This window comes from Folsomia candida, unplaced genomic scaffold (genome assembly GCF_002217175.1).
Source record: "Folsomia candida strain VU population unplaced genomic scaffold, ASM221717v1 Fcan01_Sc031, whole genome shotgun sequence".
In the NCBI taxonomy this organism is placed as follows: Eukaryota; Metazoa; Arthropoda; class Collembola; order Entomobryomorpha; family Isotomidae; genus Folsomia; species Folsomia candida.
The window spans coordinates 1,491,311-1,552,258 of NW_019091223.1; the positions used below are offsets into that span (position 1 = coordinate 1,491,311).

The 60,948-nt window shown below is 37.4% G+C and overlaps 5 protein-coding genes and 1 long non-coding RNA gene across 6 annotated transcripts; 2 read left to right on the plus strand and 4 right to left on the minus strand.

Moving 5' to 3' along the window:
• Positions 1-37,433: 37,433 nt before the first annotated feature.
• On the minus strand, positions 37,434-39,846 carry LOC118439140 (acyl-lipid (8-3)-desaturase-like). Its single transcript, XM_035860190.1, has 5 exons — positions 39,621-39,846; positions 38,687-39,001; positions 38,447-38,514; positions 38,260-38,364; positions 37,434-37,937 (listed from the first exon to the last, which is right to left on the minus strand). The coding sequence occupies exons 1-5, from the start codon at positions 39,844-39,846 to the stop codon at positions 37,434-37,436; spliced, it is 1,218 nt and encodes a 405-aa protein (XP_035716083.1).
• Positions 39,847-40,514: 668 nt separating this feature from the next.
• LOC118439200 lies at positions 40,515-41,151 on the minus strand. The gene is made up of 2 exons (XM_035860308.1): positions 40,977-41,151; positions 40,515-40,894 (listed from the first exon to the last, which is right to left on the minus strand). Exons 1-2 carry the CDS (start codon positions 41,086-41,088, stop codon positions 40,596-40,598), a joined length of 411 nt encoding a protein of 136 aa, XP_035716201.1. The 5' UTR covers positions 41,089-41,151; the 3' UTR covers positions 40,515-40,595.
• Positions 41,152-43,240: 2,089 nt separating this feature from the next.
• Positions 43,241-44,753, minus strand: LOC110860312 (transmembrane protein 68). Its single transcript, XM_035860191.1, has 6 exons — positions 44,741-44,753; positions 44,511-44,658; positions 44,176-44,399; positions 43,615-43,808; positions 43,358-43,555; positions 43,241-43,279 (listed from the first exon to the last, which is right to left on the minus strand). The coding sequence occupies exons 1-6, from the start codon at positions 44,751-44,753 to the stop codon at positions 43,241-43,243; spliced, it is 816 nt and encodes a 271-aa protein (XP_035716084.1).
• Positions 44,754-45,174: 421 nt separating this feature from the next.
• LOC110860313 (reducing polyketide synthase swnK) lies at positions 45,175-48,928 on the plus strand. The gene is made up of 9 exons (XM_035860192.1): positions 45,175-45,329; positions 45,411-45,523; positions 45,617-45,622; positions 45,701-46,050; positions 46,127-46,471; positions 46,534-47,293; positions 47,376-47,591; positions 47,769-47,932; positions 47,978-48,928. Exons 1-9 carry the CDS (start codon positions 45,175-45,177, stop codon positions 48,926-48,928), a joined length of 3,060 nt encoding a protein of 1,019 aa, XP_035716085.1.
• A 163-nt stretch (positions 48,929-49,091) lies between these two features.
• On the plus strand, positions 49,092-53,871 carry LOC110860314 (highly reducing polyketide synthase 40). The gene is made up of 7 exons (XM_022109359.1): positions 49,092-51,506; positions 51,615-51,764; positions 51,829-52,713; positions 52,833-52,971; positions 53,043-53,448; positions 53,505-53,533; positions 53,867-53,871. The coding sequence occupies exons 1-7, from the start codon at positions 49,092-49,094 to the stop codon at positions 53,869-53,871; spliced, it is 4,029 nt and encodes a 1,342-aa protein (XP_021965051.1).
• Positions 53,872-56,029: 2,158 nt separating this feature from the next.
• LOC118439126 lies at positions 56,030-56,887 on the minus strand. Its single transcript, XR_004837245.1, has 3 exons — positions 56,691-56,887; positions 56,326-56,613; positions 56,030-56,244 (listed from the first exon to the last, which is right to left on the minus strand). It is a non-coding gene; the product is annotated as an uncharacterized LOC118439126 (long non-coding RNA).
• Positions 56,888-60,948: the final 4,061 nt, after the last annotated feature.

The window sequence follows — 60,948 nt, forward strand, 5'->3', positions numbered from 1 at the left end:
TGTATGGGCTGCCCATCCCCTTGGCCTGACCACCGTTGAAATATTCATATATCACTCGTAAAATACCTTAAACTGTGTTAAATGTATTTTAGAATCCTTTAGTTCCCTCGAAGTTAACAAATCCATATTTAAAGCCAGCTTAGTAAACTTGTCAAATTCTTCAAAATGCCAATTCGGAAAACTTTCGGAAATTATTTGATCAAAGTCACAACATTGAACTCATTAAAATATACCGAAAATGATCTGCTTTCCCCCGGATTATGGAACGTTTTTGCGAAATACATTTCCGTATATGGGAGTGCCCTTACCTTTCGAGTTTTATTAAGAGATAGAAAGATATATTTAGTAAAATGCTCGTTTCTGAAGGGTAGAATTATTATGCTTTCAACCACGCTAACGGTAGCATATCCCGTAATTACGTTTCTCCTGCTAGTTAATAAACTGTTATCTTCTCGCCACGTGGCCCTGGACGATACACGCAGAACAATGAGAACCTTGATCATGTTTTACTTTATTTTTATCCTTCCTGCTTTTATCCCACCGAGTGTCATGATTTCCTTCCGAGGTGGACAAATTTGTCAAATTGTTAATCCGATTGTTGATTTTCGTGGAAGAATAAGAGGTAAGCAGTGGACTGGTACATACGCATTGTTAAATAATAAGTAGACTGTTGCCCAGCAATGAAAATAAGAGCCTTGTAATTTCTGTGACTTATGTACGTAAGGCACCCTCAACTCCTGTCCCTTTTCGATTTCCTTTCGAACAGTCTTAATCGACAGAACATGCAAAATCACGTTTTCGCGAAATATTGATGTACATGTAACCAGGGTTCGCCACCCCGGGTTTTCTGGGTTGGTTTTTTTGTGGGTTTTTGGGGTATACAATCTCCGGAAAAACCCGATTAATGGGATTTTTGTGGGTTTTTGCGGAGTTTTGGTAAGATTTTGGGACATTGATATAAAATCCCTTAAACTATAACTTGGATCAAATCGTAATTAAATTAAACATTATATTAATTAAATTGGTAATTAAATTGTCGGATACATCATGAAATTTCGGGAATTTTCATGTGAAATTGTAAGCATCATTGCATAATTCCAGGTTTATGTATATGTTAAACATCTTCGATCCCACAGTCCAAGCCAAGATAACGATTAAAATTGCATGCTGAATTCGTATATTAAATTAATTTTTCTTTAATATATAATCTTACTAATTTTGGTTTAACCTGCCCCAAAAATCTACAAAAACCCACCAACGCCGCAAAAAAATCGGGTAAACCCACGGGGTATGGTTTTTCTAGAGGAACCCCGGGGTTTTCCGAACCCTGTATGTAACTTGCGTAAACTAACTCTTGGAAAGTGACACAACCTCTCTCTCACTTAAAAATATGAAACAAACAAACCTAGATACACATTTATATTTACGGAGCAGTCACTCGTATAAACACTCATTGATTTGAATTCCTCAGCTCTAGGTAAAATCCATCACCAGCCCGCAATCAATAAAATCTTGGAGATCTTGCTGCAAGCCTTCATTCAAATTTCACCACTCATCCCTACATTTCTAATTCCCATCATGGTCTGGCTGGATATACCAGGAAAAATCCCACTTGCGTTGTATTCATTGTTTCCTGCGACTTGTGCGGTTGGGTTTTTCCTCGTGGTAACGATGCTACCCCAGGCAGTGATGGTCTGGGAAGATTCAGTTAGTTTTCTAGGATTTTTGAGGGGTATGTGCTTCTCGAGGTATGACATGAGAATGGTCCGCTGCTTGACTAAAGTTGGACTTAAGGTGGGACCTTTTGGACTGGCCACGAAATCATTGATGCTGTCTGTTATGAGGAATATTGTAGAATACACGATTAATTTGTTGTTGACGTTCTAGAGGGCAAAATTCATTAACTTCAATACAGTAGATTGTAATTTTAGTAACTATTAATTAACTAGTAATTAAAGTAACTTTCGTTTTTGTAAAAATTATACATACTCTGAATCCACTAAAAATTGAGCTTTTATAGAAATTGAGAATTCTGAGAAACTTCGCCACTCTCAGTCTCAAATTCTCTCAAATCATGTAGACTGGGAACTTTGAGACTGACAGTGGCATAGTTTCGCAGAATTATGAATTTCTATAAAAGTTCATCCTGCGTGGATTTAGAGTATATGAGCAATCCGGAAATATAGTTTTAGCTAAGGCAACATAATTATGTATCGCAGTTTTATCAAAATTGGGCCGAGATCGCGGGCCCCGCCGTATTGTTAGTAAGCCAATTTTTTGCTACGAAGTACAAGCTGAGAAATAAATCAAGGAAGAAAAAAAGGGGAACGGCGCCTCCAATGAAGTATGAATTTCAAAATAGTGGTATCATTCCGTATTCTATACAGGCCTCGGCTTGTGAAACTCTATTAAATGAAAGTCCATGGAACTCCACACAAATAGGAAGCTGGTAATAAATCATTACTGACTGGAGTGCAGATATGACACGTATTTAGTAACGAGCCCTACTAAATATGGTGTGATTTTTAAAATGGAGAATACAGCCCGTCATCAGCTCTGCGTATGTATAGAAAATAATTTACTCAACTCTTAATGTGCACATCATAAATGGAAGTGCATTTAAATAAAATTCTGCAAATATAGAAATTTCTACAAAAAAAACTTCAACAAAATCTGTACAAAAATATTAGTATTCGTGTATCAGTTTGTGACATATATGTATCTGATTCTGTCGGATTTTTATTACATAGTTTATGCATATATATGCATACAGAATATCTATACGAGGTGGAATCGAAATATTTTAGTTTTCTGAGAAAAATTGACAAGTTATATCTCCAAGAAAACATTAAAATATTGATTTTTTGGCAAGCAAGATATCGGGAATCAGGTCTTTAATATTAAACAGTTACTATGTACCTAGCCTCCTTAATTCTTTAATAAAATTTGTGTCTTATAAAATTCAGCAAAATGTATATACTACATTAAAGCATACATACATATTGCTGCACCTTAAGATTCTTTGAGGGAGGTATATATCTCACATGAATTAATAAACAGTCTCTTTTACTGTTGCTTTTATCTGAACTATTTAAATTTCAATGCATACATATTTTTACGTATAAATACTCCATATTTGAATGCATTATGAGCTATTATGGCACGTACCTATTTACATAAATATATTTATGTATCTCAACTCCCACTTTTAAATCCCTAAAATAAATTTACACTCTTAAAAATAGTGTCACCCTGGTGAAGTCTAAACAATTATAGTTGTGATCGATTGACGCTACTCTGGTCCAAATCTGTGGGCATATGTACGTTGGGAGACCTCCATTGTTAGTACAAGCAACGCTTCTTGAAGCGGTTTGTTCGATGGTTGGAATTATGTAGTAAGCAAAATTTGAGGTAAACGTTGAAAAATAGGCGATTCTTACCGAACGTAGGAAGCTAATTCCATCTCCGTATTGGAAAATCGTACATTTCTCTATTTTGACTTCAAATATTTTAATAAACTAGCGTATAAGCCAGTCTCCCACCGGGCGACGGGCTTATTTGATTTTCATGAAAATTAAGTGGGATTGTTCATACTTCCACCGAATTTTTTTTATTGTATCTATATTATTAGCTGAAAAGTCTGTTGGCAAGAGAAGTGAAACTCTCTCTACTTCCGCTCAGGGTTTGGAAAACCCCGGGGTTTTTGTAGAAAAACCCAACCCCTGGGGTTTTTCCGGGGTTTTTGGGGTTTTTGTGGGTTTTTGGGTTTTTGTGGGTTTTTGTGGGTTTTTGTAGATTTTGGGGCAGGTTGAACCAGAATTCCTAAAATTATATATTAGAGATAAACTAATTTTATATACAATTTTAACATGCAATTTTAACCGTTATCATTGATTTGGACTGTTACATCGAAAATTTATGTTTGACATGTAAATCTGGATATATGCAATGATATTTGGAAATTCAAGTCGCAAATGAAGATTCTCAAAATTTCAAGATGAAGTAGAAAAGTTAATTAGCATTGATCTACGTTGTAGTTTAAGGGATTTTGTTTCAATCTACCTCAAAATCCTACAAAAACCCCGGAAAAACCCACAAAAACCCACAAAAACCCGCGAAAACCCGCAAAAACCCCAACCCACAAAAACCCGGGGTAGCGAATCCTGCTTCCGCTTCCGTCACGGAAAATTACTTTCACTTCCGTTGAAGACAAACATTTCCAGCTTATAATATAGATTCCAACCATCTCACAAACCGGCTCAAGAAACTGAATCCGGAAATCCAAAATTTCCAAGCCTTAAAATTACAATTCACATCATCGCATTGTGAGCAACAAAATACTACTAATCAGGTAGATAATCACTGAAGTAAATTTGACTCCACCGAACATTTTACAGGTTCCTAGATATTTATTACATGTACAAAATTTATCGCGCATTTACTTTTAACAATGATAACACTAATTTTAAGAGTGTAACTTTCATTCAAACACGTATATAACTACCCGAAACATATTTCGTTTCATGGTATCGGATAAGAGTTTTATGTAAGTTTAAATTGGTATGGCAAGGTATGACACAGATTTTACATAAGTTTGACATTTTAAAAATCGGTTACATATCCCCTCTCCTATTTAAAAGTAAGTACTACAACGTCTTCTTGCAATTATGGCTTGCCCATCCACTTGGCTTGACCACTGTTGAAATATTCATGTCTCACTCGTACCTAAAACTTTGTTATAAGTATTTTAGATTCCTGCAGTTTCTCATGAAGTCAACAAGTTCACATTCAAAGCCGCGTACTTTAACTCCTAAAAATAAATAAAAATGCCAATTCGGAACACCTTCGCAAATTATTTAAACAAGGTCAAAACTTTCAACTCATTCAAATATATCGAAGGTGATCTGCTCTCCCCCGGTTTATGGAACGTTTTAGCCAAATACATTTCCGTATATGGTAACCTCCTCACCGTCCGTATTTCATTAAAAGAAAGAAAATTATATTTGATAAAATGTTCCTTTCTGAAGCGTACAATTCTTAAATTTTCAACCACGCTAATGGTAGCGTATCCGGTAATAACGTTTCTTCTGCTGATTAAGAAACTGCTGTTTACGCGTCAAGCCGCCTTGGACGATGTGAACGGGACGCTGAGGACATTGATAATGTTTTACATTGTTTTTTGCTTTCCTGCCTTCATCCCTACGAGTGCAATGATTTCTTTCCGAGACGGGCCGATTAGCCAAATTGTTAATCCGATTGTCGATTTTCGTGATAGAATAAGAGGTAAGTAGTGGCAAAGTAGTCTGGTTAGTATTTTTAAGTAATAGACAATTTCTCCCAGTGTTTGACAAGTAAAATTTAAAGACCGTAAAAACTCAAATAGTAACCCTGCGCAAATAGTAGCATTATTCGAATTATAACCGGTTAAGTTTATATGCTCAACCACACATCTCTTAGCCAGCTAATTTACCTAAGTAATTGAATTACAATTCAATTTAAGCTCAGTTACACAAAATAGTAGTGAACACAAAACTCGGCATATCAATGAAATTGATTAAGAGCAGGCCTAAACAATAGGATTAGGCACGCTGTTTATGCGGCGATTCCGTGTTTTCTTGCGTCCGTCCACAGCGTCCTGCCCCATATGGAACGTCTGCTTCCAGGTGATTTGCATGGCACCGACATCGCCATGATAGAGGGGGAGGAGCGATGGACCGCCCTCGGACCAGCTGAACTCCCCGCCGAAACAATCAGAGGAGTTCAGGCGGCGTGGGGGCGTCCAATTCTGGATATCACCTTGTCCCAGTTAAGACAAGGAGCGACCAAGCGACCGCCCGCTATCGTGCATTGCGGGATAAGTTTGCCGGCACTTGGCTTAATGCCCTTCCATCTCCTCAACTTGGAACCCTTCTATCCAACGAACCGTTTCGTGCCTCAATTTCTCTCCGATTGGGCTGCGACGTCTGCCAACCCCACAAGTGCCCGTGCTGAGCACAAGTAACTGCGCGAGGCTACCATGGCCTCTCCTGCACGCGCAGTGCGGGACGTTGGTCCCGCCATGAGGCCGCCAACGACGTGATTGCGAGAGCGCTCCGTTCGGCGGGAGTTCCTTGCATCCGGGAGCCGGCGGGATGCTCCACCCAGGACGGGAAGCGTCCCAACGGAAGGACGCTTATTCCGTGGTCAAGAGGAAAATCCTTGCTTTGGATTTTACATGCGTAGACACTTTTGCCCCCAGTTAACTTCCCAACACGGTGCGCTATCCGGGCGCCGCTGCGAGTATGGCGGAAGATAGAAAGAGGTTGTACGCCTTCCTCTTGGACCGTTTTATTTTTGTCCCCGTCGCAATGGAAACGACGGGGGTGTGGGGCCAGGAGGGGCTCTCCCTCATCAATCAAATCGGTGAGCGGATCACCGCAAGAACCGGACAGCCGAATGCTGTCACCTATCTCCGCCAACGAATCTCTCTAGCTGTTCAGCGGGGAAACATAGCCTCCATTTTAGGGACGCTCCCAGAAGGCAAAGAATTAGAAGAGGTGTATTATTTTTAATGTGTTTTTTTAAACTTATTTTGACTTTTTTATGATTGCTACGATTTTTATTCAGGTTATGGATTTTTAGTGTACGACTCCTTTGTTAGTCAGCTTTTCTGATGTGTAATTCGTGTAATGCAAGGATAATTAGTGAAATAAAAACAAGATAATAAATCTTAACAATAGGATAATCATCGATGACAATTCAAAGGGAGAAATTGGTGCCGTAATTAAAGTTTAATTTGAACTCGATTCTTGAAACAGGAGTAAAATAGCTCTGTGGAAATAGTAGCCGTGAATCTCTTCATAATTTTGTACACAGTAGCCCCCAGCTACTATTTGAGTTTTTACGGTACTTTTAATTTCTGCAGCCCATCATTTCCTGGCCAACATTACTTGCGTCAAGTTACTAAGGGAAAGTGAAACAAAGTGTCCGGTGTCCCTCACTGAAAATGTGAACCTAAAATATTCATTTATACATGGCAGACACATTGATCTAAAATAATTTAATGATTAATGCCTCAGGTCTAGGTAAAATTCATCACCAGCCTCCCTTCAACCAAATTTTTGAAGTTTCGCTGCAAGCCTTCATTCAAATTTCGCCCTTATTACCCCCATTTCTACTTCCTATCTTTATCTGGGTAGATATAGATCCATTACGTGTCCTCAGCCAAATCCTTACTTTCCACACTCTAAAAAAAAGTTGTACTAAATTTGCCCAACCTTGAGTAAAAAAGAGGATGACACAACAGTCGAGGTAAAATTTGTCCAACATTGAGTAAAATTATGATGATGATGCACCTTGTTCGCACAACGTTGGGCAAATTTTACTCAATTTTGGACAAATTTTACCTCGACTGTTGTGTCATCCTCTTTTTTACTCAATTTTGTTTAGAGTGCAGGGGTCTAGTTTTATAACCATACCGTTAAGAACTTGTATCTTGACCTGGGTAGCGGTAGAACTGATGAAATCACTTTGTGGTTTCGCCACAGTTGCCCTGATAGGTTTAGAGGCATCAGAGCAAATAATGGCGCGGTGTAGAAAAGTGTTGGAAAAATGGGCAAATTCTCAAGCTGGAGTAATGAAAGTGTATAAAGAACTGCAAATTTGGAATTGTTATGTCAACCGCAATTTTTGTTACTTTGGGGTTCCAGCCCTGGTATTTTTTGGGATGGGTCTTATAATTTGTGGGACATATTTAACCATCAGACTACCAGTAAAAATCCCTCTTGCGTTATATTCATTGTTTCCCACGACAAGTGTGATTGGGTTTGTCGTCGTGGTAACGATCCTCCGGCAGGGAGCGATGATCTCGGAACACTCGGACAGTTTCCTTAGATTTTTAAAGGGTACGTGTATGTCCAAGGGTGAGATTAGAATGTTCCGCTCTTTGAACAAAATCGGGATTAGGGTTGGTCCATTTGGAATGCTGACGAAATCATGGATGTTGGCTGTTGTGTGGACTATTGTGGACTACACGATTAATTTGTTGATGACGTTCTAGAGGACTATGTCTATTAAGCTATGAATTGTGATTTGTAATTGTGGCGGGGAATATAACATATTTTTTTTTCATAGGATAATCAAAATGAATTATATGGTGATTAACGTTAATGGGATGCAAGTCGTGAACGGGCTATGTATGCATTAGTCTTGGATTGAGTCAGTGTGGAAGTTTAATATAGTACAGAGAACGATTCTAAGTTCGGCTGAAGTCGTGCAGCAACCACTGTTTACCAGAGTGTATTAAAAATCATGCAAAATAAACGGAAAAAATAAGAAAGTAAATATAACTCTCGTTCGCACCGACTGAGCCTTTCGTATTTGATCAGATCAAATTGATTTTATTGTGAATCGCTAATCAGAACAAGTCATCTAGTGAGATATGAATAGTAAGTTGTTATATATTATATAAAAGCTTACCAACCAAAATTGTTAGAACATTTAGGTAATTAAAAAATGCGTGCGAAGTTTATGAATCCAGTGTCTGAACCCAATCGATAATTTATATTTCACGATTTCCCCGATCAGCACGAAAAGCATGGTTATCACATAAATCCCACAAACGTCCCTCACGCTAGGATAGCTTGAAGCGAGGTAATATTCGAAGTAACTGGGTACCACGTCTGGAGTTGCGGTTACTAAAGTGAAATATTGTGACCATATATTTGCATCAATGAAGCGAGGATATAACCTTAAGTGACGGTTGTTTCTACGGTCAAGCAGGCCTGCATTCTCTGGCAGAATGGTAAACGTTGCCCAACAATGTAGAGCCAAATTGCGGCGTCGCAGGACAGAAAATTTGCGGAATATTGCATTCCTGTTCAGAGTTGAATGTACTTCATTCAAAAATATGATTATAGGTCCCACTTTGGACTTGCCGACGGGATGCCAGGTAACGGTTTTCTGGGTATCAAAAATTGTGGTGCAATGTTCAAATGGATCAAAATAGTCGTCAAATTGTGCCGAAAACGACCAGGTTAAAGTATCTGCTGCCATGCATTCAAACTCGCAATAGAAGGTTATTATAACTAAGAGGATGGTAAGATTACGTGAACGAATAAGCATTAAAGTAGACAATTTTCTAATGAATCAAAATATCTAAAATCGTAGGTTCACTTACCAGCCTTGAAAAGTTTGAAAGTCTGAGCACAATTGGTATGGAGGTGTAAGAAGGAAAATTTTTAGCAGTGAAATTCCTAAGTAGTTTTCAACAACAGGCTGCCTTAGTTGAGGTGAACTAAACCACGATACGTAGATTAATCGTAGTATCCATTCGACTATACGAGTCTGATTAAATACACCTTTCCAGAATAAGATTGGATGAATTACCTGCCCAAGTCGGAAATTTGTTTGGAAATAGGTGAGTTGAGCATCGCTGAGAAAAATTTATCACCAGCATGCATGAAAGATGTCCTGGACCTCAAAATTATGACCTTCTGACCTCACTTAAGCTTGGGAAAACTCAGAATGTCTTTAAACGGTACAAGACAACTGGTACAGTGATCAGCAAAGCAAGAAAATACCGTCCAAGGGCCGCAGAACAAAACCTAGGTAGAAAAATGACCTATAACGGTAACGACAATCGTCTTGCAAGGGTCTCAGATGTCACAAAAATAAGTAACGAATTACACATTGTAAAGATTCGATGCGGTAATAAAGAAACTAAGGTTCCCCACTTTATTTGACGGCATGCACCCCACCCAATCACTGGATCTGGTCCCGATATAGATGATATTAAATTCCGAACAGGCTAGGGAGCAAAACATAACGGATTATCTCTATCAATATCACCATTTACCTTCGAGCAGTCGATTCTATGTTGTTTAACTGATTCTTTCTGATGATTCCAATGTCCACTGATTCCAAAAAATAGAATTTGCCTTTATCGGATACCAGGATCTTGTCGTAATCATATTCGCTCATGGTGCGTGATTTTTTGACCATTGATATATTTTAAATACATTCTTCTTCCTATGCATAAATTGATATATCGGCTTCCTTCAATCAAAATTTGTTTCACGTAGCCTCCCACACTCAGTCAACTATTAAATTTTGTCATCCAGTATTATCTGGATTTTTTTTTGTGACCACTGAGACCCAAGCCATACGGTTGTCGTTACCATAATGGGTCATTTTTCTGCCTATGTGTGATGCGGTGGCCCTTGGACGGTATTTTCTTGCTTTGCTGATCATCGTACCAGTTGTCTTGTACCGTTTAAAGACATTCTGAGTTTTCCCAAGCTTAAGTGAGGTCAGAAGGTCATAGTTTTGAGGTCCAGGACATCGTTCATGGATGCTAGTGATAAATTTTTGCTCAGCGATGCTCAACTCACCTATTTCGAACGTTTTTAATAGATTTCTACCATAGTGGTATAAAAAAGTCTAATACGAATGATGAGACTAAGAATTCAGATGTGCGTGGCCTGCTGATTAAAAAAAATATGGCACCACCAATACTTTTGCAACAATTTTTTATGATTTTTTTGCACTCTTTTCTCAATTTCCCCCGAACGGGGACAGATTTTCAAATTCTGCTTGAAGTATTTTCTAGGCAATTAGTTTGGCCTCAAAAAGCGCTTGAAGAATTAATCTATGGCTATCCCTTGGCAAACATATAGTACATGGTACCGAGCGCAAAATGGACCACCAATACTTTTGAGAACCCACTGTATATAATGAATGTAGCGTATATACCTATGCAAATATATCGTCAGTTGAAAGTCTTTTGGATTATGGCTTGTACGATGCAAACTAAATTAGTTTACGCAGCCGGAAAGTGAAGATCCTGTTACATAATTACAAAGATCGAACTACTTCGTTCCGTAACTCCGCCAAGCAAATCATTTAACGCTCGCCGGAAAATCCAACCTAAAACCTGTTTAGTTTTGAATAATTCGCCCACCCCAGAAACTGATGGACTATGTATCAAGCCGCCGTGTTATCTGGCTGTCTGATAAAGACTTGGAAAACAAAGTAGTTGTAGAACTGGAATAGTCTGGATATATTTGTCTTGTTAAAAATATTATCGTAGGACGAAGACAATTATGTTGTTTAGATGATAATAAGCTTATCCGATAAGTGCTAATCAAACAACCACAATACGTATCTATAAACACAACTTTTTTCATCAGTAACGGAAGTATTAAAGTGTAGATACATTATACGCACAAATATTACGAGCATACATATCATATGTATATGTGCATATCAGTACATATGTACGTAGCAATTTGTAAACTTTAAGACCAAATTTGGGAGCTCTGCTTTAAAGTCTGCTAGTCTAAAAGTTTGATGTCTAGTCTCTCCTAGTTTGCAGATCGAGTGCGGATGATTGGATTATGTTGTGTTGTAGGTGTAAATATGTATACTTATCATACCAGGCAAAGTTATCAAATTTAAAAACGGAAAATACATTAAAAACCACAATAGTTTAATGTACCATTTACATAAATACGTATAAATTTACGGCCTTCTAAAATGTCAATAACAAATTAATCGTGTAATACACAATATTCCACACAATAGCCAACATCAATGATTTCGTCAGCATTCCGAAAGGTCCAACCATAATCCCCACATTATTCAATGAACGGAATATTCTCATCTCATATCTTGAGAAACAGGTACCCCTCAAAAATCCCAGAAAACTAACCGATTTTTCATACACCATCGTCCCCTGTGGCAGAATCGTTACCACGACGACAAATCCAATCACACTTGTCGTAGGAAGCAATAAATATAACGCAAGAGGGATTTTCCCAGGGATTCGGATGGTTAAATATGTCGCGAAAATTATAATACTCATTCCAAAAAATATGAGCGGTGGGACGGCAAAATAGCAAAAATTGTGGTTGCAGTAACAATTCCAAATTTGTAATTCTTTATACACTTTCATAACTCGGGTTTGAGAATTGGTCCATGTGTTCAACACTTTGCTACATCGCGCCAGTATTTGGGATGATGCGGCCAAAATTATTAGCGCTACGGTGGCTAACCCACAAAAGGATTTTATCAGTTCTACCCCCACCCAGGTCAAGATACAAGTTCTTAATGGAATTGTTATAAAATGGGAACCCTGGAAAGTAAGGATTTGGCTGAGGAAACGAAATGGATCGATATCTACCCAGATCACGATAGGAATTAGAAAAGGGGGTAATAGGAGGGAAATTTTAATGAAGGCTTGCAGCGAGATCTCCAAGATTTTGTTGATGGGAGGTTGGTGATGAATTTTACCTAGAGCTGAAAAATATCAATAAATTAGTTTTGTTAACTTCTTTGAATACTTTTTTTACCATGCAGGCAAATTTTTGATTTACATTTTTAAATGAGAGGCATTGCTTTGATAAATTTAATTAGAGTTACTGCTAAAACATCCGTTGCAAACCTCATAAATAAGATCAAGATTCTGGAAGTAACATCGCCATGTGATTTTGTGTGATTTCTGTTAAGAATATGATTTATGAGATATTATAAATTACTAAAAACAATACACATTTTCATATTTCAAACTTGTCCCCATTTATAAACCAATCACAGAAATCCCAGGGTATGAATTTCACGTAAACCATAAAAGCGTACAGAATATTATCATGGTTCAAACCCTGGATTGAATTGTCTATCCATTAAAATTGTAAACCAAAAACCTCGCCTTTAAATGTTTTCTCTATAACTCTATCCCATTAAATTATTACCTCTTATTCTACCACGAAAATCGACAATCGGATTTACCATTTGGCAAATTGGGCCACCTCTAAAGGAAATCATTACACTCGTCGGAATGATGGCGGGAAAGAGAAAAATAATGTAAAACATGGCTAACGTCCTTATCCATCCGTGCATGTCGTCCGAAGCTTCTTGCCGTGTAAAGTACAATTTTTGAATCAGTAGGAGAAACGTTATCACAGGATACGCTAAAAGCTGCGTGGTTGATAATATTATGATTGTTCGCTTCAGCACGGAGCATTTTGCCAAATAAATTTTTCTCTCTTTTAATAAGATTCCGAAGGGAAGGACAAACCGAAATATGGCAACGTATTTTGCCAAAACTTTCCACAATCCGGGTGAAAGCAGATCAATATCGGAATACATGAATGAGTTAAAACTTGTGACGACTTTGCTTAAGAAGTTTTCGAAAGTGGTTTGAATCGGCATTGTGGAAATTTTCGGTTAAAACTCTGGTATTGATTTGTATATATGTAGGTATTAAATTAGCACCCAGTGGGTATATGAAACCGTACATATGAAAATTGGCAACCTGAGCTATTTATTACTACACGGTATTGCTTATCAATATCACCTTGGTATAGTCGGTACTGGATTTAAGAGTAAATATGTATTTACACAGGTATAAATAAATTCGTATTTTTGGGTTTGACATTGTAATTTCGTAATAGAACTATACGCTTCAAAAACGGCAAGACAATTCTCTGTCCAAAATAAAGGAAATACATACATATATTCTAACCTTCCTGTGACACAAGCTGATCCAATATTCATATCTTAAGAGGTTGTAATATTGATTTTTAGGGCAAGCAGGATATCGGTAATCAGGTTATTAAATATTAAATATTTTTTACCAAGCCTCTTCAATTTTCTAATAAAATAATATTTATCGGAAAAAATCGTACAAAATGTGTGCATGTTTTAGGAGCATGAACATTTGACAGTAGTATAGAACCTTAAGTTAAAAGAACTATATTCTTTCAGGGGTTTGCCTAACATAAAGCATGAAGCTGTTGCTTTCATGTACTTTGCTAAAGATATAAATTCAAATACATATTTTTCTGTATACTTTACATCGGAATGTATTATAAAAGATGTAATAGCCTCCACCCTACATATGTAAATATGGGATTTATTATATTATTTGGTTTTATAATTTTGTTTTGTATTTCACATGAATCCTATTTATTCATCGAATCCTCTTTGGGATAAAATATTTATTCATGCCATATACTTAAGTATATTTATGGATCTAAGTTGGCTGTGTAGAGAAGAATAAAAAACGCCTATTGATTTATGTAAAACACACCCCTCGAATAAAGCTACACTCTTAAAAATAGTGACACCCCTGTGAAAAGTAAGTAAGTAGATGTTGTACTGCCAGGTTGTACATTACCAAGGACTTTTCAAGCATTGTTCAAATTTAACATTTAGAAATCTACTGACTGGATCTTACATTATAATTACTAATTCTAACCATCGTACAAACGTTGGTTGACTTAACTTGGACAACATAAGTTTAAAATTTTAACAAATTAATGGGTTACACTTCACACCTTCGCATTGTCAAAAATATACCAAATACTAGCGACTACTATGCATAGCAGTAATAATACCGTACATAGCTATGTACGGTATTATTACAGCCAAATCAATACCATTTTTATATGGATTCAACCGGGGTTTCTCCATGTGCTTATCTACCTTTATTGTCAAACAACTCAAACTGGGAGCGCGAACCTTGTTCAACCCAGATTATTTTCGACCATGCTAGTTTGAAAGAGCGACTCTTTAGAAACAAGATTATGTGAACAATTTCCCAAATGCGAAAAATTCCGTACGTTTGGGCACGGGAAATTCGGGAAACCCGCATCTGCTACTTGCGCCAGTGACGCACTGAATCTTGTTTCTAAAGAATTGCTCTGTAAAAACTTACATGATTAAAAATTAATTTGGGTCGAACACGGTTTGCGCCCCTAATATATATATGTAACATTTACTTTTCAAAAGGGTAGCACTCATTTTTAGAGTGAAACTTAACCTATGCATAAGCCTCCAGACAAATAATTAAATTTAATATAAATATTTCGTTGGATGGTAATATCCAGGAAAAGTTCCTTGATATTACTGCATAAGAATTTTATTTTCTAGTAATTAAGGAAGGTTTGGTACATTAGAAAAGTTGGACATTTAATAAATTGGTAATTCATATATCCTCCCTGCTTAAAAATAAATATTCCTGCGTCTTCTTACAAATTTAAACAATTCAATACTACGTCTTACGAAAGTTGAAATATTTCTGCCCCTGTAATACGTTGAATTGTGTTGCAGGTACTCTAGATCCGTATACATACGTATTCTCTCGTAAAGTCCACATATTCAAATTCGAAGCCAATTAAACTCAATACATAATGCCGAAGCGAAACCCCTTTGCTACCTTGTCAAAGAAAGTCACAACTTTAAACTCAATTAATTACTCCGATTCTGATCTTATTTCGGCCGGATTATGGAATGTTTTTGCAGGATACGCTTCCACATTTAGTAGTGTTCTTCCTTTCCGCGTCTTATTAAGAGAAAGAAAAATATATTTGGTAAAATGTTCCCACCTTAAGCAGACAATTCTTACGCTTTCAACCACGCAAATGATTGCGTTCCCCTTGGTTACGTTTCTACTACTGATTAAGAAACTGTTATTTACGCGCCTCGAAGCCTCAGGCGATATGCTAAAAACGAAAAGGATATTGACCATGTTCTACGTTATTTTTTTCCTTCCTGCGTTACTTTCGACGAGCGTCATGATTTCATTTAAAGGCGGACAAATTTGTCAAATTGTTAATCCCATTGTCGAATTTCGGGATAGAATAAGAGGTAACGAATAGGGTAATTTCTGGTTTGCAATTTTAAATGATGGACAATCCTACGCAAGGGTTTGGCATGTGATCAGCACACTTTGTGTGTATTACACGTTGCATTAAAATCGGAGTGATTATAAGTATGTACACTATGAGAAACCTAGTAACTAAGGTATTACCAAGCGGAGTATCTATGTGACTCTACCGCATGGTAATTAATTTATCGTTGAGTGGTAGACATTTTGTTACGAAACCGGTAATAACCCCGGTCGCGAAATTTGAAAATATTGCCAGTTAACTAATTTTCTACCACTCAATAATAAATAAATTACCATGCGGTACAGTCACATAGATATTCCGCTTGGTAATAACTTAGCTACCTGGTTTCTTAGAGTATATACAGGATTTAGAAGACCCTTAGACCCTTATACATGTTGACGAATTTGTCGCTGGTGAGGAACCCTTTCCAAATTATCAAAGGGATGTCCCTCATTTAAAAATACAAATTAAAATTACGCATTTATACAAACAATATATTTGAATCGATAATTATTAATTGATTGGTATCCCATAGCTCTAGGTAAAATTCATCACCAGCCCCCCATTAACAAAGATTTCGAAGTTTCTCTGCAAACCTTGATTCAAATTTCTCCCTTATTCCCCGTTATTATAGTTCCAATCGTTGTCTGGCTGAACATAGATCCGTTTCATATTCTCAGCAACATCCAGACTTTGCAAGGCAATTCCGTTACGGACATGCATCTTGACTTGGGTGGGACTAGAACTAGCAAAATCTTTATGTGGTTTTGCTACTGTTGCACTGATAGTTTTAGCGGCATCAACTCAAATAATTACGCGGTGCAGAAAAGTGTTAGACAAATGGGGAAATTCTCAAACAAGAGTTATGAAAGTGTATAAAGAATTGCAAATTTGGAATTGTTACGTGAACCAGAATTTTTGTTACTTTGCCGTCCCACCACTGATATTTTTTGGGATGGGTGTTGTAATTTGTGCGACATATATAACCATTAGAATGCCTGGAAAAATTCCATTTGCGTTGTATTCATTGCTTCCAACGACTAGTTTGCTTGGGTTGTTCGCCATTGTAACGATCCTGCCCCAGGGGACGATGGTATGGGAAGGCTCAATAAGTTTTGTCGGATTTTTGAAAGGTTCCTGCTTCTCGAAGTATGAAACACGAATGGTCCGGTCATTGAATAAGGTTGGGATTAAGATTGGGCCTTTTGGGATGGCAACGAGATCATGGATGGTGTCTATCGTACGGAATATTGTGGATTACACGATTAATTTGTTGATGACATTTTAGAGGTTCATTGTCAAATCTAGTGATATTTATTTTGATGTATGTATATATTAAGGAAATATTCTTAATCCAATGGTAATAATGTAGGGTTGATTGAGATGAGAAGAGGAGAGCATAAAAAAGAGCGAGGTGTGAAAGTTTTTGTGTTTGAGAGAGGATTAAGTCGGTCGACATTGACGGGTTATTTTTAATTGTAAAAATATAATTAATTACAAGTTATTTGTCCGTTATGGTTCCGTATCCTACTCATGTTACGATTAATACGAGTTTGACAGGCTACCCAAAACCACCCAGCCATCTTTTTGATGACGTAATAAACGGACGTTCACTAATCAAGGTATTAAATATTAAACATATTCTACCAAACCTTCAATTTTGTAGCTAAATCCAGCGAGACGTATATAATACGAGTTTGAATGTACATATTAGTGTGGTACCTTTAAGTTAAACATGCTAGTTTCTTTAAGAGTATATTCTAAAACCCGATATAAACAAATTATCATTTTCAATATATAAATTTAGCACAAAAATTATTTCTTTCAGTTATGAAGACAAAAATATTTAAATATGAAATGAGTATGCTAAAACATCGAACCAATATGAATATTCAATTACCTTATTTCACCAAAAGGTTAAAACTTGGTCCCTCTTATTCCCTGTTATGTACTTACGTAAAAAACTGTGTTGCCAGTTATGTATATAATCTCTCGCGAAGTGCACCTCAATGCTACTTAACCTCAATTAAATACTTCATCATGCCCGCTCAGAACACTTTTAATAAATTTGTACGCCAAGTTGTCACAAGTTTTGGCACGTTTACGTATCCCGAAAGCGATCTGCTTTCACCCGGATTATGGAACGTTTTTGCGAAATACATTTCCACATTTGGGTCTGTCCTTCCCTTCAAAACCTTACTGAAAGAAAGAAAAACGTATTTGGTGAAATGCTCCCTTCTGAAGCGTACAATTCTTACACTTTCAACCACGCTAATGTTAACCTATCCTTTAATCACATTTTTCCTGTTGACGAAAAAGCTATTATTTACACGGAAAGAAGCCACGGACGATACCTTCGGAACGATAAGGACGCTAACCAAGTTTTACATAATTTTTGCCCTTCCTGCCTTCTTTCCTTGTAGCGGAATGCTTTCTTTTGGAGGTGACATAATTTGCCAAACTTTTAATCCGATCGTAGGATTTAGTGAGAGAATTAAAGGTAAATGCCCTGGCGAAGTTTTTGGTTTGCGTTTTTAAATAGTTGAGAAAGTCTAAATATGTTAATCTTGACGGGTTTGGTATTTACTTTGTCTGAATAGAAAATGTCATCAAAGTTATTAGAGCGATGTCTCTCATTTAAAAATATAAACCAAAAATAAGCATTCAAACTACATTTAATGGATTTTTGCTCTTCAGCTCTGGGTAAAATCCGTCACCAACCACCAATCAATAAAACCTTGCAGATTTTGCTGCAACTCCTCATTCAAATTTTACCCATCATCCCCCCATTTCTAATTTCATTCGTCGTTTGGTTGGACATAGATCCGTTTCGTATTCTCAGCAAAATCCTAACATTTCAAGGATCTGATTTTATAACGGTTCCATTGCGGATGTGCACCTTGACCTGGGTCGCGTATGACCTGCTGCGATCATTTTGTAGTTTAACCATAGGCGCTCTGATAATTTTAGCGGCATCGACTCAAATAATGGCGCGGTGTAGGAAAGTGTTGAACACATGGGCAAACTCTCAAACTAACGTTATGAAAGTTTATAGGGAATTGCAAGTTTGGAATTTTTACTTGAATCAAAATTTTTGCTACTTTGCCGTCCCACCGCTGATATTTTTCGGGATGGGTATTATAATTTGTGCGACATATTTGACCATCAGACTACCTGGAAAAATTCCGTTTGCATTGTATTGGTTGCTTCCAACAACAAGTGTGGTAGGGTTTTTGGTCGTGGTGACGATACTGCCACAGGGCGCGATGGTTTGCGAAGACTCGATCAGTTTTCTTGGGTTTTTGAAAGGTTCCTGCTTCTCGAAGTATGAGGTGAGGACGTTTCGTTCATTGAATTAGGTAGGGATTAGGATTGGGCCGTTTGGAATGGTAACGAAATCATTGATGTTATCTATTGTGTGGAATATTGTGAATTATACGATTAGTTTGTTGTTAACGTTTTAGAGGTATCAAAATATTGTGGTTGTCATGGAGAATGTAACATAATTAATGTCAAAGGATAATTATATGTAAGTAGGTGGGGATTGATCTAGCTGTAATATGCACATTTAATTTGTTGTTTTGCTATCCATAATCGGTAAATATAGGCTGTGTGAGCTTCAAACTATTAGGTCGCTAAAAAAGCCGACAAATTGGATGTTTCAGTTAGTGTATGGTAGAATCAAAACAAGTGGGAAGTTTCAGCTAAATAAGTTGGAAGCTAAATCTAACTAGGGATACTTTCGAGGTGATACTCGTGTCCAAGGTACCCACCATGTTTTTTAGAATCTACTAGGACACGAGATAGAGGATTCATATCCATTCATATTTCCGTGTAAAACTCATATTTGGCGTCGTAGCGTGGCGCCAAACTTAAAAATCTGTATTTTCGACCAATTTCAAACCTCCTTAACTTTTACAGTTTCTTTTCGATTTTCATAATTTTACGCTTAAAATGATCACAAAAGTTGAAATTTTAAGAAAAAATGAAAAACAAAAACTTTTTTATTTATTTTCGAGTTATTTTTACGATTTTTTCGACGAACCCTCATGTTAAAGATAATTCTGAAATTTTGCAAAAATTTGAAAATTTTAGTTTTTTGAAAAACGTCATGGAAATCGAAAGTTGCACCATTTGTGATGATTTGAGCCAAATATATTGTAAATCCGTCCAGATTTCAAAAGTTATGACGTTTTTAAAATTAAAAATATTCAAATTTGGGGAATGTAGCGCGACGCTACGACGCCAAATATTAGTTTTACAGGGAAATAAGAATGGATCCTTCATCTGGGGTCCTAGTAGATTGAAACATAGTGGGTACCATGGATCCGACTATCACCTCGAAAGTATCCCTAGTAAACCTTAATTTTTCAATCCGTAGTTTTTTGCGTGTAACTTGGCAAACTTTATTTTAAACTATTGTATATTGCGGGAATCAATACTTATTTGTTTTGAGGTAGGGTATAATGTTCTACTTAAAGTTTCAGTTTTTATGCATGCGTTAATTGCATAGGAAAAATCAGCATTTCTATAGATTATTACCTAATTTAGTATCAAAATCATGTCAAATTTATTTTTAATAAGGAGTGTTAAAAAACACGCTCCCATGTGTTTATGCATACTGGCTTTATTATACATGTATGTACCATACTCTAAATTAAGCTTATTTAACCAGTCACGTAAGTAGTTACTATCTACATAATATTGGCAAAAAGACGTTGGAATATTGATTTTTAGGAAGGAGAATATCAATAATTAGGTTACAGATATAAAAAATTTGGTACCATACCCATATCATTTTGCTAATATAATTCCTCCCGATACCTCACAATGAAATGCATCAAGGAAAAAAATTACTCTGACTTCTTCCACATAAGTTGTACCTAAATGTATGAATTTATGAAACGGCGAGCAGAATAAAAAATAAGGACTTATTTATTTATGTATGTAAGCCGTATTCCAACAACAATCCAACTTTACTTTGGGTTCCAGACTAATATTTAATTATCCCGAATACATACAAACATTTTGTTGGATGGTATCCAACAAGTAAATACATATATGGTAATATAACTTTATGATAAATTGGGACCGCGCTGGTCGCTCATGCTTGATATTTGTTAACTTGATTATATAAGTATACTTCCAACCTACACATGAATCACTAATCCAACATCTTACATCAATATTTTCCACTTCCCTAGTCTTATAAAAAGGTTAAACTATTTCTGTCCCATTCCTTCCGCAATACATTCTCAATACAGACAGAATTGCGTCGCCATTTTAGTGCGAAGTCAACATATCAAACTTTGAAGCTAAATATTAAATCCTTGAATGAGTCCATAATGCCGATTGGATACACGTTCGACAATTTTGTAAAGGTTTTCAGCTTTAACTCATTTCCTTATTCCGAAAGCGATCTGTTATCTCCCGGATTATGGAACGTTTTAGCCAAATACGCTTCCACATTTGGACCTGTCATTCCTTTCGGAATCATATTAAAAGAAAGAAAATTATATTTGGTAAAATGCTCCCTCCTGAAGTGCTTCATTCTTACACTTTCAACCATACAAATGGCTACGTATATATCCTTTGATAACGTTACTTCTACTGATTAAGAAATTGCTATTTACGCGACAAGAAACCCCGGGCGATATCCACGGATGGATAAGGACCTTGGCCATGTTTTATGTTACTTTTATTTTTCCTGCTCTTGTCCCTACGAGTGGAATGATTTCCTTTCGAAGCGGCTCAGTTTGCCTAATTGTTAATCCAATTGCGGAATTTGGGGGCAGAATAAGAGGTAAATACTGATCAAGTTTCTGGTTTGCATTGTTAAATAAGAGACTATTCTGTTCAGGGTGGAATGTGAAAATTAGACTTACAGTTTAACGGTCAATTAGACATACCGGGGTTTTGACCATATTAGACGGCGCGGCGGATCACAAATTTAACTAAAGGGTGTTGATTTAATTCGATCACCTTTTTGGTACCTGGCTATTTGATCTAGTTACAGTGTATTTTAATCAGTCATAAACTCTATATTTCATTCTCTGTGCAAGTGGATACTAGCCGTGCCAGAAAAAACACCAGACACCATAACTTCCATACTTAATTTCCTGATATACATTAATGATGGGTCTAATTTGCTTGCTGTTTGATATCTTCCATATTGTCAGTGTAATTGAGGATACAACTCAATTTAAGATTCATCATTGCAAAGGGTATGGTGACTGAATTCTTCGCATGGTCAAATACCCGGTTTTTTACATGGTTTATGCAAATGTAACAGGGTCATCAAAATTTTTACAGGGAAGACTAATTTTTATTATTAGGTTGTAAGTTCTGTGATCACATAATTCAGATTCACTGATACATTTCACCACAATAAATTATTTATCCTTGAATTTCGATTAATAACTTTAATGAGGTTCCCCTCCCTTGCACCATTTGGACGAGAACTTCGGGTTATAGCACGAACCTTCAGTTTAGTCTTTGTTTTCCTGATAGATGGGACCCATTTGGATTGCCCATGTCGTCTTTCGTCTTTAAAAAATTAGTTCACACACTGGTAGGAACTTTTTCCAGCACTTCCGAATTTCGATGAAACATGAAATTTCTCGTTTCCAATATGAATATCTCAATGATATCATCCTCCTGATTAGCACCTATCTTCACTCCACCTATCCTAAAAATTTCAAATAAAAATACTGACGGGATCAAAAATTAGAGCTGACTTTGTCGCAAAAAATCATGTGATCGAATTAAATCAACACCCTTTGGTATATAATTTGGTAAAGGTTCTATCTGCCACTTCTCATGTTTGGCAGAGATCTTTGCATCGATATAGAAAGAATACGTAACAAAGTTAGCAAGTTTTAAACCCTCCAATTTTATTCTTTGGATGAAGAAATGTATCTCTGCCTAGTGCATGTGAGAAATTTCAGCCGGAGAGCGTGGGTTGGGAGACGTCCATTACGAAAATATTATCTACGTTATTTTCACACCCTGTAAGTTCTATCCCAATTATGATTATATGCATAAAGATAACTAAATAGGGGAAAATCAAGCACATTTTGTAAAACAAATCCTACGTAATGCCAGATCCCCAATATTAAAATCATCAGACTCTTATGTACACTTCAAACATGACCCTAGTTCTAATGTAAGACTTATACTAAACAATTTCGTTGTCCCCATTTGACTCCATAATAAAACTAATCCCACAAAAGGACGACTCTCATTTAACAATACAAACCAAAAATTCTCATTCGTATTTAGCAACTTCACAAATATTCAATTATTTTTGGATATTTCTCAGCTCTAGGTAAAATTCATCACCTGTCTCCCATCAACAAAATACTGGAGGTTTCGCTGCAAGCTTTCATTCAAGCTTCGCCCTTCGTCCTCCCATTTGTACTTCCGATCGCTGTCTGGTTTGATATATCCGCCTCGTATTCCCAACAAAATTCTAACTTTCCGAGGGTCTGACTTGATAACAACACCGTTAAGAACTTGTCTGTTGACCTGGGTAGGGTTAGAGTCTGTAAAATCGTTTTGTGGTTTAGCCACAGTGGCGCTGATAGGTTTGGGGGCATCGACTCAAATCATAGCGAGGTGTAGAAAGGTATTGGGGAAATGGGCCAACTCCCAAACTGGAGTTATAAAAGTGTACAAAGAATTGCAACTTTGGAATTGTTACTAGGATGCGATTACAAAAGAAAGAAACTTTTGAAAAAATGCCAGTAAAATCCGAAAAACTTAATTAATTCCAAAGAAATTTTCAGGGGTTATAAACAAGGTCTCTACTATTCAATTTTTTGCTTGATACGGGCCATAGACCCCCATCCTTCATATCTGGCGAATTATTTGCCTCGCGGTCCCCAGAAGTGCTTTGCCACTCTTTCTCGCTACCACTTTTGAGGTGTATGTCTAAATGTGACGGAATCTTACCAAGTTTCTGGCTGGTTTTGTTCGACGAATATATTCTCTCTTGGATAATGCCCAAAATCGTTCAATTGGTCGTGCCCGAGGGATGTAGGGAGCATATTCCTTTTTTGCAAAAAAATCGATTTTTTGCGACCACAGGTAGCCCAGAACAACTTTTGAATATTGACATGTTGCTGTGTCCTGTCAGAAAAGTACATTACGATTGTTGATAAACGGGATCAAGATCTTCTTTACATAATCGTTCAGATACAGCACCAGGGCACAAGTTTAAACCCGGTTGCATGCTGCGCGCCCGGTGGCTCTAACTTATCACTAGATGTTATTCAGCCATCGTGTTTAGGTTTATTCTATACAGAATTTAACTGGCTTTCCAACGGTACTACATTCGGTTATGAAAGACCTAACGGATATGCATAATTAATCATACCATAAAAAATTAAAAAAAATTTAGCTGCAAAAGTTTAAACCCGCTCCATATTAAAAATTGTTTCTTTACGAATGGGAGGGGAGACAAGGATTTAACAATAATTAACATTCATCCTAGTCCGTCTACTTGCAAAAAACGCTAAAAACTGGGAAAAAATCGGGAGGTAACTATTTAGGAAAACTAATTATTGTAAAGCTCCACGAGGGGAACCTGGGGTCCATAAAAATTAGTGCTATGATCAAATGTAACAAAAATTGGATCAAAAAGATTATTAGGGATGACAAAACTATAGAAATTGTGCCAAGTAATTCTAAATTGGGACGGCGAAGAGTCAAATCTGTGCGAATTGACCGAAAAATTCTTCACAAGAGAATCCAAAATCGTGGGATGTCACTCCAAAATTTGACCTCCGACAGCATGGGGCATTGTGAGATCTAAATTAGCCCTGGAACAGTGAAGAGGAGACCCCATGAACAAAATCTCAGGCGACGATGAGCTCGAAAAAAAATGTGGCTACATTTGAAAAGCTTAAGCCGACGACTGAAATGGGCTAATGAGCATTCTGGAATGTCTCGAAACTGGAAAATGAATGTGTTGCACCTTTGGTACAAGGCATTGCTGTTCAAGACCTTGTCCAGGTCTCCTCCAAACATAATTCACACTTTGATTCACGAAAACACCAAATTTTAGTTCTTTCGACCATGATACCATGGTCCAGTTTTTGGTGGTCCATCTAGAGATAATTTACCCATATAAGTCGTCGGCTTGAGCTTTTCAGAGATAGGCACATTTTTTTTCGAACTCATCGACGCCTGAGATTATGTTCATGAGGTCTATTCTTCACTTTTCCAGGGTTAATTTGGATCTCATAATGCCCCTTGTTGTCCGAGGTCACGTTTTGGGGTGACATCCCACGATTTTGGATTCACTTGTGAACAATTTTTCGGTCAATTCGCACAGATTTGACTGTTCGCCGTCCCAATTTAGAATAACTTGGCACAATTTCTATAGTTTTGTCATCCCTAATAATCTTTTTGATCCAATTTTTATTACATTTGATCATAGCTGTCGAGAAATGATTTATAATTAATGTATATATGTTGGAAATTGATTAATGAAATTGTATATATGTATGAATTGATAATTGTATGTAAAATATGTATCACTTTTCCCCGTAGCTTTAAGTGATCCGCTTCGGGAAATTGCATCAGCTTTTTGCCAGAATATTCCAGAAGCAAGTAAGTATGTAAGAGAGACTCGAGGAGAGAAGTAGTGTGAAAGGCAGTAAAAAAGTAGTTTTTAATTTGTCATTTTAATTTCTGAAAATTGCTAAAAATAAATAGATTTTTCCTGTGTGAAATTGATGACTAGTTTCTACATTTTCCTTTCCACATTTTAAACTCACTCGGAAGTCATAAAATCGTAAAATACGGTACGCGACGTGACCACGACATACATAATTGAGGAAAACTTGATTAGGTCCGCGACCGTAATAATAGCACTAATTTTTATGGACCCCAGGTTCCCCTCGTGGAGCTTTACAATAATTAGTTTTCCTAAATACTTAACTCCCGATTCTTTCCCAGTTTTTAGCGTTTTTTGCAAGTAGAGGGACTAGGATGAATGTTAATTATTGTTAAATCCTTGTCTCCCCTCCCATTCGTAAAGAAACAATTTTTAATATGGAGCTGGTTTAAACTTTTGCAGCTAAATTTTTTGTAATTTTTTATGGTATGATTAATTATGCATATCCGTTAGGTCTTTCATAACCGAATGTAGTACCGTTGGAAAGCCAGTTAAATTCTGTATAGAATGAACCTAAACACGATGGCTGAATATAATCCACTGATAAGTTAGAGCCATCGGGGCGCGCAGCATGCAACCGGGTTTAAACTTATGCCCTGGTGCTGTATCTCTCCGAGGTCATGGTGGCTGTGGTCACGAACGGCTTTGAGACGTCCCCCAATGAGTCCAATCCTTGCCCCAGTATGTGCTTTGTGGGGAATTTTGACTTCGGCGTGTATTTGAAGGATTCTTTACATGTTTTTTTATTAGTACACGAGTAGTACTTCCTCCCAGGGACTTGATCTGGATCAATCGAGCACTTGGTCTCATCATCCACGACCAGAATCACGAGCATGTTTTGCTTGACTCGTTTTTCAGCAATCTGCCGAGAGTTGGGCTTTGCTCTTTTTTGCTGACCTTGGTTGTACTTTGGTGCAGGTGTCGCCCTATAGGATTTGACCCCCAACTTCGTAGGTTTAATGACATACAAACTTAATTTTGCTATTTTCAATTTGTAGCTCAAATTACTATCTGATATCCCAAGGTTATTTTTGTTTTCTTTCTGAACTCTACGTATCACTTTGGGGGTCGCTACACGAGCTGGACGATTTTTTTAATTTTTGAATTCAGCATTCCTCCTCCCCTCATACATACCTAAAACTTTGCAAATTGCCCAATTATGAATTTTTTCTCTTTCGAAGTGGCTATTAACCATTATCCGAACGCGCTCGCACACTTTTTCGCTGTAGTGGTAAATCTTTTTTTGCGAGTTGTTCCCGATTTTTTGTTCTCATTTTGGAACTAGTCGAGATATCGACTTCCGGTTTTCTGATTTGAGTAGCTAATCGCATGGACTACAAAACTACGGCGTTTCAATTCAGTGGCAATTTTTCTTCCATATGAATAAATACATTTTCCAAAAGTTTCTTTCTTTTGTAATCGCATCTTATTGTGGGCAACCCAATCTACATGTAACCTTAAAGCGCATAAAATTATATATCTACAAAATTTGCAAAGATATTGATGTTTACGACCGCTGGTTCATATATGAAGACTTGGAAATATATTAATGCGGGATTTCTAAGTAAAAGTAATTGAATAAATCTATGTAGCATAAAGAATATTTAAATACGAAATGAATTTACGGCGAGGACGAAATATGTACTGAAATATTTATTGTAAAGCGGGCTGGGCGCTAAGGAGGAATACCTCACTAGTTACCACCCACAGATTTCAATGCCCTTTGGATATGTTGGAGCTTCCCATGAGTGAACAAGAACCCTAAAGTGGTTTGATGCCATGGTCACATTTGCGTCGACCACACCCCCTCAGTATGAAAACCACAAAAACTGTCAAATTTAAAAATCCGCCAAAAATCCAGTTTTACTCGGATTTTCATAAAATTTACATTTTTGTGACCCCAGATACTTGTGTGATCATATCCAGTAGCGATCTCAACCTGTTTGAAATTTCCGAAATTTTAGGACATTCCACTGCTCGTTAATTATTCGAAAAAATTCAAAATTTCAAAAAAGTTGAGATTGCTACTGGATATGATCACACAAGTATCTGGGATCACAAAAATGTAAATTTTATGAAAATCCGAGCAAAATTGGATTTTTGGTGACAGTTGAAGTACATTAAAACAGGGCTTTTTTCGTGTTTTTTACACCTTTGTGGCCATGGCGTCAAACCACTCTAGGGTTATCCTACATTCATCTTGGACTATCAAATATACAAAGGGCATCGAGATCTGTGAGGGGCATGTAGAGGGTCTCTCCTCCTTAAATAACTGAAGGTTTCGGACTACTACGTACATAGTTACTCTCAATACCAATTCATACAGAGGACTGTAGAGGTTACGTATGTTATTTTAAAAAAATACCAAACCTAGCAAAAGCTTGACATTAGGTAAATTAATTACCGATATTCTTCTGGGCTAAAACAACTTCAAAATAGCCATTATGAATTATCATTTACCTAATTTCAACGAAAGGGTAAAATTTTCCCGTCTCATTGCTTCTTTTTTACTTCTCTATGTCTGTTTGGGCAAAACCTTGTGCGTGTAGAATTGTGTTGCTAACCAGATACGAATAATCCCTTTGGAAGTGCACATAACTACATTGAAATCTATTTAAGTATATCCAAAATGCCCGCTCTTAGCACTTTCAATAATTTTGTACACCAAGTTGTCACAAGTTTTGGCACATTCACTTATCCCGATACTGACCTGCTTTCTCCCGGATTATGGAACGTTTTCGCAAAATACATTTCCATATTTGGGTGTGTCCTTCCTTTCAAAATTGCACTAAAAGATAGAAAAACATATTTGGTAAAATGCTCGTTCCTGAAGCGTACAATTCTTACCTTCTCAACCACGCTAATTATAGTGTATCCCTTAATTACGTTTTTCCTGTTAACCAAAAAACTGCTGTTTACACGGAATGAAGGCTCGGATGATACCTTCGAAACGATTAGGACCTTAACCATGTTTTACATAATTTTTGCCTTTCCTGCCATCTTTCCTTGTAGCGGAATGCTTTCTTTTGGAGGCGGCATAATTTGCCAAATTTTTAATCCGATTGTGGAATTTGGTGAGAGAATTAAAGGTAAGAATGTACTGTGAAAGTTTTTGGTTTGTATTTTTAAATAGTACCAGGTAGACAGATACTAAATATATTTAGGGTATTCATTACAAGTTTGCATGTTTGCATCGCAACATAACCTTTTTTAAATTGCGAATTTTGCTATGAAGTGAAGCAATGAAGTGAAGACACTTCGCAAATGACCATTTTCTGAATATACATAAATGTCGTGAATTTTGCAATGGGAAAAATATGTCAATCTCCATTAGATAGTTACCGATATTTTGTATCTGGAACTTATCAAATAAGAAATTTCAAAAATTCAAAAGGTTAAACTTGTGTCCGTAATAGATATTTATGGACTTTTCCCATTTTACATTTTGTGAAAATTATTTTGCGAATTAAATACTAGCCCTGCAGATGCGAAAGTTTGCAAATCAATTTTTAGGCCAAAATTGTTTGCGAACTTGCGAGCTTTATTTTTTTGGGAATGTTGCTAACAATGCGAACTCGAAATGAATCATTGTTCCCCTCAAACCCTTATTGTTCCTGAGGGTTTGGTATCTACTTTTTCTCATAAGAACACGACAACAAAGTTCTTAAAGCCATGTCCATTGTTTAAAAATATAAACCAAAAATAATCATTCAAACCACATTAATGCATATGTACATGTATAATTATGGATTTATATGTGCTCTTCAGCTCTGGGTAAAATTCGTCACCAACCCCCAATCAATAAAATCTTGGAGATTTCGCTGCAACTCCTCATTCAAATTTCACCCCTCATCGCTCCATTTCTAGTTTCATTCGTCGTTTGGCTGGATATTGATCCGTTTCGATTTCTCAGCAATATCCTAACATTTCAGGGGTCTGGTTTTATCACAATTCCGCTACGAACTTGCATTTTTACTTGGGTTGGGATAGAACTGCTTAAATCATTTCTTGGTTTAGCCTCAGCGGCACTGATAATTTTAGCGGCATCGACACAAATAATGGCGCGGTGTAGGAAAGTGTTGGATAAATGGGCGAATTCTCAAACTAACGTTATGAAAGTTTATAGGGAATTTCAAGTTTGGAATTTTTACCTCAACCAAAATTTTTGCTACTTTGCAGTCCCACCACTAATATTTTTTGGGATGGGTATTATAATTTGTGCGACGTATTTGACCATCCGAATGCCTGGGAAAATCCTGTATTGGTTGTTTCCTCTAACTAGTGTGGTTGGATTTGCCGTCGTGGTGACGATTCTGCCGCAGGGCACGATGGTTTGCGAAGACTCGATCAGTTTTCTTAGGTTTTTGAAGGGCACGTGTTTCTCAAAGTATGAGGTGAGAATGTTCCGATCATTGAATAAGGTTGGGATTTGGGTTGGTCCATTTGGACTGGTCATGAAATCATTGATGTTATCTATTGTGTGGAATATTGTGAATTACACGATTAATTTGTTACTAACGTTTTAGAGGTTGTACTAAACCAAAAGGTTGTAATTATGTATAACACTAAATAATGTAATAAAATTAATGTCGAAGGATTATTACAATTGATTGATGATTAATCTTGATGTAACGGATCAATTTGTACTGTAGTCTGTAACATGCTTACTGTCATATGATAATTAAACTTAGTTAGTTGAGCAGAGATATTTTAATCTGAAGCTAATTTTTTGCACTACTTACAAACAAGTCGATTCCAATAAAATAGCCAATTCGTTTGCCATTTGTTCACCACAAATTTACTCAAAATTGAATTCGCTATTTGTTTTAATTAGCCTTGTTTGTAGTATAAAAAATGAGATTTATTTATATTAAAATATCAAAAGTTGCATTTATCATAAAATTCAAGAGTTGACTCAATTTTAGAAGATGGGTTTAAATACAAAGAACAAGGGTTGAGTAAGATTAAAAACTTTATGATGAAGTTAAATTAAGCTTGATTAACTAACCTGATACTAACGTATGTGACAGCTTAAAATATTGATTTTTAAGAAGGAGAACATCCATAATTAGAATATTAATATTAGGGTTGCCCCGGGTAGTGGTACTACCTGGTACCCGGATACCCGGTACTCGGCCTAAAAATTTTTGCCGGGTACCCGGCTACCCGGCCGGGTACCGGGTAATATTTATATATATATATATATTTACTAGCCTATAAGCCCGTCCTAAAGACGGGCCACATATCTTTTTTACATTTCGCTAACCAATTTTTACTACGTTGCTGGGAGCATTTTTGATTTTGCTAAGGAACTTTTTTTATTTTGCTAAGTAAATTTTTTTATGTTGCTAAGGAAAATTCTTTATGTTGCCAAGGAAATTTTTTATGTTGCTAACGAATTGTTTCTATGTTGCTAAGGAAATTTTTTTATGATGCTAAGGAACTTTTTTTGTGTTGCTAAGAAATTTTTTAATAATCATAATCATAATTATAATCATAATCATAATCATAATCATAATCATAATCATAATCATAATCATAATCATAATCATAATGGTAATCATAATCATAATCATAATTATAATCATAATCATAATCATAATCATAATGGTAATCATAATCATAATCATAATCATAATCATAATCATAATCATAACCATAATCATAATCATAATCATAATCATAATTATAATCATAATCATAATCATATTCATAATTCGTATCTGTTCCCTGATTGGTGGAGCTAGAAAGCCGACAGCCAATTAGAATGCAGGAATGTCACGGAAAATTTCACGGGACGGACTTTTCGAAATTATAATATAGATATATATGTATATATATATATTGAATATATATTCAAAATAACGGGAATTTGTCTGCTTTTTCAAGAATTCGCAACAATTTTATAAGTCTTAAAAATTACAAGTTAAATTTCTACACTGCAGACTTCATTTTTAACCTCCACACCAAATTTCGGATGAAAGTAATATGTTGTAAAAATTGGTATGGGTCGCTTTCTCTATGGTTTCACTAAGGTAACACTTTCCTCCCCCAGTCCAATGCGACCCCCACAGGTCAGCTAGGTGACTGATGTAGCCTATCTTTGAAGTTGTTCCCTATAATTTTGTCCAATATACATATGGTAAAAATTTCAAGTTCTTAGGCTACGGATACATTTATTTATTCTTTCATTTATTTCATAAATGAACCTGATTGATAATTCGTTGACGTGAGTGCGCTCAAAGTTCATACACATTTTAAAAGTTGTATGATAATTGTACCCATTCTTTCCAAATATATTATTTTATACCAATTAGAAAAATGAAATCCATCGGATCATATTTTTTTGTAAGGTTTCACATTTTAAGTAAGCAAATTGAATATTTAAATTACCCGGCCGGGTAGACCGGGTACTTAAGTATACCCGGCCGGGTACCGGGTATCCCAAAACAGGCCGGGTATGCCGGGTACCGGGTAGCTACCCGGTACCCGGGGCAACCCTAATTAATATCAAACATTTCGTATCAAACCCGGTCAATTTTTTTTACAGAACTCGATACCACACAGACAACGAACTGTATTAAAGAATAGCATTAGTCTGGGTTTTAAGGTTTAAGTTAAATATATGTTTATTCAAGGATAAGCAAAGTTCAGATAAACACTTAATTATTCATATAAATATGTTAAGACACATCGTTCACATATCCAACTTCACTTAACCTTCCAAACTAATATTTTTCCCAATACATTCATACGTCGCTTTAAACTAATAATTTTATTATAATTAAATTAGGTACGGTTTTGTCGAAAAAGTACTAATGTTTGGCATTTACAAATTTGATTAAATACGTATTTTCCTAACATTAGAATAAATATTCCAACATTACGCAAATATGAATTGTGTATTACCTACATAGTTTCACAGAAAGCTTAAACTACGTATTTCTATCTCTTTCCTTTGTATGAACTGTATCGTCATTTTTGATTCATATATCCTCTCAAGTAAGTGGTCAACATATCAAACTTCAAAGATCCTAAAACTCTGTAATCCATAATGTCAAGTAGGGACACCCTGGCCAATTATTTTAAGAAAGTCACAACTCTTAACTCATTTAAATATTCTGAAACCGTTCTGCTTTCTCCTGGATTATTTAACGTTTTAGCAAAATACGCTTCCACATATCGACCTGTCATTCCTTTCAGAATCTCATTGCAGGAACGAAAAATATATTTGGTAGAATGCTCCCTCTCCAAGCGCTCAATTATTCTATTTTCCCCCGCACAAATGCTTGTGTATACTTTTATCTCGGTTCTCCTACTAATTAAAAATCTAATCTATACAAGACAAGAAGCCTCGGACGACATGTCCGGAACGCTAAGGACGTTGGCAATGTTTTACCTTAGTTTCATCCTTCCTGTCGCTATACCGGGGAGTGTAATGATTGCTTTTCGAGGCGGTATAGTTTGCTAAATAGTTAATGAGATTGTCGAATTTCAAGCTAGAATAACAGGTAAATACGTCCGGAGTTTTTTATTTGGATTAACAAAAATGTTACATAAATATTATTTCCGCGAACTTCGATGAGTATCCCTCAGGAGGACAGAATTATACAGGGTGGTTTAAATGTCAGGTCACAATGAAAAACTTGTCAATGGGAAAAATTCCTAAATTTCCATTAGTTGCGGATTTGGGATTGAGATTTTTATTAATTTTTATCAAAACTTATGGAACACGGGTGAAAAAATTCTTAAGATATTGAATTTCAGAGGCAAAATTTCGATAACTAATGGAGATTTGCGAATTTTTCCTATTGACAAATTTTCCATTGTAACCTGACATTGAAACCACCCTGTATACATAGTCGGGAACACTCAAGTGTCAACAGCCGATTGCTAAAAAACTACGCCGCAGAATTAAAATCTGATGAGTGCATTAGATTCGCCATGCGATTTACATTATGATTCACTATGGGCTTTGTAATTTTTGAACATCTGGATAAATATACAGGAAATTGAAGAGAAGCGGGCGGCGATAGTTTTTCACAAAAAAAAATCGAAGAAAAACGGTGAATTTTTCATGTGCTGAAAAAGTCAAGGGTGTACTTTAATTTAGCCCAACGGACTATAAAAACATTCATGGGGACCGAATCGACAAAGAACAGTCGAAGAAGAATTTTTTTAAAACCTCCAAGGACCACACCCATCATGAAGCCTCTCAAGCCTGGAATCCGAAGAAATTCACGAAATTCCAACGGAAACCGGGCTCACTGCTGACAATGTCGATGCAAATTATCCAATGAGTGCTCAAATTGAAGCTTAGGCTTAAGGCTTTGAAATGTGGTACTTGCCACATCCTGATCGTACCCCAAAGGAAAACCAGATTAAATAAGTGCAGGAGTCACCTCAAGTGGTACGCTCCAAAAAAGTGAGCAGGATTATTTTTACAAATGAGGAGATTTTCACATCGGAAAAATCTTTTAACAAGCGAATTGTCCTAATCTACGCAAAATCGGTCAGAGACATCCCCCGATATAGATAAAAGGTCAGAAAGTCACATTATCCAGGTTTTTTGATGATTTTGGCAGGTGGGAGCTAATTGGGGTAATTTCTCTACATTTTGCTGAAAATTGGGGGGAGGTGGGGGAATCAAATTTCTTAAAATATGTTTTTGAGTCCGTGGTACATCCCCTAAGTGAGATCCAATTCAATGGAATCGATGGGACCTCTCAGCAGGACTCAGCACGAATTTATAGTGCAAAAAATGACCCAAGCGTAGCTAAAAGAACAAATTCCGGTCTTTATCTCCAATCAGAATTGGTGATCATCCTTGATGGATTTGAACCACCGGAATATGAAAAATGGTCAAAGTTAGGGGCAAAGGTGTGTTCTAAGCCCCGTAGAAGTGCGGAGGCTCGGAAAAAAATTCTGACCCCGGAATGCTACAAAATGTCCCTGGAATCTGTGCGTAATTCCATCGAGGAGTGGTCGTCTCGTCTTTAGACGAGATTGACGTAGATTGACGTAGATTGACGTAGATTGACGTAGATTGACGTAGATTGACGTAGATTGACGTAGATTGACGTAGGAGGAGGAAATTTTTAAGACCAAAAATTGTTTTCGAATTGAAATTTATCTGGCTTTTCGGTAAAATAAATCAAAAATTGCTAAGTTGAGATTTACAAAAGTAATAAGGCTATATGTCATTGACACTTGAGTGTTTCCGACTATGTATATATTTCTCCTATAAAAATGCAAATCAAATTAAAGAATTTATGGTTACCACCGGGGTGCATAAACATTTTTGTTGTCCGTGGTTTCTCCTAAGGGGGTGGTGCAAGGATGAATATTTTTTTCAAAAAAATCGAAGAATTAAAGGTTGGGGAATTGCATGCAATTTTGCCATGAATTTGGTTGTCAACTACTTTTCAAAAATTAAATAAGTACATTTTATCCTGGCCTCCATGTCCGAAAATGAAGAATAAGCTCGTTGCTAAGATCGGTCAATTGGCTGACCAGTAGGGGTCATATAGGTCGGATAAGGTCGTTGGTACAGAATATTATAATTTGTAAAATTAGCCTAACAACCAAATTCATGGCAAAATTGCATGCAATTCCCCAACTTTTGATTTTTCGATTTTTTTGAAAAAAATATTCATCCTTGCACCACCCCCTTAGGAGAAACCACGGACAACAAAAATGTTTATGCACCCTGGGTTACCACGTACATAAATCTATAATCCTTAATTGATTTTGCCAAGCTCGAGGTAAAATTCATCATCAGCCACCCATCAATAAAATCTTTGAGGTTACGCTGCAGGCCTTCACTCAAATTTCGCCCGTCCTCCCCCCATTAATAATTCCCATCGTTGTCTGGATGGATATAGATCCGATGCGTATTCTCAGCCAAATACTAATTTTCCAGGGGTCTGAATTCATAACAATTCCGTTACGGACTTGCGGCTTAACATGGGTTGCGGGAGAAATGCTAAAATCATTGTGTGGTTTAGGCACTGTGGCGTTGATCGTTTTAGCCGCATCGACACAAATAATGGCACGGTGTAGAAAAGTGTTAGACAAATGGGCCAATTCTCAAACAGGAGTTATGAAAGTGTATAAAGAATTGCAAATTTGGAATTTTTACTATAATCAAAATTTTTGCTACTTTGCGGCCCCGCCTGTGATATTTTTTGGGATGGGTCTTATAATTTGTGCGACATATTTAACTATCAGGGTACCAGGTAAAATCCCATTTGTATTATATCTGGCGCTCCCTACGACTAGCTTAATTGGATTTGGCGTCGTGGCGACGATTGTTCCCCAGGCAGCGATGGTATGGGAAGATTCGGTCAGCTTTCTGGAATTTTTAAGGTGCTTCTCGAAGTATGAGGTGAGGATGATGCGCTCATTGAATAAGGTCGGGATTAGGATTGGACCTTTTGGCATGACGAACAAATCATGGATGCTGTCAATTATGTGGAATATTGTGAATTATACGGTTAATTTGTTGTTGACCTTTTAGAGGGTCGCATATTTGGATCTATTAATATATAAATGCAATTATTCATGGTCAGACATATTGTGTTTTCCATGTGTATTAATTTTTAAATAAAATTGATTTTATCTTCAACTTATTTCGCTCTTACGGAAGTGTTACGATGCACAGATGCGGCCAGAAGACTTAATGTGTGGAAAAATTAGAGACCGATTTTAATAAAAACCTCATGTAATAAACCGTAGTAACGTTAGAAGTAGCTCACCCTGTAATAATGATTTGGTTATAACTTGCCCCAAAGGTGCAGAAAAATGCAACAAAATAGATCAATAATGTTTATGCAATATTGCACCAATGGTGCAGATAAATTAAACAACATAGATCAATAATTATTATGCATCGAGGAAAGTCCGAAAATTGTGCATCACTGGTGCAGAATTACCTACCAACGATCAACGATAATTTTGAAAAATTTATGTCAGAATTGTCAAATAATATCCGCCGAGTAGTATGCACTATTCATGCGTGATGCATCAAAGCCCCCAATTCTTTCGCATCATTTGGTGTTTCCGATTGTCAGATACCAACGGTGCTATTAATTTATGAAAAAATGGACCTGATCCATTCTAGTGAGTATCAATTGATGCTCATCCAATTGTTTCGCATCAGCTTGGATAACCAACTGTTCAATACGAACGGTGCTACTTATTCCAAAATTGTAGTGCTTTCTCGATCCATTTGCACAATTAATTCGCACCATTTGCGCCACGGATTGTTCGATACCAATGGTGCGCTTAAGTTATTCTATAATGGTCAAGGGGATTATTAATTAGCATCAATTGATGCAAAAAACTCGTGAACACACGGACAGACGGACGGACGGACAAGAGGAATTCAATAGCTCTCGTGCTACGCAGGGCGAGCTAATAAAGATAAAGATTTTTAAATGTTCAAAATAATATGTAAGGAAACCTTTTGTGCATGTTTAAATTTATAACAGATTAAACATACCTTTATTAAGTATCTAAACCATTTATTGCAATTTAACCTCTTGAACAAGAAAATTCATAATTGAGTCAAACATATAAGTAAGCGAATTTACCAGTTATTAGCTCGCCCTGCGTAGCATGAGAGCTATTGAATTCCTCCTGTCCGTCTGTCCGTCTGTCCGTCTGTCCGTCTGTCTGTTAATGAGTTTTTTGCATCAATTGATGCTAATTAAATAGGGCCATGTCCATTTTTTAGGTTATCAATGGCCCCATTCGTACTGAACAAGCGACGACACAAAATGGTCCTAAGCAATTGGGGGAATTGATGCCATACGCACCAAAAGTGCAGAATAACCAGTAGGAATGCGTTCGCACCCGAGGGGTCGAAAAAGTCGAAATTATGTCAAATTTATGGGTCTATTCTGTCCGTTGATTTTCCACCATTGGTGCCAAATTATATACATAAAAATAATGCATTTATTTGCAGCGATTGTTGTGCACCATTGGTGCAAAATTGTGTCAAAATTTTGCATATAATTTGTCCGATTATTTTGCACCTTCGGTGCGAAGTTATACGCAAATTATGTTTCAGGGCGAGCTATTTCTAACGTTACAACGGTTTATTTAAAATGTTCCGCAACTTTGTCCAGATTTCTGAAATTTTGTGCCCACGCGTCCATATAGGAAAATTCGTTGTAGGGAAGGTCATACTTCGCCGCTAAAGCGATAACTTTATCCCTCACTAAATACGATCTGAAGGGAGGAAGGGTGGGGAAGAGATGATGCACTATTTCAAAGTTCAAGTACCCCGTCCACCAGTCCATCCACAAGGAAGACTTGATATTTGCCGTGTGTCGAAAAGCATACTCGACCCAGTGCGTCTGTTTCCTAGCGACGGGAAGACGGCTGTGGGAAAGGGCAAAGTTTCCGAAGAGATACGTTCCTGCGACCCAAACCCCAAAGATTATTGTCCATGGAGGCGCAAAGGTTAACAAAATCCACCAATGAATCGACATCATGAGCAGGTCGAAGTAGTTGTGGTATTTGAGAGCGCTTCGTGGACTGCTGTACAGCCGCCAAGCCATCGTGGCGAGGAAACAGTCTAAGGCGAGGAACAACCATTTCTGAAGAATTTGGGTAAAATGAATAAACATCACTTTAAAATATTTTTGAAATTGACACATGCATTAATCTGTATATGTAACGGTTGCGCCTAGTACGCACTCTAAAAATAGTTGTGCAAAATTTATGTAATCAAGCTGAGGACGTCACATCAATTAAAAAAAAATATGTGTCCATGGTTGTGAAAAATTCATGCCACGTTTTGTAAAATTTTGAACAACGGCTAGTTAAATTTCACCCAGTTTTTGCGCCATTTCTTACCTATTTCGCTAAATTATGAGCCAATTTTTCACAACTTTATTTGGAAGGTGCATATTTCTGTACCTGATTTTGAATAAAAAAGGAACTGCCCTGCCGCGGATGTTTGACAACTTCGATAGAATTTGCAAGAACTGGCATCGTATTGAGGTCCAGATCATAGTCTATTCTCTGTTAAGTTATGTTTATTTATACCGTGATAAATTATTTTTGAAAGTTAAAATAAAATTAAAATGTGTACAAGCTAGTAAACCTGAGGCATAGCGTGATGCTTATTGTGGTGTCTTCTCCACCACCCGCCTCCAACCCCGCCTAGAATGCCTAAAAAAGAAAAATGTGCAAAATATTCAGGACATATAGTAGATTCTTAACGATAGGGGTATTAATTAAAAGTTAATAAAAAAAGTAGATAATAATTTTCAAACCAAAAATATTACAGACAGACATATTTCTCGGGAATAAATACACCCAAAATTTGGAATTGTTCAATTACCCACAATAATTGACTGGATGCATCTGTCAGCGTTATGGTTTCCGGTTAGTGAGTGGTGTCCAGCTTCATGCATTACCCAACCGGCCCGAGCACCGCCTAGGCCAAACAGCACGGCCCCAAAGAATTGAAGAATAAAGGTTCTACTGCCACAAAAGTAAAGGCCAATCGTCCACATCAGGGAACATTCCACAATTCGCCAAATTATTCGCCACGGTGACGGCTCAAACATTCCTTGACTTTTCATCCAGGCGAATAATTCCGCAAAATCGTGGGTAATGTCGCGATGGCGCTGCGCTTCTTCAGGTGTGAGCAGATCTGAAAAAATAGACGCTTATAACTTCGTACTTGTTATGAATTAAGATAATTTTAAACTGTTAAAAATAATTTTCTCTTTACGAAAGATATGTAAATGCACTCTGAATTCAATATTAAGTTAACTCATTAAATCCAGTGTAAACTTTACTTTTTGTCCAGTAAACGTTACTCTTTGTATTTATATAGTACACATATTTGTATATTATTTTATTTACCGGTGACGACGAAATATGTAGCAAATGTATCTACTGCATAAATTACCTTTGCATCAAAATTTCTAAGAAAATAATATTTCTTCGATATTATGTGGAAAACTCGATGGTGAAAAGTGGATTTTTCGGATAATTTTCACCCCAAATTTTGGCACTTTCCCTATACCGGCCAATGTTAAAAACTAGGTTTTTTGTGTTTTTCTTAAAAAATTCAAAAATTGGAAACTGGTTGAAAATGTTAATTGGTTGCTTTTAGCTATAGTTATGAAATCTACATCGTACCAAGGGGAGATTTTATAAAAAAAACTCAGTTAGAGATCAAGACTCAGTCAGAGATGAACATACTGATTAAATTGCAACACAATTTTTATGAGTATATGTATTTCAAAATTTATCTGTTTCCTTACTATCATTTTCTGTGGCCGGTCGCCTTTTCAAATTGGCCAGCATTAACTTCACTTTTGGGAAGAATCGGTTATGAAATTGCTGAATGGCTTGGGTGGCATCCTCCCCTTTTTCGGTGTAGTACAAAATAATGTCGCCGCCCGGGTGTTTAGCAGAAAATTCGGTTATGTCATAGTAATACCCGTCGTAAAAGATTTCCAATGGATTTGTGGTAGTTTTGGGGTGCATTTTTTTATCTCAAAAGGAACAATTCTTGTTTTTGACGTGTTTTGAAAATTTAGTGGATCAAGTGGGTAGAGGATGTCAAATGTGAAGTTTCACCTGCACAAATGCAACCGATAGTTATTACAGGTAACCGTGAGAAATTATGAGCTGGGCAGACATATGCATGGACAATGAGACGAACAGATTGTAAAAAAACTGGTTCAATTATGCACGCTGTCTTTTCAGATTTCAGTTTTACCATAAAGTATTCGATTAATGGTAAACGCAACCATTTGTACAATTTAAGATACATAATTTATTATGCGGATGAAAATGTGGTGGGAAAAATGTTAATAACCTACATACATATGTATGTAAACTGTTGTAGAAAAAAAAACTATTTGTGTTTCTTCTTAATATTTGTTATTTATTCTTTTCAAACTATGAAAATTATTCTCGATACATAAGTGCATGATATAAAATTGTGCTTGTTCGAAAATTTCTATTGCAAATTAATGATTTGAAATTATGCACATCTGAATATGTGCATGCTTATTTGCGCAAAATACATATACAACGCCTATTAATGTATTTGTCATGTATGGAATTTATGTATTACATGTGAAATTTTCTTCAGTATTTACAGATTTATTTTACCAGTACATATCAAACACGTACAAATTTGAGCAATTTCTATTTTAGGTGACGCAGGAAAATTAACCACAGTTTCATGAATACCACAAGTTACAAGGCATCAGTATATATGAATCCTTTCATTTATGCAGATTTCTATTACGGATTCTTTCCTTCTTCATAAAATTCCTTCTGGTGCGGCCGGACACGGTTGAGAACCATTCTGGTATTTCCGCCTCCAATTTCGGCATTTGGATATCTTCGCGTTTGCATTTTATGTTTGGTGGAAATCGGTTTCGTCCTTGGATACCAGATGACCGATGAAGACAAATATTGGGTTGCCATGGTAACCCTGGGAAGATTGGAATGCAGAAAGCGTGAAGATGGTGTGGATTAAACGTGGGTTTTCTGCGATTAGTATTTTTTCGCGTGGCTCGATCTAGGTGAAAGTAACAATGATTAGCTAATTAATTGACCTTATTTAATCAATAATTCTACGAAAAGAGACACTTTTGACGTACCGTTTTGTGCACGATTTGGTGAAAATTTTACGAAATTCCCCGGATTATGTTGTGTCGGTTGGGCTAATATTGATGTCAAATTCGCCAAGTTAGGTTTGACGTCTTCTTCCATTTCGTAAGGCTGGGATGTCGATTGACATTTCTTATTTTCAAGGAGCGAAGGAAATTCAGGCAGCTCTGATTTCTGAATCGCTTCTAAAAATTTGAATGGCAATAATTTCCATGATTAATTTGCATAAAGCTAAAAATATATTTAATTTTGCTCACCATCAATTTTATCGAGATAATCAAGACACATTTTTTCAATCATGTTCGTCCCTGCAGGCACATCTGTCGTATTTTTCTGAACCTTCCCACTGAAGAAGTCACATGGCGTTATTTTGATCTTCATGGTTACCCCGATACCAACAAGAACCAGGCAACAAGCTCAACCTTGGCGTTCGATTGATAGCCATTAAATCTTAAATATTGTGAAGGATCTACTCCATCTTTACGCAGAAATAATTGCGAGCAAGACTGAAAAAATATATACCCACGAATAAATCTGTACTGCAATAAGTATTCATATTTTTGTATTTGCGATCGTCCATCTTGAAGTTTTTTTAATACTAAACTCTTGCTTTTTATCATAAACAGGTTGAAGGTTTTCTTGAGGTTGAGGTTATAACAACTACAAAAATCCTTCAAGGAGATTGCGGGTAAATTTATTTTTATTATTTACTCCAAAAAATTACACTAGTTTTTTGCCCAATTACAAATTTCATGACCAGCTTGTATATGAATACGTAAACTACATAATTACACTTGAAACATAGTCGAGAAGTGGGAATTCCATGCAGAGAGTGGCATTCCAATCCTGAAGAGATCAATTTACCTCTTTATGTAAAATGTATAACCACGTGAACCCCGCGTGTAACCTTAAACCTTTTTATTAAATTTTTATTAGTCTGGAACAAATGTTGTTACCTATTGCAATTATAATGAACAATTATGCATATCCAGATATCTAAATATGCCTGACTAATAATGTTGCAATGATTTAAATGCTTTGCTTATTTCCAGTTGAGATTTGTGCACAGCGAGTAAAAACTTTTACTGCTCGTGGAATTATTGACGGGCAAAACCACACACTGAAAAAAAATTGGTAATGATGAATTTACTTAAATGCGGAATGAACTTTGTATGGATAATGATGATAAACATTGTTATCCAAAAGTCTTTATTTTTATCGCCTTCTTCATCGAATAGTAATAATCAATTATATGTATTAATTAGAGGTAAAATAGTATCGTGGATAATTATCGGGATGGTAATTTATTATTTAAAAAATTGATACAAAATTGCAAGGAAACATGTAAGCGAAAATTGTGCTAGTCTTATCTTCTTAATGCATCCTATTCTGTCGCGAATTTCACAACAACTTAATGCTTAACATTGTTCGAGCAGAGTTGGAGATTAATAAATACATATTTTTTTTTTTGCTTTTTATGGGCAATTTTTTCACTTTAGAATATCATTACAAGTTGTTATGGAATCAATTAAATTTATATGTACATTTGCAATACATAAATGCATATATGAATTGGCCAGTTTCAAGGGAAACCTTGAACCATGGTTGTAAAGATCTTTATTGTGTTAAGCGCCAATAATAAATTATGTAACACGGTAGGGGATCTAGAAAATCTGGATTTTTTCGTTGCATAATTTATGGACGGCCCCTTGTACAGTATGACAAGCAGTATATTTATACTTTTTTGATGTATGTATTCCAACGTATTAAGTTTCCGAGTCATTTAGTTTTCGGAAGAGACGAGGTCTCCCATCGCTCTGCGAGTGCATGCAAAATCCTTCCTGGAAGACGTTGGTGTTCCTCAATCAGGTCTTCGATAGATTTAGCAACCTAAATAAATAAGCTAACTGTTGGATTTCATGAGAATATTTTATTGCCCCGTTTTGGTATAGAAATAGTATCGGAGCAGCCATCTAGTTTGTAATTTGTACATTAATGTTTTTGCGTACGTGATCAAGAAAACGTACATTGTTTTATGAAGGCAGAAGTTTTTTAGTCTGCTCATTACTTTCTCGTTTAGCTTCCTTTGAGCACACACACATAATTTTTAAGGTGTGATTATTTCTCTGTTTGAAATTAATTAGTGAGAAATAAAATATTAAAGGTGTATCATTGGAAGAGTTCGAGTCATCATTTCCTGCATTCAATTTAATTAAATACGCCACGGAACTGCGACTGGCCTGATCAGTATTTATTAGAGAATAGCTTTCACCGGGTAGGCGACTGACTTATTCTACACTAACAATTTAAGATCAAGTTTTGCATACCCCAAAAAATATAAATTATTTTCAGAATCTGAATAAAAACTAACCATTTGTGCCAGCATTTCCGGCGTATTGTTTGCATCGTATGGCATCGCTTTTCCAATATAGCATTTCAATTTGACCGGGAAAAATCCATACATTGGGACAAATGTGAGATTTGTCGTGGCATAAAACCAGTGTCGAAAGCGATACGTAACATTTCGATACGCTTCGCGAATGTTTTTCGTAAACATGGGAATAATTGGCTGAAAAAGTAAAATTTCATAAATTTTGTTCCTTGATCTACAATCTAAAAGTTACTCACAACTTTCGCTGCTAATGCTAATTTCGCAAATCCAACCCGATTTTTCCACTTTAGTTTGTAGTTATTATCGCTAAATTGGAGTTCGTACGCACCTCCGGGTGCAATTATGAGGATATCGCCTGCATTTAGAATTCCCAAACACGTATCAAAACCTCCCGGTGTGGCTTTAATAAATTTGAGAAGGGAGGCCCATCCTGTTGGGGAGACACTTGGTTAATAGAAATATCGCAATATGCCCCAAAACCTCAAATTTGAGGTATTCACGTCAAAAACGATGTTTCGGAACTCATCTTTGCAACAATGTCTTCGAAAACTGTATCCTGAACGGCGTATTTAAAATAAAACTAGAAACTTGAAAATGAGACGAAAAATGAAAATTCGACGATCTTACGAAAAATTCATGTATGTCACATATTTTGAAGAAATTAAATAAGGGATTTTTATCTAGTTGCGACATTAGAAACATCGCTAATTTGCGAAGATGTTTTGCTAAGCGGGCTTTAAGACTTCCTCAACTTGACGTGAATACCCCTATTGTTTAACATATCATGTGAATCATACCAGGAATTTTGAACAATGACCGATCCGCGACAACACTTAGCAACCGGCCAATATCTGTAACGCATTTGGCAATTAAATAATAAACGTCAATCGGTACAGTGCCATGATAATGGATAATTATTGCGGGTCCAGTTTTCGGAATGTTGTCAATTCCTTCAACCTCATAACCGTGCCAAATACGAGCTTGTGCGTTCCAAAGTTTTGCCAGAAATATTTGCCCAACTCTGAAGGAATTTTGAATTTGTTGATCATTTCTAAATATGGGAAGAAAGTGAAAAATGTCTTTATAAATTTTGAAACATAGTTAATTTATGTAAATACTGATTTATGTTTACCTGATCCAAATAGTGTACACGTATGCATATAAGGAACTAAGGGTAAAAAATATGGCGACGAAAGCGGGCAGAATATGCGCAATTAGGATGGGCGCGACTAACCACTTTAGCCATTTATAGTAATCAGTATCAAGATCAGGCAAGAATTCTGGAATGAAGACGAGTTGTTAATAATTTATAGTAAAGAAAAATATTTATTTCTACATGAGTCTGTATTTACGGTGTATTACCGAACGGTAGCATCGTGACTTAATAGGAGAATGGATAGTGTATTAACTCGCTGATATTGACTGATGGCACATTATCCGGACTGAAGATTTACTGAGCAATTAGCTCATGGCTCGCACATATTATGCACATTGTACACGAGTTGCATATCACATAAAATTGTAGGATATTATTAAAGCGTGGATTTTTTTGGCAGGGTTAGGTTAATGTTACAAAAACTCATTTTCATACTTTGCGGATTAATTTGTACCACTGATTTTAAGCGTGAGTATGTAATTTAAGTTACATTATGTCCTACGAAATAATAGAAATACCTGCCATTCTGAAATAATCCGTGTCGGTGCAAACAATAAATTTAGTTTCAATTACGATTGGATTATTTTAATATCCAGACATCACTTTTGAGAATTTCACAATTTACAAATCTGCTACAAAAATGATGAACGGTACGAAGGAAAGGACGTCCATATGGGTTGGGGCAATCCGAAAAGTTCAAGAGATTCCTTGGCTCGTGGAAACTTATAGGAAGGAAGAAACTGCACATAATAACTCTGCAGTGTTTGTAGGACCAGCAATATCTTTGCAGGAATGGTAAATGCATAGATATTGATGTTAATAAGTAACTAATTTAGATAATATATTTTTAATTCTGTCACGATTTTCCAAACTTAGCACCAAACTGGAAATGATCTTTGACTTTGTCGTTACGATGGGAGAAGATGAAAACCCACAGGATTGCAGCTTTCGTCTTTGGGATACCGTCACTTTTAGAATTGCGCACGATGGTATGAACACAAATGTCTTGACATTATTTACAAGGATTGATACAAATATACAAATTTACGTAAATTTATTGCACTATAATTCGTTGTTGCTAGGAAATAGTAATGAATTGTGTGTATCGCAAATAAAAGTAAAAAAAAATGTTATATACATTTTAACATTTCGATTGATAATTTCAGGTGAGGTTCCCAACGGGATGACAACATCGGACGAGGAGTCAACCGACCAAACATCTGAAAATGAACCAATAGCAATAATTGGAATGGCTTGTCGACTCCCTGGTTCCAACGACTACCACACTTTTTGGAATAATCTTGTCGGAGGGGTTGATAGTATTGGAGAAGCGCCAAAGGATCGGTTTCAACCTGAACGTGGCTGCGTAAAGATGACATCGGAGCATCTATCAACCGAAGCTAGATATTTATCTTGTCCCGTCGACACATTCGACGCTAAATTTTGGGGAATATCCCCACTGGAGTTGGAATACACTGATCCACAGGCAAGAATGGTGTTACAGTTGGCTTGGGAGGTACATCACAAGTAGACTATATTTTTTGTTATCAACAAATGAGATCATTCATTAGCAACTTAATTTTTAACATCAGGCGCTTGAGGACGCTGGAATTCCACCATCTACTATACATGGGACGGACGCATCAGTTCTGCTGGGTTTCTGGCGAGAAGATTACAATGACCTACTTGTACAAACTGGAAGCAGTGCTGGCAACGAACTTCGTAGATATTTGGGTTGCTCCATGGGGACCGCAGCGGCTCGTGTTGCGCATGCTTTTGGAACCACTGGACCGGCCTTATCAACCGAAACTGGATGCTCTTCAAGGGTATGCTCCATTGGAGCAGCCATGGCTGCCCTAAGAAACAACAAGACCGGACTCGCACTTGCCGGTGGTGCGAACTTAATATTGAAACCGTTTCTGTACAAAGAGTTTCAGGTAATTTGTCAATACTGAATACATCGTATGTAGCTCATGATTGATTAATTTCATCTTCCCAGGGTGTCTTGTCCCCATCCGGTCGCTCCAAAGTATTTCACTCCGATGCAGACGGCTCCGCTCGTGCAGAGGGAGTGATAATGTATGCTCTGAAAAGGGAAGCCGACGCGAGACGGGACGGTGACCATATCTACGCCCTTCTATCTGGCTATGGAACATCACAAGAAGGTCTCTCCAGATCGGCCGGCACGCTAACGATTGATGGAGAAGCACGTGCAATCACGCTGGCTTTGATGGATGCTTGTGTTTCACCATCAGACATTGACTGGTTGGAAATGCATGGCACCGGGACAAAGGTTGGAGACCCTATTGAAGTAGCAGCAACCAGAGTAGCATATGGATTGGACATTAAAAAATCTGAAAGGCGGCGACCGCTGATAATTACATCGGTCAAAGCAAACATAGGTCACACAGAGAGCGTATCTGGAGCAGCGGGACTGCTCAAAGTGGTTCTGGGGATGAAATATGGAGCAATCCCACCGCAGCGATTAAATGGCACACTCAACCCAAAATTCAACTTAGAAGGAATTCAAATACCATTACAATTGCTTCCATGGAAAGGGAAATACGCTGGCGTCTCTTCATTTGGAATTACCGGAACAAATTCGCATCTTATAGTTCAGCGTGTATCAATTCCACGGAACAACAAGATTCCTCAATCTGATACCCTCTCCGCTTACATCCTTCCCCTCGCGGCAAAATGTGCATCATCAATGGCGGAATTGAAAAAGAGACATGTTTTTGCTCTACAGAATTTAGATGGTAGCTATGACTTTTTTGTATTAAGCAGTAATTGTTTCATGTATGTATTATGCTTTCAAACAATTGTGATATTAAAATCTAGATCGTCAACTGGCGGACTATTGCTACACATCCGCTGTTTGTCGAGACCACTTTAAAGAATATCGATACGCTGTTGTAGGACGGAACAAGATGGAACTAATTCAAGCAATCTTATCAGACCACGCACAAGAACCACAATTGAAACCTCACAAACCATATGAAAATTCAAACTCAAAAGTATGCTTTGTATTTCCTGGACAAGGTTGCCAATATGCTGGTATGGGGCAAAGTTTGTACGAAAACTGTTCCGTTTTTAGACGTCATATGGATCTTATGCATTCCATAGTAGAGAAGAATTATGGGATTAATTTAAAATCTAAAATATTCGAGGGAACGGGCACATCAATTTATTCGCAGCTATGCATATTTGCTGTAGAATACTGTATTATTAAAGTTTGGGGTGCATGGGGTATTTTTCCTTCAATTGTGCTTGGACACTCTTTCGGAGAGTTTGCTGCTTCAGTGGTAGCTGGGACCTTGTCCCTTCCAACTGCTCTCGAACTTCTCGTTGCCTCGCGAACGAAAATGGTCGGAACTCATGACGAAGGTGGGATGCTGGTGCTTTAAGCAGATGAGGATGTAACAACAAACCTGATCAACAAGTTTTTGGAAGATGATACAAAAACGGATACTTGGATAGATATTGCGGCCTTAAGTTCTTGTGAACAAACAGTGATTTCGTCTAAGCCGGATACTATTTCCAAGTTCTCGATGTTCTGCACTAAATTCGGGATTAAAAACACAGCACTTCATGTCACCCATGCTTTCCACTCTAGAGCCCTGGAGCTCGTCCTTAATCAATTTGAATCTGAAGCAGCACAATTGAATTATCCTAGTAGAAAGTTCAAAAGTGTGGCTTACGTATCTTCAGTGTACGGGAGAGTAGTTGATCATGATGAGAAATTAGAAGCCAACTATTGGCGGAAACACATGCGACAACGCGTTGAATTTATTAGAGCCGCAAAGGCAGCTCTTCAAGAACAAAATGGCCAAATATTTTTGGAAGTTGGTCCACATCCTGTACTATGTCCGCTGGTTAGCAAAATTGCAGCATCCGGTATAATCACAGCAACTGAAAAACCTTTATTTTTTCCATCCCTGAGGAAAGGCACCGAAGATATGCTAACCATGTTGGACACCGCTACGTTATTGTGTACGGAGGGGGTGGATCTGGATTGGTCAACATTGTGGAAAAGCTTAACATTAGCTCCACTTTGTAAGGTTCCTAGTCTTGTACCACTGTATGCTTTCACGTCGAATGAATCGTTTTGGTTCAGCACTATCCCTTCAGAAAAGCCAGCATCGTTTTATGAAGAGCAAGAGGTTCACCCATTATTGGGGTCATGTTTTCCAACCATGGTGGAAGGAAGTTACGCGTTTGTTAACTCGACCCGACGGCTGTTGGCGAATCCATTAAGCGGGGACTGGCTTCAGGATCATAGGTTGGGATCTCACATTATTTTCCCAGCTGCGGGGTATGCTGAGATGGTGTTTGCGGCCGTTGACATAATAAAACGTAGAAGCAACGAAAATTGTGCCACAATTTGGAATTGAGTTAAATATGTTACAAATAAAAGCTGCGCTACCACTGGGGACTAATTCTCTGCTGTACATACACGTACAAGTAATCAAGGCGGCTGAGACGTATAGTGTTTCCTTTCATAGTAGAAATTCAGCCTCAGATGCATTTTCTGCCTCTAAGTTGCACGCGTCGACAATGGCTCAAGTGCTATTGCAAAATCCTAGCGTAACAGAACGAAGAGACGGAATTGATAGGAACGACAATATTCTTCATAACTTCGACAATGATAATCAAAATGAGATTGGAAACATTTATGAAGAAATGAAAACTGTTGGTTACAATTTTGGAAGTACATTTAAAACGCTGAGCAATATCCTTTCCAATACGGACAAAACGAGCTTCACTTGTCGTGTGAACACCTCAAACGAAATTTTGGAATCAAACGGTTACTTAATGCATCCAACAATAATCGATGCCCTAATCCAGGGTAGCTTGTTGATAAAGGAGGATCAAATAGGCGGACTAAAGTTGCCTGTGGAAATCCGGTCTCTGAGATTGTACAAGCTACCTAATAAACCAAATCAATCGTTCCTCAAAATTTACGGGTCTTCAAAAGGAGCGAGCCTATTTCTCGATTGTATTCCTTCCGAATCGCAATATATGGAATCGACGGAAATGGCGACCCTGTCTGGCCTTAAAACAGTGTCCACAAGTCTGAGACGACTTGAAAAATCTTTAGCACCACATAGAACAAACTCCCTCCCAATCTATATTGAAGAATGGCAAAAATTTGACGGTCCGGCTAAACCGCATCAGCATCATCACCAACCTGAAGTCTCTGCCTCAAACTCGATTAGTCTTCCCGGAACTTTTACACTTTGTGATAACGAAGTTAAAGAGCTACAACTCCTTGAAGAATCTAGTTTGAATCGCATTGTATCAGCATTTCAACAGCTTGGCTGGCAGTGGCCTGTAGGAAGCAAAGTAGATACCCAGGACGTAATCAGTGTGCTTGGACTAAGAGAACTAAATTTAAAATTTTTCCTTCGATTGATGCACTATATAGAGGAGGCGGGATATTTGAAGAAAATTGAATCGACTTCTGAGTGGGATGTGATACGAGATTTTGGGGAAGCACAATTGTTTCCTGCAGAAACACGACAAAATTTAATTAAAGAATGGCATTTTGCAAATTTCTATGGCGCCCAGCTTGCCTCCTTGCTTTTAACAAAGGATTCAGTTCTTCCATATCTATTCCCAGCGGGATCATCAGGCGAAACGGAATACTCGGCGGATAATTTGTACTCAAATTTCACCACAAACATTGGATTGCTCAAAAACTTGACTTCCATGTTTTCCTTTCTGCTCGAACAACATTTCAAGCATAGAAGCCATTTGAAGATATTAGAAGTCGGTGCAGGAACTGGGAGTGCCACTAAAAACATAATTCCACTTCTGGACGGTTACAATACCTCTTACACATTCACAGACATTTCACCGTCGTTCTTATCTGCAGCAGAGAACAGTTTACCAAAAATCAATGGCATGACTTTCGAGTTTTGTACTTTCGATGTACAACTTGATTCGTGCCGTCAAGGCCTTCTTAAGCGAAATTACGATGTCATCGTAGCCCTTAACGTACTTCATGCCACCCAGGACGTCCAAGAAGTTTGTTGCAACCTAAGGGAGCTACTCGTCCCAGGAGGTCATCTGCTTATTGGAGAACAATTTAAACCTTCAGCAACCGTGGATATTGTTTTTGGTCATTGCGATGGTTACTGGAAGTTTGATGATGCGCATAGAAAAACTCACTGTATCCTGGACCGAGAAGGTTGGGAGAAAGTTTTAGCCACGGCAGGTTTCCAATCAACTTCGTCGCTGGAAAGTAAAGACGTTGGGATGGGCGTAGTTGTAGCGACAAATACTGGCGAAGAATCTTCTTCTACCGGATCAACTAATTGGGTACTTATTCCTGACGAAAACTCATTAATCGCAGATCGCCTGGCACTAGTTCTGCCCAGCGATAAAGGAACTCGCTTAGATTTTAGTGATTTGATTACACCCAATACTGTACTGTTGCGAATGCAGAGTTATTCGTCTTTTGCGTTCCTGCAAACGGCGAGGATTTCCATGAAGAACACTTTGGGAAACACTTTCTTCTTTCTTCAACTGGCACAGGAACTCGTTAATAAGAAGGCAAAGAGCAGAGTTCTTGTTATTACGCATAACGAAGCCTCCATTGCTGACGAAGAAGCATTTATTTTACTTGGCTCACCAGTCCAAGCACTTTCTCGTAATCTAGCGACTGAAGTCATAAATGCTCATGTGAAATGCTTGGATTTGGAAGACTCAGACAAGGTGGAAATTAGAATATCCCAGATAGTATCAGAGTGGGAAAAACCAAATACCCAGTGGATCGCAGAACCCATAATAAGTTACAGAGCGGGAGAAAAATATCTTGCCAAAATTGTACGACTGCAGATGCCCAAGAAATCGTGCACTAGTGAGACCAACCAGAAATCACAACTTAAGCTTCCAAGTTCGCGTTCTATTCAAGATGTGACTTTGGAAGGAACGTCGTTCCCAAAGTCGGCACTGGGTCCAAATCAGGTTGTTACATCTAAACATCTATAATTTTGTTCATATTTCATTGAATGATTTATTCAACGTACATTCAAAAGGTTAATAACTTTTTTTGAATTATTCTATATATCCCAGATTGAAATATTGGTCCACGCCTCTGGATTAAATTTCAAGGATATATTAAACATAATGAAGCCCACCGACGAGTTCAAAAATTCCAATGGAGTTGGTGCTGATTTCTCAGGAAGTGTGGTTGCAATTGGCACGTCCGTATCAGGATGGAAAGTTGGCGACTTTGTGATTGGAAAGAATCCCTCACCACAACCCCTTCCAAATTATTTGGCTCTAGATGCCGACCTGGTTGCCAAACTTTACAAATTTTAGTCACTCAGAAGGCGCATCACTTCCCACGGCATTCGTCACAGCGTACCACTGTCTCGTGTCCGTTGGGAAGTTGAAGGCCGGAGAGACGGCGCTAATACACACGGCATCTGGAGGCGTAGGCCTGGCCGCAATTCAAATTTCTAAAGCACTTGGAGTAAATTTAGTAGTAACTGCTGGAAGCAACAGAAAGCGAGCTTATCTACGATCACTCGGATTGACTCATATTTACAACAGTAGAGACACCTCGTTTGCCAATGGAGTTCTGGAGGCAACTTCAGGTGCCGGGGTAGACCTTGTACTTAATTCGTTGACTTCAAAAGGATGGAAAGAGGCTTCACTGTCCGTCACCCGTCTGGGCGGTAGATTTATTGAAATGAGCAAACTCAATATCTGGAGTCCAGAAGAAGTTTATAGGCACCGACCCGACGTCATCTACTCTATTGAAGATCTAGGTGTTCTCGATACTCCGCGCGCAATTGACCTGATTGAACGTCTTAATTACTGGATAGAAAACGATCAATTGAAGCCTTTGAAAATAAATATCTTTAGCCCGGAATATATAACATCAGCTTTAGTACAGATTCAGACTGCGAAGCATATCGGTAAGGTTGTGGTAAACCGCACTGGACAAGTTTTCAACACCAGATCCACGTATCTCATAACTGGAGGACTCGGAGGGATTGGGCTTAAAATCGCAAGATGGATGCTTTCGTCTGGCGCTAAAAATATAGTTCTCGTTAGCAGACGAGGAGAAGAGTTAGCTGACTCGACACTTAAGAAATTAAAAGCACATCAAGTGGATGTATCCTGTGTAATCATTAAATCTGTTGACGTAGGGAATGCCGAACAGGTGAGACTACTTTAATTGCATGCTATCGTTAAAATTTATAAATTGAAGTTAAATTTTTCTCGCCTATATAAGTACATAAATCTTATGGTTTAACATTTATTAAACTATGCTCCGTCCAGGTCATTCAACTTATCTCGGAAATTTCTTCCACAAGCAGATTCATGCAGCCGGAGTTATATCGGATGGGACCTTGTTGCAACAAAACATGTCAAAATTCGAGACCGTATACAACGGGAAAGTTAATGGTGCCTGGCCCTTGTAATTTGCAACGCAACAACAACTCAACTTAGAGCATTTTGTTCTATTCTCGTCCGCTGTCAGTTTATTAGGGGGTCTGGGACAAGGAAATTATGCAGCAGCAAACGCATCGGTCACGGGTCTTGCAACCTATCGCCATCGACTTGGCTTACCAGCTACTTGCATCGCATGGGGTCAATGGGACGAGTTGGGAATGACGGCTAATATCAATAGAGATGTGTTTGGCGTGCAGTCTTTCTCAATTGCTGCTGGAATTGAGGCACTCGAGACGATCATTAAGTCCAACCAAACGGGAACAGTGGTTCCGACTTTGTGGAGTGAAGACGCACGGATTGGTTGGTTCCCAAATTATATTGAGCTTGATCAGGTTGAAGAAATATCTCAAACTAAAACATTCGAGTCCGACGTGGAAATCACTATCAAAGAAATGAGTGTCGACGACCAAGTTGCCGCAGTTGTCGACATAATAAAAGCATGGTATATAGCGAGAATCGAAACAGAGTTAAATACGTTATCGTATTTACATATTACAGTCTACCTATTAAAAGTGCTGAGCAGATCAGTACATACTAAGGCAATAACAATTTAACTGGTTCAAGAATTTTGAATCAAGATAAAAAATTCATTTCATTCATTGTGGATACTTTCTACTCTAGTGGGTATTCCCATTTCCCAACAGCAATGATATGTAGCAAAATATGCACACACATATGTATGAACATTTTATTAAATTGTTTTCGTAATTATGCAAAAAATGGACAAAGTGATGTAGAGGAAAAACAATAATTATACGTGCAATCTGATTTGGCAAGTTGTAAATGCTTGGATAGTTTTTACATTGATTTTATTTTTTGGTCGTTTTTAACAGTAATTATTTATAATATTTCTCTTGCAGGCTAGATTATATACATACATACGTATGGAGCTGACAAATAAATAAGCACAATTGTGAGACCGACATACTTAAATTTAATGCACACATACAGTGTCGGACAGATGTCTACGTCCACATAGTCGCGTCAATTTCATTTTCAAATTGTCACTGAACTACTGAACCAATTTTCATCATTGATATATCAAATTCTCACAAATTTAACGTAATTTCATAAAACATATGAGTTATTTCTGAAAATTCTGGGAAAACTGAGAATCATAGTGCAGAGCGAGAGAGGATGAAATTTGAGCGGACAAAAGTCTACGTCCACTTCACTTTAATTGTCAACAACAAAAATCCCTCCAATTTATAAAATCAGATAACTTAATAAATCTATCAATAACATATGCCGCATTAATTTTTAAGTAATTTTCTTCCAGAAAAATATGATGGCGTCGACACGCAAGGAAATTCCTATCGCTATTCGAGATCTTGTCATTCAGGACTGGAAGGGTGGACAAAAAGGGGGCTGTCGCAGAGACAAATATGGACCAAGTATAAATTAGCAAGGACAACCATCCAGACAATCATTAAGAACTTTAAAGCTAATGGTTCAGTCCAAAACAAGGTCAGAAGTGGTCGAAAACCCATTTTGGCTCACCGAGAAGTACGCCACGTGCTCAACAAAGTCAACGTTACACCCTCACTTAGTGCTCCAAAGCTATCTACCGAGATCAAGGAGATGTTCGGCAAACAGGTTAGTCCTATGACCATCCAAAGAACACTGAATAAGGGAAATTTGAAATCCCACAGAGCAGTCCGGAAGCCTCTTATTGTACCGAGGAATGCAACCAAACGAGTGAAGTTTGCCAGAGACCACATTTCCAAGCCACAAACATTCTGGGACATATTTTATGGACTGACGAGTCAAAGTTCAATGTCTTTGGGTCAGATGGGCGTCGTAGAGTGTGGAGATATCCAAAAGAAGCTTTGAATCCAAAAAATCTCAACCCCACAGTTAAGCACGGCGGCGGGTCGGTAATGGTGTGGGGATGCATGGCTTCAAGTGGGGCAGGAAAAATGGAATTTATTGACGGAATTATGGACCAATACAAGTACCAGGGAATACTTGACCGTAATATCCAGGAATCTGTTCGAAAACTTGGACTTGGACGACGATTTGCCTTCCAACAAGACAACGATCCGAAACACTCTGCCAAGTCCACCATGGAATACTTCAAGAAAAAAAAATTCCGAAGCTAGAATGGCCTCCCCAATCTCCAGACTTGAATCCCATTGAGCATCTGTGCGACCACATTGAAAGAGAAATAAGAAAACAATCTTTTTCAGGAATTCCGGGCCTTAAATCTAGAATTCGTGAAGTTTGGGAAACCATTTCTGAAGATGTGACCAAGAATTTGGTAAACTCAATGACTCGACGCCTTGAAGCCGTCCTTAAAGCGAACGGAGGCCCAACCAAATATTAAAAATTAATTGTTATAACATTCCTTATAAATTACAGTTTTTTTGTATGTTTTCTCTGACTGGACGTTGACTTTTGTCCATCCAATTGTTTTCATTTTGAATTAAAATACATCTCTGGCCTAAAATAAATTTTTTAGCGGAAAACTAATAATGTGCTATGAAATTACGTTAAATTTGTGAGAATTTGATATATCAATGATGAAAATTGGTTCAGTAGTTCAGTGACAATTTGAAAATGAAATTGACGCGACTATGTGGACGTAGACATCTGTCCGACACTGTATGATATTGCGAAAACAAAAATATCGTTAGCTAAGTATGTAGAATGTAAAAATACTAACCTCGAGCTTACTAACATTGATATTTGATGGGAACTTTATTCGCGTATATGTGCATAACCTATGTATGTTTCTGAATTAATATGTGCGTTCAGTTGTAGCATTTAAAAGCATTTGTGTTTTTAACATGACAATTTGAAATTTTTAACTAATTCGATTTCGATTTCTAATTCGACCACTTCGCCAGATGGGTTACATTATGAAACATTATGAAACATTATGAATACATTATGAAAGAAACAGGAGGAAACTATTTACTGGAAATCGACGACTCTTATTTCTGATCACAAATAACTTTTATTGCATAATAAAATTTATGCATGACGAAACATTTTTTTTTCAGTGCAGACAAATATGTATAGGCTCACTTCTGTAATAACGCTAGGTATACATTCATAATGAAAGGTATTTTAAATTTTTTTAAGTATAAATTTTATTTCAACGCTAACTCCATCAACTCGTCCCTGCAATATTCCAAAATTTCCTCGGCATGTTGATTTGTTTCCAGGTATTCGTTGAATGCAGAAACTCGTAAATAAGCTTTTCCTGCATATGTGAGAAATGAGAAGCAAAATCCTGAAATTCGAAAGGTCAGCTACAAATACCTATTGGTTAAAATAGAAATTCTGTTGCAATAAGTTTTTCATAGGTTCAAACCTCGTGGCGCATTTATGGGTAGATTGACCCCTATGTTAATTTCTGTAACTGGAATCTCATCTAGAAAAATTTGATCTGCAGGGCCAAACAAATTAGAGAAATAGACGGGCGGATACGAAAACAAGTTTTTGTACGCTATCAATAAAAATTGAGGAAACAATCCAAAAGATTTTCCAATTATGTGAGTCAGCGATAAAATGCTCATAGTCCGGTATGCGGAAAAGGTTGCAGCTATTTCTCGCAACCTTTTGACATGGTCGGGTTCCACGATCGGGATAACAAATACGGCTGCACCGGTGAAAAAAAGTGAACGATTTATACATGTTCATAAATTAAAATCTACGTTTTGTGACTTAAATTCGTACACGTGATTGGTCAATCTGTCTGGGCCACCCGGCATGGTTAGGGGCGATAGGATAGAAATTTTTTTGGGGAGTGGTTTCTCATATTTTTGCAGAAATCGTCGAATTCCACCGGCCACTACAGCAATCATAACTGATGCGAGGTGCACATTGTGTTTCATTCTTATGGCTTTAATGTCAGCCAAGGGGAATATTGCGGTCCCGTTGGCAAGTGTTTTGTTCCCATTACCTGGAAGTTGAATATTCAATTAAATACGATCTGATTTGATGCGATTTGAATTCTGTATCTCCATATCATTTATACATGACTAAGGTGTATACATACGAGTGTAGAAAAGTGAAGGAGAATTACGATTTCAAGTGTTCTACTTGAAGGGCTGCGTAAGGGTAAACCGGCCTCACTGAAACCTAAGATATAATTTCCACACCTGGAAGCGCGAAATCTCAATATCTTATATATAACTTGAATGGACATCGTATGCGATAAAGCAAAGTATCTGAGATTAAAAGTTTGTCATAGTATTAGAATTTTTGTATAACGAAAAATTAGTTTGTTGGGCTGGTTTAATTTCGCCTAGTTTTGCGCTGGTAGCACCAAGAATATGTGGCAGACCCCACTTTGTTTACACTCACATGCGAAGTACCACAAGATATTTAAAAACTCGCTAAAATATGGCACTCCTAAATCATTACGCACCAAGTAAATATATCACATGCTTACCCTTAAAGATTGGTGTAACGGCTAAAGGAGACGCTAGCGTGGGCAGACACAACTCTGCCAGTTTGAACGGCGCATTGCACATTTCTTGAAGTTTACCCCATGTCATTTTTCCATCATACGTTAACGCTTGAACTCTCATTCCAGGAGTAACTGAATCCTTTACGTTGTCGAGCTTGGCAAATAATTGCATCAGAACTTTGAATGTGCCATAACCGTCCATTAGTACGTGGTGAAATCGAAAAATGAATAGCGACCCGTTGTTTGAATTGTTAGGCAAGTGTGAAACCGGAACATTGTCTAAGAGTATTATTTCCCATAACGGTGCACCTTTCGTCCAACAGCGACATCTCAACGTCTGGCTTGCTACTTTCTTTAAGGCTTCTGGATCTGACCAATCAGGGATCGGAAGTCCTGTGTCTATGTATGCATGTATTAAATCACATGCCATATTTAAATACTACCCAACTGGAAACCATCAGGTTATATTTTATCTACCTTCGTATAGCAAAACGTGTTCTTCAAGAGCAAACCGTTTTACGGGTTCCCAAAATAAATAGCCCAGAAAAGGACGAAGTGTACACATTAATTCAGGATACTACAGACAGCCATTATTATCACGCTTTTCAAGAAGGTTTTCTTTAACCAAGAGCAACATTTTTTCTCTGTCGAGGGTAGGAGAATTTCTAACCAAGGTCAAGCTGATCGATATGGCCTTGGTGCAGTAAATATCTTCCGCTGCCATATGACTATCGAATAATGGAACCATTTTCAGCCCTATAAATAATTTGCCCAGCAGGGCCACACTTTGTCGAATCAAAAAGAAAAAACATAATAGTGGCAGTGTTACTAAAATTACAATTGTTGTTACTAATATTATAGGAAGTTTTGCGATTAGAGTGAAGATATTGTTATTGACCGGCCGCAAAATATCCATTTTACCCAAAATATTTTTCAGAAACCTAAACAGTCCTGCCTGTATTCAATAGAGTGTGTTACACAATTTTCTTTTGACCTATTGATTATTACTATTCATTGTCATTGTAACTTAAGTAAAACGAAGAAGAAAGTAGTATTAAATGAAGCATTGCAGCTTCAACAAGCTTAGCACATAATAAACAAGTATGTACGTGCGTGTAAGTCAGCCATTACCAGGGGTTGTCAGTATTATATCTATAAATCTACTCATCCTCAGTATAGCCTAAATGCGTGTGAACAATTTGGATGTTACTCAAATTTACAATGTATCTAGTCGTTTCGTTATAAACACTTTTACTGGTAAGAGTAACAAAGTTATATTGGAATCATGGAACCGATTAAATATTCAAACCAATTCATGTACCTACAGTATAGGCGGGAAGTCTTTCCACCCTCATAATTTTTTCACTTAAAGCGTCATATTTCTCGAGATGCTTGAGGAAATGAACTGCCATTTTGCACAATTACTTATCATAATGCAAGGTTTTCGGAACCATACTTTGGATAACGGCGTGGCACAGGAAACAACAGGGTGAAATTATATACAAAATTCCGACTGGAAAAAAGTCTTTCCACCTTTTGACATTTTCGTCGTTTTTGTGTAATTCTTAAAAACATTCTTGAAAATTGTTCTCCACCCAGTAGGGGATATATCATTCTTTGAAAAATAACGTTTGTATAATGTTCAAATTATTGATTTTTATCAATATTAGCTCGTAATGAGAGGAAATCGCCTTGTAACAGATCTTGGGCAAGACGTCGTAAAATTTCGTGAGGAGGGATTTCGATACCAAACAATTTATGATAAACTACTCGTGAAGAAGTACATAGTTGGCAGAATAGTCCAAAAGTACAAAAATATTGGTACGGCGGCGAAATTCCTAGCTTATGGACCGCCAAGCATTACGGCCCCAAGGATCGATCACGCCATCCTCTCCTCAACTAAGCTAAAAACTCGGCTGCAGGACCAAAAACTAACTGGAAACGAAGGAAGACTACGACCTTCAAATTTCTGTGCGAACTGTAACGAATTGGGTATGTATGTATGTATTTTGGGAGGAGGGCTCCTCTTGTTGGAGGAGCCCAATGCTCAGATCATCCATCAGATCTATTGCATATCCTCTTACTTACACCGTATGACAGTGGCTATCTAGTTGCTCAGGTATAATCCCCATATCTATTGATGAGATATGGGGATCGAGAAACCATTTAAGGATAGTAAGACAGGAAGAGACGCCGGCTTGCCGTAAGCACCACCACTCACCCCTGCACTTACGGGGCCAGTCCCACTCCGCCTATCCTCTACCCACCACTGCCTATTCAATCTTAATGTATGCCCCTTTGGACGCGAATACTGCCACGGAAAGGCAGCATGCTCAGTCTACTCTACTGAGTGTCCAGCTACAATGTGTGTAACTGGCACCCAGGGAGGGCTGCCCCAGCTGCCGAGATATGAGGGATCGAACCATAGACCTTCCGAGTGCCGAAAGCCACCGGTTCTCACCCCCAAGCCAAACAGCCAGGGCTAACGAATTGTGTGAAATATTCTGTGTCTCAATTCTCAAAATTCCCCACTTGTTCAAACGTCCCACTCCAAAATCCTTCCAGATTTTTCCCCCTTCTCTTTTGTGTGAGTGAGTTTTTTAGTAAGTATGTAAGTAGCCGTTGCACAGTCAACAAGTCAAGTTAAGTTGAATGAGAGCAGTCATCTTTTTTATGATTTGCAATAATAAGTAAATTTAAGTAATTAATTCCAATCCCCATTTGTCAGTTAAGTTTGAGAGTTATTGTCAAAGCTAATAAATTGTCTAGTTTATTAATTAAACATTGAGGTTCGATTCAACCTTTTAGTCTTTGCACACACAAGTTTCTCATCACGGTCTTCGACACGATTTTAAGATAGGGTACTTTCTCGGGTAGAGTCTGCTATTCTACAAATTGGGTAGAATAAGTTGGATTTAAAGACCCAGCAGTGCGGAAAAAAACATTTATTTCCTAGGCCCATATGACAAAGGTTATGAAATTGGCTAAAAAGTATCGAAATCGATACATTCAACACTGGAAATGTACATCATGGAGCGACTAGACCAAGACCAACTTGTTTGGTTCAGATCAGGTCACTCGGGTAAGGAGATGACCAGGAGATACAGACAAAACTAAGTACCATAAATAAACCATGAATCGTGGGGGTGGAAACCGAAACGTATGGGCGTGAATGTCGTAGAAGGGCATCGGAAATTTTGAGATAATCAAAGGAGTCATGGACCCCAACTGCTGTTGCGACATTAGGGGTTCGAATTTGATTACGACGCAAGAAATTACCGCGTGGTGACAATTTTATTTAAAACAGAATGGTGAATTTAAGCATGGATCAAAGTTTTTGGGGAATAGGTTTGCAACTAAGGAGATTGAATAGTTGGATTGCACTCTAAAATCATCGGACGGAATGTTAATGAACATTTGTTGTCAATTATGAAGCCTAAAATTTCGTAGCAAAAACTATCAAACCCGAATGGACTAGGGGACGCCGTTAAATTTGAATTGGAGAATTTAGACACCTCATAC

Excerpts from the sequence above, each read along its gene's own strand:
- LOC118439200 (XM_035860308.1), bottom strand. The coding sequence starts at position 41,088 with ATGGAAGAAGACGTCAAACCTAACTTGGCGAATTTGACATCAATATTA. Across the intron at positions 40,895-40,976 it reads ACCAAATCGTGCACAAAACG|ATCGAGCCACGCGAAAAAAT; the intron begins GTACGTCAAAAG and ends ACTTTCACCTAG.
- LOC110860312 (XM_035860191.1), bottom strand. Across the intron at positions 44,400-44,510 it reads GTGTACACTATTTGGATCAG|AGTTGGGCAAATATTTCTGG; the intron begins GTAAACATAAAT and ends AAATTCCTTCAG. Across the intron at positions 43,280-43,357 it reads CGGAAATGCTGGCACAAATG|AATAAGTCAGTCGCCTACCC; the intron begins GTTAGTTTTTAT and ends TTGTTAGTGTAG.
- LOC110860313 (XM_035860192.1), top strand. The coding sequence starts at position 45,175 with ATGATGAACGGTACGAAGGAAAGGACGTCCATATGGGTTGGGGCAATC. Across the intron at positions 47,294-47,375 it reads TGCTCTACAGAATTTAGATG|ATCGTCAACTGGCGGACTAT; the intron begins GTAGCTATGACT and ends ATTAAAATCTAG. Across the intron at positions 47,933-47,977 it reads ATGACGAAGGTGGGATGCTG|TTTTTGGAAGATGATACAAA; the intron begins GTGCTTTAAGCA and ends CTGATCAACAAG.
- LOC110860314 (XM_022109359.1), top strand. The coding sequence starts at position 49,092 with ATGGCTCAAGTGCTATTGCAAAATCCTAGCGTAACAGAACGAAGAGAC. Across the intron at positions 51,507-51,614 it reads CGGCACTGGGTCCAAATCAG|ATTGAAATATTGGTCCACGC; the intron begins GTTGTTACATCT and ends TATATATCCCAG. Across the intron at positions 52,714-52,832 it reads ACGTAGGGAATGCCGAACAG|GTCATTCAACTTATCTCGGA; the intron begins GTGAGACTACTT and ends TGCTCCGTCCAG.
- LOC118439140 (XM_035860190.1), bottom strand. The coding sequence starts at position 39,846 with ATGCACCCCAAAACTACCACAAATCCATTGGAAATCTTTTACGACGGG. Across the intron at positions 39,002-39,620 it reads ACCGGCCACAGAAAATGATA|ATCTGCTCACACCTGAAGAA; the intron begins GTAAGGAAACAG and ends CTATTTTTTCAG. Across the intron at positions 38,515-38,686 it reads CATCCAGTCAATTATTGTGG|GCATTCTAGGCGGGGTTGGA; the intron begins GTAATTGAACAA and ends TTTCTTTTTTAG.